Source organism: Phaethon aethereus (genome assembly GCF_964289735.1).
Source record: "Phaethon aethereus genome assembly, chromosome: Z".
In the NCBI taxonomy this organism is placed as follows: Eukaryota; Metazoa; Chordata; class Aves; order Phaethontiformes; family Phaethontidae; genus Phaethon; species Phaethon aethereus.
The window spans coordinates 53,980,046-54,045,658 of NC_138577.1; the positions used below are offsets into that span (position 1 = coordinate 53,980,046).

The 65,613-nt window shown below is 41.8% G+C and overlaps 1 protein-coding gene across 1 annotated transcript; it reads right to left on the reverse strand.

Annotated features, from left to right (window-relative positions):
- Window positions 1-45,826: 45,826 nt before the first annotated feature.
- Window positions 45,827-60,746, reverse strand: ISOC1 (isochorismatase domain containing 1; the record flags this gene model as incomplete). Its single annotated transcript, XM_082013049.1, has 5 exons — window positions 60,432-60,746; window positions 50,819-50,938; window positions 50,439-50,642; window positions 49,949-50,065; window positions 45,827-45,973 (listed from the first exon to the last, which is right to left on the reverse strand). The coding sequence occupies exons 1-5, from the start codon at window positions 60,729-60,731 to the stop codon at window positions 45,827-45,829; spliced, it is 888 nt and encodes a 295-aa protein (XP_081869175.1). The 5' UTR covers window positions 60,732-60,746.
- Window positions 60,747-65,613: the final 4,867 nt, after the last annotated feature.

The window sequence follows — 65,613 nt, forward strand, 5'->3', positions numbered from 1 at the left end:
AATAATTTATGTCTACTGCCGAATGCAGCTGGATGCCTCCTCACCATGTAACAGGAAGTTCGTGCTCCTGATGATGGGAGCCCTTAGTGGGGAATCACAGTATCCCGGCCTCCTTCCTCTCTCCTTCTCTCTGAGTTATGTTCTATGAACTGTGAAAGTAATAGTTTCATCATTCATTGTGTTTCCCCCAAAGCTGTTAAAAATTAAGGAACCATTCAACAAAATTCGCATGTTCATCATCTAAGACTCTGTGTGGAGCTGGTTGGCTTTATGCCTCCCCGAGTCCTGATGGTATCAGTGGGATCCTGCATGGGTCCAACAGAGCAAATTCACATACAGGACTGAGCCTCCTGCAGCCTTCTTCCTAACATAAGTCTTTATGTGATACCACCAGTGGTTCACATGCTCAGAAAGCTGTCTGGCAGGTGTAACTCTTGGGCCAAATCCTTTTTTTTTCCCTTGTACTTACCTTCCTTAGGCTGAGCCAAGTATTTGGAAAAAACTCCTTTGATTATTTTCCAAAACAAAGGCTTTCATGCAGTAGTGTAGTTTGTTTTGATGTTTTTATGTCACAAAGCAATCAACGAAGGCAGTTCAAGGAACCTTAACTCTAGAAGCCTATCTTGTGTCTTAATTTTTTTATGATATCTACAGATAAAGAGTAAAGAATCAAAAGCACAAAATGAAATTGAAGAACTACACAGTCAGAGAGACTACAGTCTCATATGTATCACTATCCATTTATGTAAATTCTCCTATATTTAATATGCAGTTATCTGGGTATCTGTCATCAAGGCACTGCAAGACTAGAGGTAGGAACATCACAGAGACTAGATACCAATGAAGAATACAGGGCAATAATAGTTCTTATGTCTATCCAAGGGACTGGTGAAGTGAGTTTTTGTGTCTGTCAAACCAATTCAATAAAGCATTTTAAATACCAACATACTTTTAGTCTCATAATTCAGTTTACCAGGCCAAAGTGCTTTCAGCAAAACCAAGGAAGGAAGCTAGAGGAGTCTTACAGGGATTTAACAGATATTGCATAATGAGTAAAGGGTAGTAGAGGCTGATGCAAGATATGCAGGAATAATTCCCTTGAAATCACTGAAGTTTTGTCCCTTTTGCCCTGACATTTAATTTAAACCCAGATGTATAACTAGTTTGACAATATAACAAGCAAGAATTATTATGGTCAGCCTGAAATGACACTATAGCTAGAATGATTTTTGCTTTGGATATCATTATTAGAACAGAATAGCTCTTACATACCCATATTTAATTACAGCAAAACAAATTAAATTATTTATGATTGATTAAAAATTAAATATCGTGTTGTTATATTTATCATTAAAATATATTTAGTTGTCAGATGGAAGTAATCGGTGCAAAAAAAATTAAACAATCTTGACCTTTTAGTTAACAAATTAAATAATTTATTAATACTAAAATGACATTACAATTTTTTCATTTCTCAAACACTGGTAATTAATTATTGTAAAGCAAATTAATTTGTCCTGCATTTCAGTTAATGTTCTGAGATGATTACATGGTAATGATTCTGTTACTAACAGCTCCATCTTTTAACCCTCTGATGAAATTTGCAGGTAAGGCAGAAAAAGAGTCCTGCTGCTTAATGTGGAAGCTAAATCTTTGCTAAACACACAGTGTCTTTCCGTAGAACATAGAACTCTTTGTGACAGATTTACTGTTATGTTTACTACCTTTTATAAAGAAAATATTAAAAATTATTTATTTGGAGCATTTCTTCCAGTTTTCCTAACATTTATTTAGCTTTCCTTACATAAACAACTTCAGCTCCTACCAGCTCCAAAAACTGTGATAGCATCTCCTGCATAGGCCAATTTTTACATTTTAAAATTAATCATATAAGAAGTTGATCATTCCTTGTAACCTAATTGCATTTTGCCAAGATTTCCTGGTGGGACCACTCAGATTAATCATCTACTTCTGTTTTCCAGTTCTGCCAGCCCTTCTTCCTCGCTGAAAGTGAAATTTATGATGAAAACCAAAAATGAAAATAATTCAAAATGTTAGTTTCTGGTTTTCCTCTACATGTCAAATTTGACCAGCTGTGCTTTCCACATACCTCTGAGGAGAAGGCACAAAGCCACAGGAACATCTGGCGTGTTGATCTCATCTGATAACAAGAAGGCTGAAGGATGCTGGTACACAGAGTTTGAGATTAAAAATCCATCACCTCTGTAGTGAGATGAAAACCCCATTTCTACTCTGGGTCAGGCAAAATAAACCAAATTACTGCTTGTATACATTGTGTCACCTTCATCTAGAATGCTGTCCCAGCCTCATAGCTCAAAAGACAATATATCTAATTCTTGCAGCTTTGCAACACTGGTAATCAAATGAGCCTGCTACTTCAGCACAGTGATCACTCCAATGACTCTTAAAAATTGTGTTTGCAAATTTCTTTCCCTCATTTAAACTGCCATATTTCAGCAAAACTACCTCTTCAGGCAGTGCAGAGCCGTGCAGCTTCCAGCTGTGCACTGGAGACTAAATGTTTTTGTCTCAGCACTTTGAAGACCGATAGCACTAAATTCCCTTCGAAGTAATTCCAAGACAAAGACTGTATACCTTATGACCTTTGAAAAATCTTATTTCTGCAAGCACATAAAGGAACATTATAGGGGAGATCATTCTCAGAGTTCAAGCCAATTGGACTATATTTATCTATAAACAGGCATCAAAAATTGGACATTGACATTATGTCTCTCTTATCCACTATGAAGCTACTTATTGATACTATTTCCATTTTATTTATTATGTTTTTTCTTAATATTTACACATGCTGTCTTTCATACAAGCTGAGAAGAATGAGTCCTTCTGTAACACTATATGTAAGACCTAATATCATAGAAAAAGCAAGATCTTGTGCTAAATGCCTATATTGCAAAGCATATAAGCAAAGGAGCAACACTCACCTGATGCTTCCTGACAGAACTGACACTTAAACAATGCTAACTGTTTCTTAATTTTTACAGTTGGCATAATTTTGAACTCATGTAAGCGGAAGGCAAATATCAGCAGGTCCAGAACTAGTGAAAGGAGCAGGGAGGGTACCCAGCACTGCAAATAATATGCACCTTTGCCTTTAAAAGGCAACTTACTCCTTAATCTTGGATCTACATATGTAATTCCCACTGACTGCAATAAAAGTTACAAGCTGAAGACAAAGGGATGAAGTCATCGAGACTGTCTATTCAAAGTAAAGTAATTAATGATTTATTAAATTATTGTTCTAGATCTAAAAAAATGGAAGAATATTTTATTAATATAGGACAGGTGGATCCAATACAGTTATATTCCTATTTGTATCAGAACTTTCTCGTATCTCGAAAGAGTTTCTGTTACTTACAATACTGCTTATTCAAAGATATCAAGTGGTTTTACAAATATCAGTATTATAACCTGAAAAGTAGTTAAAGATGTGGAATGTATTTGGAAAGATGAGAATGCGATTTACATGGAATAACACAAGAAATCATTGAAAGAACCAGGGATAGAAGTTAACAATCCTGATTGTTAATCCGGAATTCTACCAAGGTAATGCTGCTTTCTAATGGAAAAAAAGTCCATTACTATTTATAACAAGTCCAATAGTTATGTTTTTATAGTGAAATAAATCAATTTACAGAAATAACTAAACATTTTCAAGTTTATAGCTGAAATAGTCTAGTTTGTAGTTTACATACAGTAGATGAAGAGCTAATGGGTCATTTTCCAGAGTAGAAAAGCAAATGGTATATTCGTATTTTTGAAACCTATCCAAGCTCCAAGTGTTTATATAGTAGTTGGTAAACTGTAACAGCTGGCCTACTGCTGAACTGAACAGGATACCTGGTCTAGACATTTAGACAGAGATGACAGAATCCTAAATTATGCACTGCTAGTATGTATGTTGCATATTTCATACCCTTAAACTGCCTAAGGAGAATTCAGTGAGCTGAAAATGCTAGGACAATTCATATCTTTTTTCAAAGAAATCTGTTTTCATAGCACTCTCCTAGTTCTAAACTTACATTTAATAATGTTATGCTTAAAGGAGTAAGCCTTAAATGCCACACCACAAAAATTCAGAGGGCAAATTATTTTTATCTTACACTAGTGTCTTGTGACCTTTACTAAGTCCAGTGCTTCCTTCTCATGGCACAAGACACCTGATCTTCAGGTGAGGTTATTCACCAGAGTCAGGGACCCCTGAGCAAAAATCTCTGCTCTCCAGCAGATAGAGAGGGACTCCTGAGCAAAAATCTGTGCTTTCCAGCAGATAGAGAGGGGAAAGAGAAGCTTGGGATGCCTTTCCTCACAGGGAGCTTCATTCATGGGCTATACGGCATTATGACACTCTTTTGGTTAGTTTGATGATACTGAATATTTTATCAGATGTTTAATATAGATAATAGCTGAATAAAGAGTTCAAAATGGAGGTTGTTTAGGGCATTCTTTCATGACAGGATATCTGAAGTTGATCTATGAATATTGAATTAGACAGAAAACAACCTATTTCAAAACATCGTACAACCTGATGATCAGAACACTTTTCCTGAGGACATATAATAAGACCTATTTTCTACCTAGAAGAGAGGGGAAGATGAACGTTGTCCTCTCTGCGCTCGATCAACCATTAGATAAAATACTGGGGATGTTGGCAGCAGCAGTAGCACCAATTTGGGTATTCTAGATCTGGTCCCAACAAGTTTTCTTCCAGATAGAATCATGTACTGAATTTAACTCAACTTCATGAAATTAACTCAGCTTTTCACATCTGTGAAATTCCAATTGCAAACTAAAAAAAAAAAAAAAAAAAAAGACCGAAAAGGAGAATAGGTAGAGGTGATATCTCTCAAACTCCTTGTTTGCAAGGTGAAGAGTAAATCATTCTCATTCAATTTGTTATTACCAAGTAAATATTTCCTACAATAGGCTTAATAATTACGAAGGAGAAAGTAAATGTCAAGGAGCCAAAGTAGGTAAATAGAAAAGTTTGCAACTGAGCATAACCACATGATCTTTCCAGGGTAAGATGAAACTAATGCATTGCCTTCCCAACAATTATTTGTTACTACCTCATGCTAGAGTAACAGCCACTGTAGAGCACTGTTAGTCCATTTCTGTGCAACCAGGTTAGTCTGCAGTCAACTTCAAGGTAATTCAGCTTTAGTCTCTCTGATTTCAAGTTGAAAAGATCAGCAACATTCACTTGTTTAGTGTCAGGGGCAGATAAGAACAGGAAGAAAGCAACAGTGATATTCATCTGTAAAAGAACAGGAATAGGGAAAGGACCATTGGAGTAGGTTGCCTGAGCACTGGAATAGGTTGCCTGGGGAGGTTGTGTTGTCTCCCTCCTTAGAGATGTTAAAAAACTGTCTAGACACAGTTCTCAGCAACTGTCTGTAGGTGGCCTTGCTGGAGGAGCAAGATTGGACCAGATGACCACCAGAGGTGCTTCCAACATCAGCCATTCTGTGAGTCTGTGAAGTACATACACAGGAGTTTAATGTCCAGGAGGCCAAGGGGAAAGAGTAAGTAAACAAACGCATGTCAGTTCTTTGAATAAAACAAGATGAGAACAAGGCAAATTGCAAACACCATCATAAACCAAATAATTTCAAAACAATGTCTTGTCTTCCTGTGACAGGTTAATAGCCTCCTGAGCAAAGGAAAGCACTAATCACATATATTGTGTTTGTCTAGAAAAGTGTTTTGACAACCTTGCACATGACATTATATGCAACTATAGGAGCATGAGCCAGAGGAAAACGGTACAGAGTAATGCCAAAATGCCAGTAGTCATTGTTAGCACACATAGCTGTCTTGAGCAGAGTTTCACATGTGGTTTTCCTTTGGGCTTTTTTCCCCAGCTTTTTCCCTCATAACCTGAAAAATGATTGAATAATATTACCAGATTTACATCAAAATGGAAGAAACAGTAAGCATACTAGAAGACAATATCTGAAAACAAATTAACATACTTGGAGTCATGGTCTGAAGGGTCCTACCTGTTTATATGAGTCTATCACCCTTGTAACACATAATTTCTTATAGCTACAGCAGTTTCATGTGTGTTCAGATACATATATGTATATTTGTATTTATGCATGTTTATACATATATACAGATATCAGTATGTGTATATATGCATATATATGTGTGTGTAAATACATATTTATAAGCATATATGTGTGTGTATCTGTGTATGTGTACTTATGTATCGGCTGAGACAGGTGATTGATTTAAAAACAAAGACGTCATGAACAAGGACCCCCAGAGAGGAAGAGCAATTATTCAGTGCCATGTGAACTTCTATACAGCAGTTGAATCAACACTTTAGGAAGTTTTGGTCAACTTTGCAAGGTTCCTTAATTAAGTTATTAGCAATGTCTCACTGAAGGGGGAAAGGTTATGATAGATCTAGTAGGCATTTGACCTTTCTGCTGAACAGATCATTACTATCAAGTAAGATTAAGAGTGGTTTCCTGTTCTAGTCCAACTTGAAGCTTAAGCACACTGGGAAAAATATCCAAGATCATATGCTGCAGGAATTGATTTACTGTTGGGAACAAAAATACACTGGAAGCAGCAATGTAGAACAAACTGACTCCCCCACCACTCCTCTCCAAAGAAAAAGAATAGAAAGAAGTGCTTGTGAACACGTGCATCATTCTCCTAGCCATAAAATAGATAAATAAAAGGTATTCATAAAATAATATATTTAAATAGTTTAACAGCTACCTTGATATTGATATTTCCAAATATTTTTCCTAATTTTCATTCTAAACACAAATTCCAGCCCAGTTATCCTCCCAGGCCATCCTCTTGCAACGAAGTGTGTAGCCATTCCCTAGAACTAAGCTCTGTGAGAAAAAAAAGCAAAACCAAAACCTGGGATTAAACCAAAACACAGTCTGTGTTCCTCAGTTCTTCTTTCTAGTTTGCAGAACTTTGCTCATTGTTGTTATCCATTGCTTTGTTTAAATCCATCAGTTTAATTCATCATTAGAGAAAAGAGTGTGTGCATTTTCGACAGGCAGCAATAACCAGCAGCAGCAGTGTGCAACTGCAAGACGAGCTTGTTAGCTGATTACAGCTGATTAGCTCTTCATGTGACAGTTACTGTAAGTAATCTAACTGGGAGAGGTTATCCAGAATGGCAGAGTTAAATTATCGAATAAAGTTTTGCCAATTTACACATCTAAATGATATTTAGATGGTGACACTAGCAAAGGGAAGTGAAGTAACAGGTTGTTGTAGCACAGAGCTTGAGGGACAGTGTAGGCGGTTATTGAAGAGGAGATTGATCCTTTTCCAGAGCTCTCAGTTTATACTCTGAAAAATAAATAAACAGAGAGATTAATTTTAAATGTGTTTCAACTGCTTCAGTTTTGCTCAGTAATTTCTAGTGCTCTATATTATGAAATAGATGAAATAATTTTTCATGGCTGATTCACCCACGAGTCAATCCTATAAAAGCAAAACGACTTGCCCAGACTGACTGCACCACCTGCAGCATCTGATAAGTCTCCTTAGGCTGTCTGTGAACATGACGTCCCTTCCTTAAACAAGTCCAGGTGCTACATCACAGAAGCAAGCTACTTGATTATTTGCATCATGTTTTTTAGGACTATGCTAATAATCAGAGCCTGGTAAGAGGGTAGGTCAGTTGGATGCAATTTCTTCGTTACTGTATGCCCTTGGATTCCTCTCCCATGAATAAGTATAATAAGCAGGTCACGTTACCTTCCTTGCTTCTTAGCATCTCAATATCCCTTTCACCCAGGAGGATAATCAACTCTTACATAGATGAAAATTATTTTAAAAAAAAATGAGAGAGTATTTTCCAATGTTAAAAAAAACAAACGAGTCCTAACTTTAACCTTAGTAAGATATCTATCATATGGACTAAATGGTTTAGCAATGGCATGCCTGCTGCATAAAAGTTCACCCAGCTTTTGAATAGGAAAAAGCTATGCAGGAAATTAAAAGAAAACCTCAAACAAGATGGCCTTATTGTGCTCAATAGAGAATGTCAGTATGGCATTACTAATTTTTATTTAGTCACAGTAGAACACGCTACTGAGAGGAATGCTCACAGTGGAGGCTACTGATAGGTAAAAAATGTAGGGAGGGATTAAGTATTTTCAGAGAAGTATAGAAATATTGTGATTAGCCAAATGCTTAAGAGCTCAGCTGTTGCAGATGTCTGTCCTCCTGGAAGATGTTTTCTCAACATTACCTTAAGCACAAGAGTGTTCTGCTTGACTGAAAAAAGAGTGCTTGGCTGGCTAGCTGTGTAACATTTATGAGTACGTGTGAGGCACAACCAAAACAGATAATAAACCATCATATTCAAGTACTGCAGGCTTCTAATCATTCTATGATTAGAAGATTTACTATGATTTTTTTTTGCAAAGCGAATATGAAAATTACTTATTAAATGTGTAATACATTATGTCTTAAATGTGTCATATAGGCAAGGTAAAGAGTTTCATAAAGTAAGTATTGATATGAAAGGCATCTATAAATTATGAAGGAAGTATAGCTGAAATAAAAGTAAATGAAAGGCCATGTGTTAAAGCCTGCTTGTCATTCCAGAAATTTACAACGTGAAAACGAAAAAGCACCAAATGACCAAAGACTGGATTAAGACCTTACTAAGAATACAGCCCATAAACTACTTTAAGCTTTGTTTCTTTGTGCACTGGTATGGAAAAGCTCGTGGAATACATTCAGAAATTAACAGGGAGTAAGTGTGATTCATCACACAGTGGGATAAAATCACTGTTACTTTTTTCATCAGCAATTCAGAGAATGAGGCTATGCCCTCCTTATGAAGAAATGAAGTTGATTTTCACATAAAAGAGCAAACTTTTGATATTCATGAAGCCAGTGTACAGAAGCAATATTTCAGGCGCACAGTCAAATTTATTTAAAGACAAAAGGAGCCTTTCACCTATTGAGTCATATTCAGATTAGACCTTCAGTGGATCATGAACAAATAGAGATGTTGAGAAGTGGAAAAACCATAAAAGGTGATTAATTTTATGATAATTAACATTGATAGTTTGTGTTCAACCTATCCTTTAAAAATCATTTATATGTCTTGTCTACCTACTAGAGACATGTCCAACTTTCTTCATGCTGCAAGCCACAGATTTGCTCACATGGCTGAAAGCTACGTAATATATATATAAAATACACTACATGGCTCAGATAATTCTCCATGATGAGTAGGACAAGGCCAGTTTAAGCACACCCTGGCTAGCCTTAACACACCCAGGGGAAAATGGTCTTAGGAGAGAAACTTTTTTTGCAGCCCTCCCCTTCCTGTGGCAGCCTCTTTGCAGCCCCACACCAATTGGATCTCTTGACTTTGTATCTCTCCCAAGCCTAACCCTAACGCTAATCGAAGACCATGGATGGATTTTACACGTTACAATAAATAGTATTTATTTTCTGAAACTAACATGTAGTAGGAGGTCAGAAATTCTGAACAAGTACCAGAATGTCTGGAACAGTGAGGTCACAACCTGAGGTATCCTATTCATGCTAACTTGGCAACCTTTGCTATAGAGAATATCAGTGTGAAAAATTTGTAGCAAACACTGGGAAAAGAAAAAAGTGAACAGCAGACTGTAATGAGAGACCTCATTTCTCAAGGCAAATCTATCTAGGCAGCTGCAGGGAGATGTGAGCTCAGTTCCTCTAGCCCAAGCTGGTCCAAAGAAGCCAGATCTGGTCTGGAAGATGTACAACTGTGCTGTTCAACCCATTTGACTTCATACATGATGTGCTGAGACATTTCTGTAACTTCTATGCAACTGCTGAATTGCACCCAGTTACTGAGGAGAATCAGCAAAGCTCATCTACTTGCTATTGAATTCTTAACAAGTTATCGAGGTTAATATACGGTAATTCATGAATGACTTAGTTCAGCAACTGTCTACACTTACAATTTTAAGGGCACCCTCTAACGTTGTATGTGCAACAAAGTATTTAACTAAATTCTACACTAATTAATAATAATCTTTCTTCTTTTTTTCAAACAACTGCAGCTATTTAATCTTCATGCTGTTAACAGATGTAAGATAGTAAATGATCTTTTACTAGCATCACTCATAATCAAATTCATGCAAGAAAAAGAAAATGTTATTGACAACATTTAGGGAGTTCCCTGAATCAAAGATCAATGGATTACAAAGCATTCATCACAGAGAAATATATAAAAAAACAACCTGAAGAAATAAAATAATTTCCATAAATTACTAGCAGTAAATTGAAGAGAGGAAGTCAGGTTCCCAAAAATGTGGTTGACTCTGCCAAGATGAACAGCTCTTGGCTGCCGTATCAGGTTTATACATTGCAACTACCTCTGAAGTACGAAGAAGGACACAAGATGTCTGTTTCTTAAAAGATGGTAAGGCACTGAGAGAAGCTATACATCCCAGTCTGTGAATTGCAATATGCTGCTTTGCCAGCATAGATTTCTGACAGTTATGATGCTGAATGCACATTATATGTGCATGCTGTTCTGGAATATTTAAAGAACCACCCTAAAATCATATGATGAATTCTTTTTAATGCCAGAATAACTGCAGAAAGTTTGTAAGGGTAAAAAACTGGCTTGACAGCTGAGCCCAGAGAGTCGTAGTGAACGGAACTAAATCCAACTGGTGGCCAGTCACAAGCGGTGTTCCCCAGGTCTCGGTTCTGGGGCCGGTCTTGTTCAATATCTTTGTCAATGGTCTGGAGGAGGGGACCGAGTGCTCCCGTAGTAATTGCGCAGATGACACCAAGTTGGGTGGGAGTGTTGATCTGCTGGAGGGTAGGAGGGCTCTGCAGAGGGATATGGACAGGCTGGATTGATGGGCTGAGATCAACTGTATGAGGTTTAATAAGGTCAAGTGCCAGGTCCTGCACTTCGGTCACAAAAACCCCATGCAACGTTACAGGCTTGGGGAGGAGTGGCTGGAGAGCTGCCAGGCGGAAAAGGACCTGGGGGAGCTGGCCAACAGCCACTTGAATATGAGCCAACAGTGTGCTCAGGTGGCCAAGAAGGCCAACAGCGTCCTGGCCTGTATCAGAACTAGTGTGGCCAGCAGGAGTAGGGAAGTGATTGTGCCCCTGTACTTGGCACAGGTGAGGCTGCACCTCAAATACTGTGTTCAGTTTTGGGTCCCTCACTACAAGAAGGACACTGAGGTGCTGGAGCGTGCCCAAAGAAGGGCAACGAAGCTGGTGAGGTGTCTGGAGAACAAGTCTCATGAGGAGTGGCTGAGGGAACTGGGGTTGTTCAGTCTGGAGAAGAGGAGGCTGAGAGGAGACCTTATTGCTCTCTACAACTACCTGAAAGGGGGTTGTGGTGAGATGGGTGTTGGTCTCTTCTCCCAAGTAACTAGCAATAGGATGAGAGGAAATGGCCTCAAGTTGTGTCAGGGGAGGTTTAGACTAGATATTCGGGAAAATGTCTTTACTGAGAGAGTGGTCAAACATTGGAACAGGCTGCTCAGGGAGGTGGTGGAGTCACCATTACTGGAAGTATTCAAAAAACATGTGGACATGGCACTTCAGGGAATGGTTTAGTGGGCATGGTGGTGTTGGGATGATGGTTGGACTTGATGATCTTAAAGGTCTTTTCCAACCTTAATGATTCTGTGATTCTGTAATGAAATATTCTGGATGCAATGTCTGTGCAGGGCAGCTGTATCAATTTAGATGAAGCAGACTCTATTTGCATAAGTAAGTGAATACAACTTGTCATAAAGATAGACCTTATTAACTGACAAATTAAGTTACTAGGAACAATCCAGGAGACAAAATTATGTCAGCCAAATTAATTGTTTTGAGACCTTTTTCTTTGTCTGCTGATAATTTGCTTTACTTTACCTTGGCTGTATTTAGATGGTATCACGTTATGACTAACTCATTCTCTGTTTCTAACTTGTGACTCAGATCTACTGTTGTCTCCTTACATCTCACTGCTTACCTCTGTTTTTATTTTTTCCTCCCCCCAAAAATTAAAGTTACCTTACCTTACTGGCACTATTTTGCAGTATACTGTAAGTAGTTTTCTATTTCTGTCATAATTATATCCTAACAGTTATGTTTTTCCTTCCCATTTTGTGAGATTTTGGGTTGCCTAATATGGAGAAGACCAATGACTGTGCTTTAAATGCACAAGACAAGCCCTGATATGACCAGAAAGTTGAATGTTGTGCTGTATATTTTGTTGCCAGAGTCTTCTTGCTAATGTGGGCAGTTGTTGAAAGGATCTTAAGGATAATTTGAATATATTAATCATAACCTCTTAAAATTGAGGTCTGCGGAGATATATCCCTTTTCCTCTGCTTACCAGCTGGGAAACTCCATGGCTATATGGATCAGCAATTTCAATCTAATTATGCTGTTCTTAGTGATTGTCTAGTATGGACCAAAATTTCTTATGCAGACAGGGTCACCTATTCAAGTACAGCTACCTTGCTACAGTGTTGATATCACACTTGCGCATTTTCATTAACAGGCATCTGCCTCAGGCATTTTTCAGAAATAAATGAGCCATTAACAGAGACTGCATGTACCATGCCCCTGAACTATTTTATCAACACAGAAGCTATCCTGTTAAAATAAAATTTTGTTTGTGCTGCAGCATCCAGAGCTCTCGCATTATTTGCAATATTTTATTTTAGGTAACAAAAGTAATTACAAAGAGATGATAGCATGGAGTACATTTTTTTTTCCATTCACTTTAATGACTACAATAAAGGAAACCAAAAAGAATAAAAGGATACAGCTGAAATGTAGTAGAATTGAAGTGGATATGAAAAAAAACCCCTCAGGTATGAACTCTTTCAATCCATTTCTATGTTTTGCAGATGCAGAGGAAACAGTAGTGAAATGAGGACTACAGTGAAGATGAACCGTTAGGCTAATAATTCATCTCCTCCCTGCCCTCCCCCCAAAAAAGCCCTATTAGTCTCATTTTACCATTACTTTGCACATGAAATAATCTTTGAAATATCTTAAAGGTGTCAAGTAAATGTCCAGCCATCATCAATGAAGATGGAAGAACCTAGCCATGTAGGTAAACTTGCAGAGGCAATGACTGTGTGGTCTGTACTCTCTGAAATGTTTTCTCTGTCGAGCTGTTCTTGAGAGATTTAGACCAGTTCTACAAATCTTAGACACTGCTACCACCTGCTGGTTAATTTACACTTGACTCTACAAGCTCAGCAAAGTAAGAAAGGGAAAAAGGAGGAAAAGCATACTCTAAAATGCTTTTAAAAAATAATTTAGCTTTGGTATTCCCTCAATATATTCTAATTAATCTCTTTTGATTGTGGTAGATGAACAATCTTGGTGCCAAAAAATGAAGAAACCTTTTATTTCTGAATTATTCGCAGGAGGAACCACTGATAGTAAGAAAAAGTGGCCTGTGATATTACTTTCCTCTATTTTAATTTTTATTTCCTATAGTACCTCTAGTAACTAGGTCATTTCTTGTCTGCTGTGTAGAATCTTCCATGCTGAAAGAGGGAAATATGCCAGTGCTCCATACTACCGTTTTAGCAGTTGAGTTGGTGTTGAATTCACTTTAATGGTGTCTGTGTTTCGAGGCGGGGGGAAGAAAAGTCTCTTGGAAAGTTGTATTAAGCAGCAGCAATAATTTCCCTGTATTAAAAAGTTACACAGGTGGTAGTTGTCATGACAACTGAAGCTTGCAGAGTTATGGCAAGAAAAGTTCTTACCCCTTAATGCTAATTAAATATAATGTTAATCATTTAATACCATATCTAAAAACTGATTGCATCTACCTTAGCGATTAACATTTCTTGCATAAAGGAAAATACTACCATCACTGAAAGTATATTGTTTGACTAGAGAACTGAGGAAAATGAGAGGATACGATTCCTAAAAATATTTCTAACACAGTTGTGGTATTGAGCAGTTCCATTAAATAACCACACAAAAGCAACAGAAGTCCCTCTTAAACTATCTGCTTGGAAAAAAATCAGCCGGTAGTGTCTGGCAGTGAAATCCACAGGCAAAAAAACAATGACGAGTCTAAGCCAGGCTGTTTGGATGAGGATCTACAGTCCTTCACATTTCCTCTGTTTTCAAATATAGGATTATGATCCAACGCAGATTTCAGGTTCAGATCAGGATGTCTCTAAAGTTCAGGTACTCTTCACTCATTCTAACCACTTCTAAATAGGGTGGTTGGTCAAAAAGTAGAAAAATAATGACCAAGGATGGTGATGCATATTTGTCTTGTTCATCACTGAAGAACTGGATCACTGCATATAGTAAGTCACTGGCAACGTTTCATCTGTAACTTTTTCCAGAATTCTGTAAAAACTTTGTGATTTTATCATTTTCATCAGGTAGAAACAAGATGCTTACAGAGTCGTTAGGATAGTTCTAAAGTAGAGTTACCAGGAAAGAATTTTTTTACTTCGTATTCTCTCTGTATCATAATGCTAGTTTTTGGGACAAAAAAAAAAAAATTCTCTATGGTAGATACCAATATGTTTCGTGTTTTTGTAAGGTACTAGTGAAAATTCACTGATTACTACTAGCGCAGTCTTGCTGTGGTGTAACCAAGAACAAATTGTGAGCTTTCAATTTTAGATCAGATTTAAAGGGGAAAATTGAGCCATTACATTCTTTTTAAATTTATAACCCCATTAAAAAAGCCCAGACTTGAGCTTACAGACAAGGGTGCATTTAAACTTTACATGGTCAAACTGTTTAAGTACGTGTTTTATTTTACGTCTTTACCTTTTAGTTTTGGTGAGAAAAGAAATTATCGGCCAACCAAAAAGAAAGGAATATTAAAAAAAAATTGTTGCTGTGATCCTTCCAGTTGAGCTAAAACCAAGATATGCTAGCAACCTCATAGAAATGCCTCAGTGCATTTGCAAGATTTCTAGACCAGTTCGTAGGCTGACGAATCATCCATTTTTTAATGCTTATCTTAACAGAACTTCCACATTTTTGTTGCATTAGTCAGTATGTTGCCGTGACACTTGGATAGATTCTGAAATTGCATACGTTTGTCCTACATTCCCTAAAAGCAGCAAGACTTTTTAAGGATAAAGTATCAAAAATGACTTTAGCCATTGAATATTCTTGGCTAAACAATTTGAAGAGTAAATCAATTAAAACAAGGCATTTATTAAATGACAGAAAAGAGGAATTAAGTGGGGTTGCATGAGGTGCAAGTTCTACTGTAGAACACGTTAAGGATAGCATTGTCAGCATTGACTTATTTCTGCTCCTGTTGATGTCAGAAGCGGCAAGGGAAGGCCAGTGCTAAGCACTTTCAAAAATCCTACCCTAAGGGTTCAAATACACTTTTAACATAGTAACCAGGCTGTGTGTTTTCCCTTTCATCAATGCTACTTCCAAAACAATGGAATCAAGAAATAAGTCATGGTATGCAGTTACCATGTTAAAAATATTTTTGTTATGATTTTATGCTCTGTGGCTTTTTCTCATCTGGCAGTGGCTGAATCTAAAACTGGAAGTTTCCTGTCTTACATCCACACATCTGTACTACTGAGGGATCCAGCAACTTGTGGGCTACATGAGAACACGAATCACTCTGCTGCCTCGTGTGCCAACCAGAACATGCTCTGAGAAGGGAACCCTTAAAACTTCAGGAGAGTTTGTTCCACTGAATCTGTTGTTCCACATTTGGCTCCTCACAGATTAATTCCTCGGGTTGCTACTATACATACTAACTAACCAACCAACCAACCAACCATTTCTCAGCTGAGCCTGGTCAGTGTGGCTTTCTTATTTTATAACTGGAAAAAAAAAAACACTTTAACAAGAGTTGGATTGTTTAGATTTGCGTATCAAAAGAGACTTTAGAAATCAGCTCAACATATAAATGGTGCTATTTTATTTATAACAACATCTCAACACCTGATTCATTTCTTTAAATAAATCCTTTTTTGGCACAATTTGCACATATCTGAAAACCACCACATAATTTGGCACAATGCGATACAGTTGGCAGTCTCCACTCAAGAGAGGTCCAGGACTGGAACCAAGAGGGATACCACAAGCCAGCACTGAGGTGCATTAAAAGAGTTACATGGGGAGGATTTCACAGTGGTTGCCCACACCATGTCTGATCCAAACCATTGCTATTAGTTTCTCACTTTCAGGAGCATTGAAGTCATGAAAAACACAGAAAAATGCGTATGTGTGTATCCAAGCCTTTCTCACTCCACTCAGAGGTCTTTTGCCTCTCCCTACCTCAAGCTCACTTAGCAGTTAGAATTTTCCATTTCCTAGAACACGTTTTCAGAATTGTAACCTCCAGAATATAGAACTGTAAAAGTATTTTTTTTTCCAAGTAGTCAATACTAGCGTTCAGCAGATTCAGGCATTTGACACTTTACTTGGGCATTCATCACAGCCTGTCTGACTAAAGTCCTATCTCATAGTCAGTGCTGAAGTCATGTGCAGCAAAAGTTTGCAAGGTATAAAACAAATTCCATTTCTATGGAATGAGGGGGATCTCCTGTGTGTTTTTATTACCTTGGTATGTAGAAGGAAAAAAACCCAACAACAAACACACAAAAAACCCAGCACACACACCCTCCCCACTCACCCCCGCCTTCGCTTTAAATTCTACAAGCCATTAACAGTTCTGCTGAATAACTTCATCTCCCTCACTCGCTTACCCCGACGAAAGCGCAAAACAGAAAGTGGGAGTGACGCAATTCCCAGACCAGCGTTGCAGCACCACCTGCTGTCAGCGCGCGGCTGCACAGCCGCGATGCTCAGCTTCGCCTCATTTACAAAAAGTAGCACTGCGATTGTAAGGTAGGAGTATTTTTATTCTCTAAATTGCATCCCAGACGGCACACCGAGTTCGCTGTCGTTTGTTTCTCCAGAAAATGTTGTTCAGCTGTTTTACAATAATCAGAGGCAAAAAAAAAAAAAAGGATAGACAATAATCCAGGTGTTATTTAATATGAATTCATTTCGTATTTGATAGTTATTAAAATATTCTGTAGTATTCAAAATAGCGGGAAATAATCTCCTTATAGGTGCATTGTAATTTGCTTGTTCTTATCTTTTAATGCGACCCTTGAATATTCACTTTGATACTGTGGCCGATGGCAGCATTACGGAGAGTTCTAAGACCTCTTAAAAGAAAGAGGATTTTGAAAAGGGAAGGTGAAGGACAAGGAAATAAAAGCCTTCTGCTGATGGTTGTGTGGAGGGTCCAGAGGCTACGGAGGAGGTGGGATAAGGTGAGGCAGCCGCCCGAGCGTGGCTGGGGCCTTCCCAAAATGCTGTCAGCCCTGTTGCATACCAGAGTGTGCCCATGCAAATCCTGTCCCAGGGCAGCTATGTTACTGATCGTAGGACTTGAACATCCCTCTCAAAGGCAATGGTAGGTGATTTGATTTCAACTGTGTGATATTGGCATTTCCAGTTGTGTTTTGCGGAAGGATGTTATGTGTCCTTGAAAGATGAGAATTCCTCTGAAGGTAAGTTGGATCAACATGAAAGTGTAGTATTCACCTGGAAAGGTTGAATGAAATGTTTATATTTTGTTTGGTTAAATTTGTACTTAAAAAAATAAAAAAAAATTCTTTTCGATTACATGAAAATGAACATATTCTCTACAATATATACTCTCTACCAGTATTCTCTGCTTGTACTTCAGTAGGCAGACTACGATTAGCCTACCCTGAGCCATGTAGAATTAGGGATCGGTATCTCTCTTGAACCTTCGGAAATACAGATTCAAGTCCCAACAGAGAAATGCAGGAAAAGGAATTGTGCCAAAGACAGTGGGGCTCAATGTGAAAGGCTTTGCCACCTCCTCCACTTTGTGGAACTAATTAAAAAAAAATTGCCAAAAAACCTGAGATGAGGAGGCGACCTGCTTCTAGTTGACTGAAATTCTATTCCTCTTGGAAAATGTTACACACAGAGGCACACATCTGTGAAGATATTTCTGCTTTTCCTCCAGAAAATAAATCTTGCCAATTATAGACTTCTAAGGAAAGAGCGACACACAGTGAGGAAGAAGAAAAGGCAACACGGATGCCCATTCCTGCCCCTTCTGTTTATTCTTGAAGGCTTTCTGGCAAGGTGGGATATCTACTCCCATTGACTGCACAGTTTTTATGGGAAAGAATTTCTTACCTTTCTCAAGAAATCAGTATAAAATGAAAAGATGAGCTTCTTAAGTACATTTGGGCAAGTTGGCTGCCTGTGATAATCAGTAAGTGGTTCCTTGTCAGTGCAGGGAATGGGAAAGCAGCTTATATTAATCCAACTCATAATTACACATCTTCAGGGGAACACATTTTTTTTTTTTTAGAGATAGGGCAGTCTGTAAATAAAAAAAAATGCAAAAACATGCAGTTCTTAAAGATACATGCTACCCTTACAAAGCAGTTTTGAAATATTTCTCATGTTTACCTGGCCAAAACAGGATTGTTTTGATGAAGTATGTTAATTTATTCATCACTTCTTCTCTTTACTAGCAAAACAGATCCCACACTGTTCTTCCTAACTCTAATCTTACCAGCCACCTTTAAAATAATTTTTCTCTCATACCACTTCATTTCTGAATGAGGACAGGCTGAGAGAGTTGGGGTGGTTCAGCCTGGAGAAGAGAAGGCTCCAGGGAAACATTGCAGCCCTCCAGTACTAAAAGGCGGCTTGTAAGAAAGATGGGGACAGACTTTTTAGCAGGACCTGCAGTGGTAGGACAAGGGGTAATGGTTTTAAACTAAAAGAGGGCAGATTTTGACTAGATATGAGGAAGAAATTTTTCACAATGAGAGTGGTGAAACACTGGCACAGGTTGCCCACAGTGAGGGTAGATGTCCCATCCCTAGAAACATTCAAGGTCAGGTTGAACGGGGCTCTGAGCAACCTGATCTAGCTGAAGGTGTCCTTGCTCCTTGCAGGGGGTTTGGACTAGATGACCTTAAAAGGTCCCTTCCAGCCTAAAGGTTCTGTGGTGATACTATGATCTGCAAGCTTTCTGCCCCAACTCCTGGACTTACTCTCCAAAAATCTAGGTTTAAATATGTGTTTGTCTTACTCCTATCATTACTCCATCAACACCTTCCATGCCATGGTTTTGTTGTTATAATTCCTTAATCCTGGGCATATCCTGCATCTGCTGGAGTACCATAGAGATGTCTTTTCAATCAAACACCACAGAGCCTGTCACTGAAGGAAGACATGCTGTGTAAGTTGTTGCATAAGGCACTTTATTTCAAAAAGCCATCCTACAAATAATACTTGTTTATTGGAAATTGTCATGTTCAGGGTTTTTTTAAACACATTTGAAATATAAATTCATAGTTCTGGAACCATGTCTTTCTCCAAGTTTTAAAACCTGTTCAGCCCTGTGTTTTCGGTCATAAGAAGAGCAAATCAGTAAGAACGGGTACCAAAATGTCCTTTCACAAGTTCTTTTTATGGTAAAAGAAGGCTGCTTTTAGGGAAAACAGGGCCTTATATAATACTACAGTAAAGTCATGAAAGAGAGCAAGTAACCTGTACCATGTAAGTAAAATGACCTAAAAAAACTATATAAGGTGACAGCTTGCTGAATAAACTTAATGAATCTGTAAGGACAAGGGCCAGTGGAATAATGGCAGAAACACCTTACTGGATCCATTGAGTGGGCAACACAATGAAAGGCAAATGAAAGCCAGTGTCAGTAAACATAAGGTGATGTATACTGGCAAAATCAAACCCAACTCCACTTACAAAAAGGGAGACTCAGAAGTGACCACTACCACTCCTGGAGTAGCATCTCAGGGCTCCAAATTCAATGAAAGCATTATCTTCTGCTCAGCACTCAAAACAAGAAAATAAAAAAGAAGACATTACAGTGCTACCATATAAAGCCCTGGTTCACTGCCTCTTTGAACACTGTACAAGTTCTGGTCCCCTCATTCCAAGCAGAATACATTAAATGCTGAAAAAGGTACAAGAGGCAGTAAGGGTGATAAAAGGCATGGAGCAGCTTCTGTGTGAGGAACTCTGGAGCAGTTTAGGACACTTCAGGTGGGAAAAGGGACATCTGGGGATGAGGGAATGTCACAGATGTCTACAAAAATCAAGGTAGCCTAGAGAGCATGTCTAGGGACCCACTGTTACTGTCTTTCCTGGTACAAGAACTGAAGTAAGAGGAGAGTTTGAAAGCACGAAAGGGATGGTTCTTCTTAGTACAGAAGGAAACAAGAAAAGGACTATTTGGATGCTATGGTTTATACAGGGTGGAAGGAAATCTGGACAAGCGCTTGGAGGAAAATCTACTGAAGCTTTAATAAAGACAGAAAATCACATCCACCTCTGGAAATCCATTAAGTTGAGGAAAGCTGAAGATTGGGAAAGTATGACAAATCCATGCCTTGCTCTTACTCTTTTCTTGGCCTCCTAAGCATCTGTTTATGGTCACTGCTGGAGACTGGCTACCTGCCTAGGTAGCCCTGTGGTATGGCTTTGTACAGAATATAGAATATAGAATATACAGAATTTGCTACCAAAGTCCTACTGCTCCACCATGCCTTTGGTATATACATGCAGAAGAGAGTTCAGACTGAAGGTTTGTCTCCTTTCATAAACCAGGAGATACTTTTCTATCCATTGTGGTTTAACCCCAGTCGTCAACTCAGCACCACACAGCTGCTCACTCACTCCTCCCCCCACCATTCCTAGTGGAATAGGGAGGAAAATCAGGGGAAAAACAAGGTAAAACACATGGGCTGAGCTAAAGACAGTTTAATAGGACAGCAAGAGAAAACAATAATAATAATAATAAAAGAATATACAAAATAAATGATTCTCACCACCCACTGACCAATGGCCAGCCTGTTCCCGAGCTGCAGCATCTCCAGGCAACTCCCCCCAGTTTATATATTGAGCATGACGTCATATGGCATGGAATACCCCTTCAATCAGTTTGGGTTAGCTGTCCCGGCTGTGCCCCTTCCCAGCTTCTCTCTGGCAGAGCATGAGAAGCCAAAAAGTCCTTGACTAGTGTAAGCACTGCTTAGCAACAACTAAAACATCAGTGTGTTATCAACATTATTCTCATACTAAATCCAAAGCACAGCCCTATAGCACCTATTAGGAAGAAAATTAACTCTATCCCAGCCAGAACCAGGACACTATCTCACCCCATTTAACCGCACACAAGGGCAACTGATGTTTTTTTGTTAAGAAATGAACACACCTTCCTCTTTTCACTTTCAAGCAAGGATATTACCTAGTGTATTGGCAAGTATGCTACTGTCTTACATATTATAGCTGGCACTTTGCATTTTAGATTACAAATGAAAAGTTTGTAAGCTTTTGTAAGATATAAAATGAAAAACTGAAAAACTACGGGTTTCTAAAAAGTGACAGAAAGACTGTGGAAAGGATTTGAATTCAAGATTAATAGAGAGTTTTAGAATCTGGAATATGAGCTTCATCACCCAGTCTGAGGGGCTAGGGCGTATGGAAATAATATTCCTTAAACTTAGCAGAAGTAGATCATACTGAGGCATGTATTAAGATGGGAAAGCAGCTTATTTTATAGTCTCATCAAGTAGATGGGTTTGCTTACATTTTTTGCAGCTTTCAATTGTTAGTATAATTAAATGATGTAGAAAGAGTCTTCTCATGAGGGAAAGAGACATGTATATAATTCTCAGGGTACTAAATCCCCAAACCTTTAATGCTGTGTATAAAGCATATGGAGTAAGCAGCTTTTCTAGTCTTTTCTGGTGATTGACTCTTCCTGATAAATCAGCAAAAGTGAAAGATCTTAGTAAGGACCGAGAATATAAGTCTGTATACTACTCATACACAGTCCAACAGAATAATGAAATCAGGCATTTTGTAGGTTTTCCATTTGTTTTTTAGTGGGGTAAAGGAAGGGATTTCTTCCTCTCAGCACTTTGGTACAGGTTACAGTTACATTTAGGACAGATTTTTCAGCATATGGTAAGATCTAACTTAATATCAAACCTTCTTTAGAAAGTAGATAAGTATTCCTCATACTAGTTTTGTGCTTTGTACAACACGAAATTGATTTATTCTTATGTTCTTGCAAGCATCAGCACACTCTCTTGCCAGAAGCCTTCACTGGCAGGTGACCTACTTTCTCTGAAAAGCAATGCCCATCTTCCACTTCTCAATTTAAATTAAATTTATTATCAGATTTTACTAGAGCACATCTTTTTTTGACAGAATACAATAATTATGCAGGTATTAAATTGCATCTTGGCTTACAAATGAAGAACAAATAGCTCTCTAAAGGAGACAGAAAGAAACTGAAAAGCACCAGAACTCAAGATAAATTTCTGAAATACCCTAAGACCTCCCACTCCTTTAACTGCATTCCTTAGCAGACCCTTGAAACCCTTCTGGAAAAATGCAGTTCTTATTTCAGTGTAACATATATCCAGTTACTGAATACTGAAAAAAACCCACCTACTGGATATATTTCTCCTGAAACAAAAGAAGTATCAGACTATTACTGGAATAGTATGCATTAAGTTTACTAGAAATTAAAAATCAAAGCCATGGGAAGTCTGGTTAACTTCTTGCCAATTAGTCCTTGGTAGTTACCATTAGAATACTATTAATAATACAAAGCAACAATAATCAATGTTCAAATGTTTTTATGTTCCGTGATCTCATATTAACAAAAATGTACTTCAAATTTACAGATTCCATTCTTTCTCCATTGAAGACCATGTGATTTGCATCAGTCCCACATAGCACTGCCTCTTTGTCACACATGCCTTTGGTTTAAACAACCCCAGATCCCTCTTGCAGAAAACATTCTGGTATTTGATTTAACCTATGTCGAGAAGTCATGCTAGAGAAGGGGCAAGACAAAGTTCTTAATGTAGTGAGATATATCTGACTGAAATAGCTTCTCACCCAACAGGATCTTGGCAAATGCAAAATTTAAGTCTACTCGGTATTTCTAGCAAAATTTGGGGCATCATTTAAGCCTCTTTCTTTAAAGGTAAAAATAACATTTTTTTTGCAGCAAAGTTTGCAGACAAAATTTTACCTAAATCACTTTTTTACCAAAGCTGGTAAAAAAAGGTTTAGAACACTCCCCTTTGAGCAACCCTTGAAGAAAACATCCACCAGGCTCATTCTTGCACTATTTCCCTCTTTCTCTGCCAAGAAAATCCTTCTGTCTGGCTCATCTGTGTCACCATGAAAGTATGGATAAGGTTTTATTTTTTTCCTAGACAACATTAAAAGAGTGATTGCTATCACAGTGTGGATGGCCTGACCTTTGGCAGTGTTTGCAAAGGAAATAGGTACTCTGTGACTTTAGACTAGATATAAAGAAGAAATTTTTCACAATGAGGGTGGTGAAACACTGGCACAGGTCGCCCAGAGAGGTGGTAGATGCACCATCCCTGGAAACATTCAAGGTCAGGTTGGACAGGGCTCTGAGTAACCTGATCTAGGTGAAGATGTCCCTGCTCACTGAAGGGGAGTTGGACTAGATAACATTTAAAGGTCCCTTCTGGCCTAAAGATTCTATGATTCTAATGCCCAAAAGTCAAAGCCGTGGCAGACAGGTGGCTGGCAGTACAAGGTACACTGCTAGTCAGGTCTCTTGTTCAACAGAGACCAGATACATAAATACATATTGCACAACACACATTAAAAATGTCATGCCTTAGGGGATTTGTGGTATCTGATTTTTTCCCACATACTTTTATTATTCTCACAAGAACCCAAGCATAGTTGGCACTAGTGTATCAATTCAGGCACTATTCAAATGGAAAAACTTTACTTTAGAGACCTTTGATATTCATTTGAAAAGGACGTATTCATCAAGGCAGTTTTATATCAGTAGCTTGTTTTTATATGCTAGCTTTTTCTTTAGGGGATATCTTTATAGGGTCGGTAAGCCATGTTACATGAGTAGAATACTTGTTTTAGTTTCTTGTCTAGAGTTTACGGTCTCTGAAATACAGAGAGAAATGAAGGTGCTTAACAGTTCTCCAGCCTCTGTTTACCATCACACTGTAGACTGACTTCAACTTAGCAATGAATATGTTGTTTACTATGAGTATTTCTTTGCTAGGTTAAAAGTTAAATGCTTCTCAGCTATATTTTCTTGTAACAAATTTCCCAGAGAGAACCTCAGCAGTTTTCTAGTGAAGGCCAAACATGGTGGTAACAAAAAGTAATTTTTTTCTGACTTTTTAAAATTTCCAGTACACAATAGGAAAAAGACTATCTTTTTTATTTTTTAATGAAGTTGCAGAAAACCGAATCACAGAGTCACACAATCATTAAGGTTGGAAAAGACCTTTAAGATCATCAAGTCCAACCATCAACCCAACACCACCATGCCCACTAAACCATATCCTGAAATGTGACATCCACATATTTTTTGAATACTTCCAGTGACAGTGACTCCACCACCTCCCTGAGCAGCCTGTTCCAATGTTTGACCACTCTCTCAGTAAAAACATTTCACCAGTTTAAACCTCCCCTAGTGCAACTTGAGGCCATTTCCTCTTGATCTATTGCTAGCTATTTAGGAGACCAACATCCACCTCACCACAACCCCCTTTCAGGTAGTTGTAGAGAGCGATAAGGTCTCCCCTCAGCCTCCTCTTCTCCAGACTGAACAACCCCAGCTCCCTCAGCCGCTCCTCAGAAGAATTTCTCCAGACCCCTCATCAGCTTCGTTGCCTTTCTTTGGGCACACTCCAGCACCTCAATGTCCTTCCTGTAGTGAGAGGCCCAAAACTGAATACAAAATCAGCACATTATACATAAAGCTCTTAAAAAATCTAAAAGTAAGATTTTCTCCAAAGATTAATCAAATCCTATTTCTTCAAATTAAGATGTGCTACCAGCTCCTCCACCTTTTCCCAGGGGAAAAAGAATTTAAGAATCCTAACCTTACATGGCAGAATTTAAGGACTGGTCTTCTCTATGTGTAGTCACTATTTGATTATGGATCCACTAGTCCTTAATCATAGAATATCAAAATTCACATTATTATATCAAACACATTTTTGTTTTGATTACTGTACCTCACATCAGAGAGCTCCAAATCTGGCCTTTATGGCAGGGACAGCTATAAAGATGCCCAAACTGAGCTCCTAATGAGAACATCCAGAAATCACTTTGGTTCATATGTATGATGCTTTGTAAGCCTCGGCTAGTTCTATCTCTGAAGGTTAAATATATCCTGTAAAAGCATTGTCCTGTGAATCAAAATTTAACTCTGAAGCATTGCTCGATTTAACTGTGTCATACTTTCCTCCATCTCCTCACTTTTTCAGCATTTAATGTCTTCCAAAGTACTGCATGTGTCTGTTTCCACAGTGATTGCCCTACCATTCACATGGCTACTGATTAATGTATGAGTGAAGTTAAAGGATTATCCTGAGACAAGACACTTTCAAGGCACTTGCAGTTTTATTAACCGACTGCACTCTTCCTTTAAGCATCACAATCCAACTGTAGTTAATTATGCAGCTCTGAGCATGACTTTTTTTACTTCAGTAAATGTGTGAGCAATAGCTTTCTGATTGTTCAGTATATATATAGATTTCACTGTATCACAGCAACTATTTGTTGAAGTAACTTCCCTTATCTTATTTTTACGTACATAACGCCTGCCTTTTAGATGTGTGGACAGCCTATATTTTCTTGATGAAGAGAGCATCAAGTGCTCATTAAATCTTAACGTCAAACCCTGTGCATTACAGATGCAGCACGTACAATCTTTACAATTAGTGTTCCTTAAATTGTTGTTTATGGCCACTCCATCTGAATTTGGAGACATAACATTACATAACACCTTGTCAAGCATCTGTTACTCAGTGGTTCTGAAATCCCTGAGAGCACTGTCAAATATATTGATAAAAAGAAATATCACCCTTAAATTCAGGAAGTTATGGCAAGTGAGCTGCAATGACTAACTGAAGAATTAACACAAGTTGTTTGGTAGTGAGTTCAAGTGACTGTTTACAAAGTAATGAGCACAAACCCAAAATTGTGATCATGAATCCCCTCTCCATTATCATATTTTTCTGTGTTTTGTGAAGTGGTAAGTCCATGGCTACTGGTCTGCTAAACTGCAACTTAAACACAACAGCCATCTCTCCCAAATTAACTCCTCACACCCTCCCTCCGGCTAGCTGCTCAGTTTCCAGTGCAGCATGCTGTGGAAGCTGGCAAAAGGGGCAACTGTGCATTCCTTGGTTTGCTTCTGCTCTCCAATGCCCTTAAAAGATCATGTTTTCTTCAGGGTCAACCCCAAAGAAGACCTCATGCAGCCTGGTGCGAATCTATGTCTTCCAGCTGCTATGCATCTGACTCACAAGTATCTCCCCTGCGTTGCTCCCTAATGAAGAGAGTCAGAATGAGCTATTGTTAAAATCAGACTATATGGACTCACATTTTCCTTGCTGTCACATTTTCCAATCAGTTGTGCTTCTGTTAAGTCAGTGGAAAATACTGTCATCCTCTGCAAGACCACAAAAGTGTGCACAAAGGGTGAGCCATTGTGAAACACCGAGCTGCAAACTTTTCCCAGCCTGTCTGCTGTCGTAGTGATACATGTAGTGCAATGCCATGTTAGAGCTGAAAAAAGATGTCATGAACTTGAACAGGATACAGAAAACAGAATGTATGTGTACTTAAACATGAAGATTTATATAGGCATTGAGGTTTTTAAAAGGTGCTAAAGGCTGTATCATCAAGTTAAGTTCTAAGAAATAACTGTTAACACTCTCAAGATACTGTAGTCAAAAGCTAAGCAATGCTAATGGGTCCATCAATCATGCAAGTTAAGAGCAAACGACAAAAGGGATTTGCAGCATCAAGGTCTTTGTGCAAAAAACTACGAAGTTAAATGAATAATCTATAAGCTGTTGGCATACTTGTGGAGGGACACTGGCTTCTGTTGCTGAGACGTTCTAGAAGTAATAAAATGCTATGAAATGTCAGCAAAGCCCCACAGTTAAGGCATGTGAGCGTGTGTGTGATTTTGCCTGTAGCTGGTGGGATTTAAAAATAGAAGACATAGGGGTTTTACATTTAATCTTGAACACTCAGAAGTTTCAATTCAGGACTGCCACAGAAAACAGTTATAGCACTAAAGCAGACTTTACCTATGCCAAGTATGCAAGCAAGTTAGGAATGAACAGAAAGAATAAATTAAGTTCACGCTTTCCTATGTGATAAACTGCACTTGTCATGAGATGTCCCAAAGAAACACTAGTACGTACTGGAAATGTTCAGGAGTACATGTAATTTTGGAATATGAAAAAAAAAAAAAAGGCTGAAAAGCAGAATACCTGAAATTTTATGGTTTGTTTTAATATGACTGAAGCCACATTCTGCTAAAAATGAGCACTTTTATCTAAGACCTCAAAATGTGATACCTTGATTTTATGATTACATCTAAGATGTTTCTATTTCTATACATATGAAAAATGCAAAAATGTATAACCCTACAAAACAATACTCCTGAGACAGCAGCATTATAATGTCACAGGAAATAACATATTCAATATGATAGTTAGTCTTGTTGAAATACAGCTTTACATTCAAAGAGAATATTGTTTAACATAGTTTAAAGGTCATAATTTAAATATTATTTAGAATTCTTCATTGCAAAGCAAGCAACAAGCAAGCAAGCAAACTCTCTCCTCCTTTTATCTCAAATGCTTATAAAATAGAAGAAAAATTGAATGGAACAAAACTGGTTTCTGTTTTCCTGCATAGGCCTATAGGTACCAATGTGACTGAATATATCAAATGTCATTGTACTTTAATGATATGCTTCAACCTTTTATCAACCTTGTCAGTTTAACCCGTTTTTCCCAGTCTATAATTTCCTGTCATGCAGATATTTTTCCCCTAGGCTGATTATTTATTTATTTCCATTCTCTTCTTCTCAGACGATAGTAAATGATGCCAAGAGACTCAATCACTAATAACCAGTAATGGGACAGAATGGAGGAACTAATGGTAGACTTACTAGAGCTAATGACGCTGAGAAAATGAAAGCATTGGTCTCTTCTTTGGCCATTGTTACTTGCTTTCTCACAAGCAAAGATGAGAGATCGCAATACAAGAAGTCTTTTGCCTGCACTACTGCGTGGGTGTTCAAGGGCAGGCGAGTTGGAAGGTAAAAGACAATTTGTCATCAAATTCTTTGGGTTTGGTACTTGATTTCTTTACATATGGTATGTTGTAAATGTCTGATTCCTGCACTGATTTGGTTACCTTGCGTGATAAAGCTTGTCCGAACACCCACCAAGGAGCACAGACCAACAACGGCAGGACATCAAATAATACCCTGCCCTGGCTGCTCCCAGGCTCACCCCAGGGCCACCAGCCCATCAAAAGCCCATCACACAAGCCCCGAGGAGCCCAGGGGCAGGATGGCAGGCGGGAACCCAAACCAAGGGCTCCTGAGGAACAAGCCACCTTGCTGTAGCCCTCCCAGGGCTGTCTCAGGAGAGCCCCAGCCCACGCTCAGTGTGAAACCCACCACCAGCAGCCATCAGGAGCACCCCCGGGTCATGCTTCTGACTGAGAGGGGGGCTGCTGCTCAGGGCTGGGGGACACGCTGTGGGTGCAGGGGAAAAGCTGCGTGGGGTTCCATGAGATTTATTATGAGATGTTTGGAGGGGAACCAAAGGTGTGAAAAGGGGGTTGAGGTGACCTGGGGAGGACCAGGATTGGGAAAATGAGGGACAAGGGGGCAAAAAGGGCTGGTGGCAGGTGAGTAGCTGGCTGGTGGGTACGCTTGTCGGCCGTGCCCTGTGCCTGGCCAGCGCAGCCTGACGCGGCTGCTTGCCGCAGTACTTCCTGCCTCCGTCACCGACAGCTCTCCAGTCTGTGAGCGTGAGCGCGCACCCACGCGTGTGCGCACACAGGTGGGGTCCCAGCGCAGCAGCTGGGCTCGGGGGGTGGGTGGGAGCCCTGAGTCCGTGGTGCAGCGACCACAGCGGGTGTGGGTGTGCGAGTGAGTGTGCAAGTGCCAGCAAGGATTGTGCCGGACAGGGTTGGTGAAGGGGCTGGGAGCCAGTGGGTGCGGGGGTCTCTGAGGGCGAGAGCACAAGGGGTTCGGCTATGGGGACAGGGGGGTCCCAGACAGCTCTGTGTGTGTGCGTGCATGTGTGCGTGTGCATGTGTGCGTGTGCGCGCGTGTGTGCATCTGTGTGTGTGCGTGCATGTGTGTGTGCATGTGTGTGTGCGTGTGTGTGCATGTGTGTGTGTGCATGCCTGTGCATGTGTGTGCATGTGCGCGTGTGTGTACGTGTGTGTGCACATGCATGTGTGAACGTGTGTGTGCGTGTGTGTGCACGTGTGTGCATGCGCAAGTGTGCGTGTGTGCGCGTGTGTGCGCGCGTGTGTGCAACAGTCTGTCGCAGCAGCTGGTGTGGGGCTGCAGCCTCCAGGGTTGTATGTCCCAGTGCCAGCAACGGGGGAGACTGGGATCCAGGGGCAGCTGCTGGTCAGGCTGAGGGTCTGAGCCGGCTGCCGGAGGGACCCACCCCGTTCGCTCATGGGCCTCCATCCTGTTCCACTGGAGAGGGGAGCAGGATGAGGCGCTTGGTGCTGCCTGTGTCTGTGCGAGTGCGATGGGTGCCTGTCTGATCCGTGTGTCCAGACACGTGTATGGATACGTACGTGGTGTGTACGTGTGCTCTGTGTGCATCTGCCGGCCGGGAACGCGTCTCCAGCCTCACTGCTGGTTGGACCCAGGGACATGGAGCTGAGCAGCCTCGCCTTCCACAGGCTGTTGGATCTGGCAGGATATACTTTCCTGTTGGATCAGTAATAAAGTATTACTGACTATATTACATATACATAGTATATATATACACACACTATATACTATACATAGTATTATATATACTGTATATGTATATTATGTATATATAGTATATAGTGCTGATTATACTGATCAGTATTACTGGTGGAACAGTAATAAAAATATAAACCTAAATATATATTTTTAAAAAGTTATAGAATTATTATAGAAAATTATTATAGAAAAAAATAGAATTATTTCTGTGTAAACAGATTAATGACTTCTCTATCCATACAGAAACAAAATTTTATTTATAACTTTAGTATTTATTCAGGGATAAATCTCAAATCTATTAGGGCACTTGGATTGAGCTCCCGGACTGATTTTTTTCTCATAAAAGTCTTGTAGCTTGTTGGCAGCTTTGTCTGAAGCAGCACTGGCTGAGGGCTCTGGTCCTGACCCACTGATGATCTCGGTGCAACTGTGAGAAGTCCTGTCAGGCTCGGCTGGTCTGCCCAGATGCAAAGTGCTCACCTCCATGAAGAGGCAAATATTCGGAGTTTGTCTCACCATTTAAATTTTAACCACCAGAAGGAACTGTATCTTGCCCTCCTGTTTATTAACAGATTTTCACATGCAGGTTACACATGCAGATTTCATCTGAAGCTAGCCAGGGTCTGTGCCGCTATTTCCACTGGAGGAATATTTTAGAAACACATTCTTCTGATGATTTGCAATTGTCTTTGATTTCCAGTCTGAAGCCACTCCTGGCAGATCTGTTTTTCTTCTGTGATTATAACTCTTAAGCTCTGTTGTTGGTGGTTTTTTTTAATTCCCTAGCATTTATCTCCCCATGCTCATATAGAGAGCAAATATATCCTTTCATTCTGCTAGTTTAAATAAGCCAACCACTTAAAAACTAGGTTCACACTGCGTATTGGGTGTCTGCCTGAGACTTCTAAATTTTTACCGCATCCAAAATAAGACACAGTAGGCATTGGCCTCTCAGTTTGAAAATAACAGCTAACAAGTGGGACATAGCACAGAACAGCTTTCTAAGCTGTCTCGCAGCTGTGACTGACTGAGCTCTCCATTTTAATACTGTTAAACATAGCCAGACTGGACCCTTTAGTTTACTGCCAAGTATAAGAAGCAAATAATGCCTGTCCACCAACTTCCTAGGCTCCGTTTTCACTGATCCTTGAATATTATCGATTTTTTTTTCAAGGATGGGCTCAAATGCAGCGTGGTAATGCAGATGTGACCTTTCTGTCTTACGCAGCAGCAATAGGTAGTGTTCTGTAGAGTTTACTCCACTGAGAAAAACTAAAAGCATAATCAAGTATTTGCAAGGCTGCATGTAACAATGAAAAGAACATAATTACCACTTTCAGAAAAAATGCTCTTGGTATTAATTACTAGACATTAATTATTATTCTGGTGGTGAGAATGTGCTAGCTTCTGTTTACCCCATGTTATTCAGGCACATAAGGATTATTTACTCTCCCCAGGAAAAAAAGAAAAAGTCATATGTAATTTACTATAAATTGTGGAAACAGTGGAAGATCTTGAGGATTTGTGATGAACAATAATAGAGAGTATTTCAGCTTGCTTTATGGAACATATGGTGAAACTATTGCATCCCATGAAACTGTTAATCTCTTTGTAATCAATGGGATTACTCATGAGTTTATCAGATCATTAACCTGAATAAACTGGGGTCATAATATGTATTCCAAAATATAATCTGCAAAGAATCTAAGTATCAGCCTAGCTATATCCAGCAGTTTCAACAGGAGAGACATTTTAATTGCCTCTTCGTTGCAGAGCAAAAGATGACATGAAAAGAAGTCTACTTTAATAATACAGATATAGACTTGATGAAAGGGCAAAGCTTATAAAAAACATTTACTTGTGTGCATATGCTGGTAATAGAGTTATAATACTGATGATCTAGACAGGATCAGTCCAAAACTGAACAGTTTGAAATACCTGATGTTCTTTAAACTACTGCTTGAATTTTTTTAAGCATCTAAATGAAGTGACTTTTCTCATCTGTAAAGTGGAGATTTTCAATAAGTTCTAGTATGTGTTTGGACTCAAGTTACATTTGAAAATACTATCCTAATTATCTTTCTCTGCATTTATTCTATTCAGAATAGGTTGTGGTGTGTGGTAAAACAATAGGATGCCATCCCAGACTTTACCTGAACGCCTGCAAAACCCCTGCTCAGAAGACTTAGTCTCTGTGCATATTCACATTTTATTTCCAAAATACCTTTTCATACACTCTGAAATTTTGTTGCTGTTGTTTCTTTTTATTCCAGGAAAGAGTAGTCTCATATTGTTCCCTACGCACACGAAGAAAAGCGAAGACACATTCACTGGAAGTTATTTATGGGGCGGGGGTTGCATCAGGCACTAACAACTTTGCAATGAGGTTTCATTAAGAATCTTTATTTTGTGTGAATGTCACCGTAAAGTCAGCTTTACTTCACACTTTTCCTCACTTCACATCAATTTCTTTCTGTGGACAAATTAGTCAAGTAAGTAAGTGGTGCATTGTACTGCTAACGGCTGTAAGACACCACTGGTACTTGGCTTTGAATCCTGCACCGCCCCTCTCCTACTCTGTTTGACGCATACCTGCATACCCTGGACTTCTGGCACTCAATGACAGAATTCCATTAAAATTTAAAATGTGAAATAAGTAAGTACACAATACCAGAAATTCTTCCCATTTCGATGCTGATATATATTTTTAAGTTTTAGCTACAACGATTTCCACTGTGTATACCTGTTCCGCTTGGCCAGAAATGACAGTGATTTCCTCTTCTGTATATTGCAGAAGTTTTGAAGGAACATCTTAAAGTAGTGCAATACAAAAAAAAAACCAAAACCTGCTGCTGTGCCCCACACGACCCCACCACATTCCACTTTGCCAGCAGATCCCACTTGGGAACTGAACAGGTGTTTTCAAATGTGTGATGTCAAGATGTAAGCAATGCGTTTAGCAGCCACCTCCTATGTATTAGCTTGGGAGAACAGGCAACGAGAACTTTAAGAGTAACAAGAGGCAGAAACGCAGTCCCTAACCATCTTTTTCTATAGGCACGTAATTCAGAGAAGCCCGGTTGCTGTCTCTTCTTAGTCAGCACGGTACACGCCGCACCATTTCAGAAGCTGCTCAGACCCCACAGCTTGGTCCACTTCACGTGGCATCTGACACGGACAAGCTTCTGTGCCAGCGGCTGGACTGGAGCTGCCTCAGAGCTCCCTGGCTCAGCTGTGCAGCGCAGGTGCAGGACCGCCTGCCTCTTGCCATGACGTCAGAAAGTACGTAACGTAAAGCTGCGGTAGCCCGTGACAGCCCAGAGCCGAGCGCCCAGCCATCGGGCAATCTGTCCGTCTCACATCACAGCTGACCTTTGTGACTCTTGTTGGTACACCAGTATAAAAACGTAGTGAAGGCACATGCTGAGAAAATCTGAAATTTCTGTTTGAGGCTGGTGATATTAAAAAACATGATCTAACTTCTCGTTGGAGCACAAGTTATAAATGATGCAGAAATTATTTCCTGAATAATGGAAATTATTGATGATGAGCAATGGAAACACAGATGATCTATCTGAGCTAACCTTGCTTGGAAAAAAAACCAGTCACTTTCAAAGGATAATTTAAACCACCATCAATTAATTATACCTTCAATGCTACAATGCATATCCTCGCAGGGTGTTGCGTTTGGTTTTGTTACACACCCTAAACTGCTGCTACTGCAATGTATTAAAAGAAATATTTCTGGTCATCACTCTTTCCATGCTTAGAACAGGTTTTTCACAGAGGAAATTGCTTTAGCAGAGCAATTCAGCTTCTGTTAGTCAGTTTTCCACTGGGAATACAGGGATTTTAGTTAATGAATAATGTGCAATACAACTACTGCCACTTCTCTTATCATACCCGAAGTATGAAATACAGAGGTTTTCTAATAAAAAATATATTTTTATAAGGAGACCACATTAGCTATCCTCACCAGAAAATCCACTATGTAAACCTGCTATATGTTACACCCTTGTTTTAAACTAATGATAATAAGAACATCATTTTTAATATTCAGAAATTAAAAAAATATCCTAGAATATACCATTCTGAAAGAAACGACGACGCTATTTATAGGTGAATCATGTTTCATACATATATGATTAATGACAAGCATTTAATAATATACAGTGACCCTTGCAAATCATGGGTTTTCAGGAAAACTGTCTAACCATATCTCATTTTACAGACTGCATCTTGGTAAATCTTTAATATTTCTCTAGTGTGGCACTTCGAATTGTCATGCACCACTGGCCTCAAGCTCTTCTGCAGATTGCCTGAGTATCCTCCTGGGTACTCATTAAAATAAAATAACTGTCTCAAACAGTAAAACTGCTCATCTTTAGCTTCCCAGTTGCAGCCTTTTGCTCGACCTCTAAATAACTGTGATAGGAGATGTTTATCACAGAGGATAAACATCTCCTTAGAGACGTTGTTCCTTAGCAGACTTTAGTCCCTCTTCTCTTTAACGTTGCCCCAGTAGAGACATATGCGTCTAAGCATTCAACTACTTCTGCTTCCTCGGAGGAAATTCGGTACTTTGCTCTCACAGACTTCTCGCACTGTTTCCCTAGAGTAACCGATATTATGCGTTGCAAAGGTCTGTCTCCTGGAGCTGACAAAGCCTGCTCTGAGCCTTTGGACGGTCCCAGCACCAATACTTCTCCTCACCTCCTGTCACAGCCACCCGTGGATGCCACCAAGTAGCTCACTGTACTGGAGCAGGTTTACGACATACACTATCCAATTGTAACAGCAATGTAATGGATTCATGGCCCGAATCCAGCCATAACGCAGACTAAATCAGATTCTCCTTCCTCTCCTGATGTGCTTTAAGAAAACTCTTCTACATCTTCTTTTGGGAGAGGAAGGGGGCTTGTCAAAGGGGCGGGGCGGTGGGGCAGAGGGAAGGAAAATTCTTAACTTCAGAGACACACTTCTCATTCTCAGCTTGTATCTAAAGTATATCCCACTTCGTTTAGTAATAGCAGGCACCACCTCTCAACTCCTTGACATGGCAGGACATCGATTTCCTTTCAATTGTATGAAAATTTAAAACTTACTCCATGTAATAACTATTTGCGGCAGGCTACTTAGAACCCACCTCATCATTATTCACGGTGAATGAGTGTGTTGGGACTTGCCAGAGAAACCAGAGCAGGGAGGAATTAGCGGCACCGTCAGAGCCGGCTGCATCAGTCCCAGCAGAGCGCAGAACCCTGTCCTGGGGCTTCAGCTCCATGCTGCTACGCCAGAGCTCAGTAAACCACTCATCTCCAATCAAACACAGACCCCGACAGCCTGGCCCCTTGAATTAAACGGTAAAACTCCCATACAGTACACGGGAGTGAGATTTTCCCCGTTTAACTATAAACTTACCTTGGAATTTTTAATATACTAATCCTTGCACTAGAAGTTGCAGAAATACAAGTTACAATCTTTACACCTCTTTTGCATAAGTAAACTTTATACAGCAACATAATAGTCTAGTCTACCTGGTTAGCGTGGTCTTACAAGATTGTAAGTAATATATCTTCTGTGTTGTTTCTGCTGATTTTAGTAATTTTAGTGGAACTGCTCATTTTAATCATACTTATCAGCCCAAATATGTCTACTGAACACTAACAGAACTGTGCAGGTACTTTATGGTATTTAGGGCATGGGATTCACAAGTGATGGCACCTTGAGTATTGAGTCAGTAGGCACCAAGAGTATAAATCTATATTTACCATGTTGCAGTGATAACCCTTTCCTGGATGGCATTGTTCCCATAATTTTAAGATTGTCTTTCTCCTGTTGAAATTGCTAGCAGACAACATGATAATCCTCTGAATCCTTGGACAAAAGAATTTTGACTAGGAAGAGCCACCCTGCAAGGTTACTCAACATGGCAAACGCTCCAAGATTTTTAGTGCCTCAATACAAATATACCAAAACTAAACAATGCCACTATACGCATACACACACACACACAAAGATAATGTCTGAAAGGACTCTAAGTTTGTGTTTTTTAAATTAGCCAGAGTTATAAAGTGGAAACACTGATGCCATGAGTTGGTTAAACACTCTGGGGAACGGTTAAGACAGCTTATTCCATGGTTCTTCCTATCAGCAATGTTTCCTACTTTATGACTTGGGAGGAGATGTGGATAGTCTTCCCTGTTTGTAATGCCTCAGTTCAAATCCCATTGACATTACTAACATACCAAGAGAAATGTTTAAATTCTGGATGAAAATCTGAAGGTCACAATGTCTAATGCATTTTCTTGGTACACAGATAAACACAAACAGTTATATATTGGAACGCCAAAGTAATGGCAGCATTACAGTTAATTTTAATAAGCTCCTATGAACTATGGAAACAAAGTGGTAGCCAAAGACCTGCTTTTCCAGATGCCTGAAAGGTATCTTAAAATTCAGCTTCAAGAGTTCAGAGGAACTAAGGTTTTACCAAAAATTTTGTGAACCTGAACAGGCAAATCTTTCTGAAAAAATAGTTCAAATATTCTCATCGGGATTAACTGCAAATGTTTGCTTTCCTGTGGCAGCACAGCAAGAGGTTACCTTTAATGGATTTTGGCTCAATTTAATAATCCAGCCCTCTCCCCCATGGTGCAAGATGTGTGGCACCAACTTATTTCTAACTCGCTTCATCTCAGGTGTACAAAGATCTTTTAGCTGCAGAAATCTATATCCTAGACAGGAATAATCATTCCAATTATGATGACCTACCTTAGTTTTCAGAAAGCTTTTTGTTTGTCTAAATCTCATTTGTATGTACCCCTGCTCTTGAAACTCCAGTGCAGGTAACAGTTCATACCTGCCTGAGGGATGTCAGTGCCGAGTCTGTGGTGATCTTCAGTATTTGCTCCCACACTTTCCCCTTCTTTTTTACTCTGATAGCGGAATATTTACCCTTCCAGTTGGTAATTTTTGCAATACTCAGGGCCAAAAAGCTTAGCAGATCTGCTTTTTGGACAGTTATAACGTAATGAAAACCAAGGTAAGAACAATCCAGGAAGGGAATAAAGTGCACAGCAAGATAAAGGCAAGGACTGCTGTGATCTACTCAGTTTTTGCAAACTTAAGGCATGTAATTCTATGTTAGTAAGTGCTCCAGCTTCTTAACATCCCCATGGAAGGAAAAAAAATAAAATCAGTAATAATTAGAAAACAAGTTTTCTTCCCCATTTTGCCTTTGCACTTCACCATCTATTCTCTATTAACTGCTCTCTTCATTTGTTTGCTCAATCTTCTCTCTTGAGCAGATAAAAGCATTTCATTAAAGCAAAGCCTAATGCTGTCAGTGGCAGGAGAGCTGCCAACCCTGGTGGTTTTAGTAAGTCTATTAAGCTGACCTAAGCATGCTAATACTTAATAAAGTTCTTCTATTCACAGCAGTCTTCTGCAAATATTCCTTTATCTTGCATGAAAAACTAAGTTATACAATTCAAATGAGTAATAAAAGACCAGACCCCACATTCTACCTTATCTTTGTTTTTTTTTTTTTCCCCTCTCCTAAAAGAAGCAGCAGCGTACTTTCAATTGTAACCTCTGCAGTACCAGAAGCACTTCTTGGGGACAGAAAGGTCTAACAAGAGATTCACAAAAGTATTCCATTTCAGAGATTAAGAAGAAACCAGCACTGGACAATCAAAATAGAACCTGGATTTCCTGCCATAGCACATGTGCAGAGCAGATGTTCTAAACCTATCTGAAGGACATCTGTTATACCCATCTAGTACAGTTTCTAATTTATCCAGAGAGAAAAAAAACACAGATTCTACAAATTACTGACATCTTCTGTCACCGCCATAGCACTCAATATGGTAGAAAATACTCTGAAAAATAACAAGTGAATATATAACAGTACTAGTTGGCTTCACCACTTATGGAAGTAAAAGCCTTTATCCTCCTTAATATAATTTGCTTTTCTTCAGGCCTTCACAGCTTCAGCTATTACTTCACATTTAATTGAAGCAAAGTTTTTAAAGCAATACAACATTAAACAGTCATCTCTTACACAAGAGAACAAATCTGCAGCAGTAGAAGAGTTTCAGTTCAACAAAAAAAATCAACCAAAAAAAAAAATCTGTAAGGCTTCTAAAGAAAAAATGAGCGTGCTCACATCAAAATGAGAAGATTGATCTTAATTCTCCTCTCCTGAAAGATTGATGTCATTGTTTAGGTAATGCAATAAATGGAGGGGCAGGGAAGAGGGCACCACCCCGATGTCTAATAGGAAACATACTCAATTAGCAGCATGATTTAAGTGCACACTTACCTGAGAACTACTGTCAGACAAGTGCAGAAATTATGGTGGACCAGTCCAATGGCATAACTTCTCCAGCCATTTGTGATGACTATAATAGAAAACATTGGCTAGCAACAGCTGATTTTTTTATTCATTCTCCGTTTTCAGGTTTTGCAAAGGGTACTAGAGACCTTATTTGTTTTACTTCATACAAAATTACCCTACAGGTGAAAAAAATAATAAAAGGACCATGGTTCTGTGAATAGACAGGATCATATTTTAAACTCAAAACCTAAACTGTTTTAAGGACTGTCCTTCTATTTCCCTAAGGAAAGAGTAATTACACTGAAGCCACCTACAGCAGGTGGCAATCATGTTGCTTAGCCGTAGCTGTGGTGAAGCCTTCAAACAAAGGACAGTTTGGCACTTATACAGTGATGAATCAGGCTTCTTCACAGTCACCTGAATATACCCTTAAGCAATTCTCCTCCGTGTTATTTCATTAATTTATTTCACATCCTTGCAGCGCAAAACAGTCCTTACACTAGATAATGCAACAGCCTGCTGACCTCTCCTCACACGGCTCAGTTCTGTGCTACTTGCATAAGATCATCCAGTTGTCAGGTAACACAAAAGGTGAGTAAGAGCATGAAGAAGCAAGGGAAATTCCCTCCAGTGAATAAACTTAGAGAAACATGGCAACACATTTTCTATTCTTTTGAAAGAAACACTCTCAGAATCTCATCTGAATGACCCATGTGATGCCGATTTACACACCCATCTAATGAAGGAGGAAGACTTCAGTCATTCTGACCCTAAACTCACAGCTAAGAACTCAGTTTTCTGGCATAATACTGGGTATTTCTTCATTCTTATTTTTGTAAGCATGGGCTGGCCCTGGAGAGCCCCCGGCTGGAAACATCTGGCCCGGGACCAGCTGCAGAGATGCAGGCCTGGAGCTGGGCGGCACATGCCTTTTCGGGGAACAACAACCTGGCACGTGTAGAAGGACCCCTCACCATTAACATCCCACCCCTCCCGGCCAGGGCAGGCATCGCCGCACCCCCTCTCCCGCCACACTGAGCCCGTCGGGCCCGGCGGACACGTGAGGAGAAGGGGGAGAAAGCACGCGTGGCGACAGCAACGCCAATGGCATTGTTAGTAACGCCGAGACCCTTTCTGTAGTTTTTATGCATTTATTGTCTTTGGTAGATCCAGGGCACCGAGAGCCTTCGGCTTGACTTGAGGACCGGCACGTGCCCCAGCTGCTGGCGCGGCCCTGGTTTCTGCAGCTCCTGGGGCCTGCTTCTAGTTGTGCCGGCGGGGTGGCCTCTTGGCAGGCTGGGAAGCGTCCTGGGAGCTGCGGGCCCTCCTCTTCGGGGCTCGCCGTGGCACCCCAGTGCAGCGGTCCCTGCTCCGGCTGGCAGTGGAGGGACCTGCCACAGCCTCCCCCGGGTTGTCCTGTGGCTCCTCCTGCTCCCCGTGGGTGGGAACGGGGGTGTCTGGGGGGCTGCTGGGACCCCCGTGAAGAGCAGCGGCTGAGGTGCTGGGGCGCTCCTCTTCGCTGGCCACAGGAGGGCTGCCGGTGGGGCCTGGACCAGGGGCAGGAGACCCCCTTCTAGAGGCAGCAGGACGGGGAGCAGCTGCAGGGCTGCCCTGCCGCTCCTCGGCAGCATGGCCGTCTTCCAGGCCCAGCAGACGGTGGGCATCCCCACTGCACTGTTGCACGGCGACATCGATAAGGCGCTGTACAAATGTCGACGTGCGGTCCTGGAGGCGGAACCGCAGCAGCCAGACCAGGAGCAATTCATCAAGCCCAAACTGGCCCAGGCAGGACATGACAAGGTCCTCCACTAAGGCTGCCCGTGAGTGCCGGTTCCTAAAGATCTGCCCCAGCTCCTGATGCACCCAGGGCCGAAGGAGCTGGAGGAGAGATGGGTGTGCCCGGAAGAGGGATGCCCAGGTGTTGGGCTGGAGGCCGCCCAGAGGAGCCCAGGGCAGCTGCTGCTCCACGGGCTGTGCTTGTGTTGCCGCAGAGCTGTGGGCAGCTGGATGGCCAGGAGCTCCTCCTGCCTGGTGGCTGACGACCGATGGCGCCGCAGACGGTCTCACCGCATGTTCCTCAAAGTCGTCGTCCGCCCGCACCGAGTGCACGATGGACAGGATCCTCCTCTTGCAGAGGGGGCACTCGGGTTTGCTCTCAGCCCACCGCAGGATGCAGGCGTAGCAGAATTGGTGGAGGCATGGCATCACATAGGCCGTGTTGACCAAGGTGTCCAGGCAGATGGGGCAGCGGTTCTCCACCTCCGTGGCCATGCCCTCCACTCGCTGCGGTGGGCTGGGGGGAGCTGGGGATGTTGAGACACTCCCTCTCACAGGCGCTGCAGCAGCGGCTGTCACGCTAGAAAGGGAAGAGAGGCCACGGTCATCGGTTGGCCCCAGCGGTTGTGGAAGAAACGCCCGCGTTCCTCAAGAAGGAAGGCCTCCCAGTTCCCCAGGATGAGGTTTCCCCTCACAGCTCACCTCTGCTGCTGCGAGCGTGCTGCCTCAGTGCCCCGGCTGCCTGAACCTGGCAGGGCCGGGGAAAATCTTCCAATGGCTCTGGGGTTGGGCATGCAGAGCTGCAATGAACAGCTCCCCGAGCACGACACCAGCACCAAAGGCCTCGCTCAACACTCCACACCTCGCAAAGTTGCTCAGCTGGAGTTTGGGCACAAGCTGGCTGGGTGAGGGTCGGTGCCCGAATTTAAGCAGTGAGGGACGCCAGGTCACAATGCGTTGCTCGGGAATGGCATAATCCATCACTAGGTGACATCACAGTCCATCCCTCCGTGACATCAGGACCCATCGCTCAGGGATGTCTCCATCCATCACTCGGCGACATCACAACCTCATCCTCACCCATGACGCTCGCCGCGGCAGCACTGTGGCCGCCCCACACGCCTCTGGGGTTACCGTAGCGCCACTGCCCACTCCATCCCCATCTCTTGTCCTATGCTCAGCATCGCTGTTTCACAGCAGTCCCCCAGGCCTCAGCCCATGTCTGCCCACGGCCCCATGGTCAGGTCGCTCTGGCCAGGGCAGGCGTCTCCAGGCACATATGGTGAGAGGGCTCACTCGCTAACACCTCGTGCCTCCCTGGGAGGCTGCAGGACAAAGTGCCACAGCCTCTCCCCACACCCCAGCCCTGCTGGCCAGCCCTCTGCACTCCCCCGCTTCCTCCCATGGCGGGTCACCGGCAGCACTTGGCTCATTCGCTCGCCTCTTTTCCTGTCTTTCTGCCCGCGCCAGAGGGCACAAGGATGACCCCCTCTGCTAAGCACACACCAGGCCTCATGTGGGAGCTACCCCCTCTTTGGGATGCTGGACTGGAGGGAGGCTGACAAACCAGAGGGGCTCAGTGCAGGCAAGGAGGCTCTGTGGGGCAGGGGCTGCTTCCGAGCACAGAAGGTGTCGGGGCACCTCACAGCACTGTGGCGGAGGGAATCCCCCATACCTAGGGGAAAGGCATCGGTGGTGTGATAAATGATTTAGTCCCAAACAGGATTCCAATTTAAGTTTACAATTTATTAAATGAACAGAGGCAAGCAAACAGCGCTGGGTGCGTCACAGTGGGATGGGGACTGGCTCTTCCCAGCACTGCCTGGTGGGAGGGCAAGAGACCGAGGCATCTCCTGCAACTAGGGAGGTTCGGGCTGGAGAGAAGGCATCACAACAAACACCCTTGTGTGGATCATGAAGCACTGGAGTTGGTTGCCCAGAGAGGTTCTGGGATCCCTGAGCCTGGAGGCCAGCCTTCAAGACCTGGCTGGCCACAGACCAGGGCATTCAGTTCTGTATTCATTGCTGACCCTACCCTGAGACAGTGGTTGAACAAGAGACCTCCTCAGGCCCCTTCTAGTACGAGCAGTTCTGTGGTTCGGTGATTGGTATGACCAAGTGTGAAAGGGAACATCTGAGCCTGGAAGCCTCGGGAGTGGCAGGAAAAGGGCTGTGAGAATGGCAGGTGGTGATGGCACTCACCCTAGCACTTCATCAAGATCACATGTATGTGCAGATGCTTAGGACACCCAGGCAGGGAGAATGCACGAGATGGGAAGGGGCCACCAAATGTCGTGTCTCACCTCAGGTAGTTCTGTCCAGACTCAGTGGAAATACACGTTTAGCTGCTTGCGCATAAGTGGATATGACAGCACGCATGTGAGTGAGTGAAATCACTTTTATTTTGAAATACAATTCTCCCTCCACTCCTTGCCTTGAACTTTGCAGCATGACTGAGATTTATTGAAACAGTTTGCAAAAGAGGTTTTGGGCTGCAATGCCCAGAGTGCCCCAGGAGAGGCTCTGTACTGAGTTTCCAAGGTCTTTGGGAAACAGACGGGAACAAATGGAAGCGTTGGTCACTTCCCACAGCTACAATATCATTGGTATGGGGCAGACTCGGTTGAATGAGTCCCACGGTCGGAGTGCTGGGTTGGAGGGCTACAGGCGGTTCAAGAAGGATAGGCAGGGCAAGGCGAGGTGGAGGTGTCACACTGTATGTATGGGAGAGGTTTGGTTGCGGAGCCCTTACAGTTAGTGATGATGGGGATGAGAGCCACATGTGGATGAGGGTTAGGGGGATGGCAGACAAAGGAGATCTTGCAGTGGGTGTGTACTACCGATTGCCCAGCCAGCATGAAAGCACCGACAGGTTACTCTATAGGCAATTAGGAGAAACATCTGGATCGGCAGCCCTTGTCCTTCCAGGAGATTTCAACTTCCCAGGCATCGGCTGGGAATATCACACTGCTGTGATGAGCAAGTCTTGGAAATTCTTGAAGTTTGTGGGAGAGAACTCCTTGGTCACACGTACTCAGTGAGCCAAGTAGGAAAGATGCCCTCCTAGACTTGCTGCTTGTGAGTAGAGAAGGACTCGTCGGGGATGTGTGGTTGTCTTGGCCACAGTGACCACGACACCCTTGAGTTTCAACTTTTCAGTGTAATAAGCCAAAAGGACAGCAGAGTTGCTGCCCTGCGCTTCAGGACAGCCAACGTGAAGCTGTCCAGCTCCTGACGCACCCAGGGCCGAAGGAGCTGGAGGAGGGATGGGTGTGCCCGGAAGAGGGATGCCCAGGTGTTGGGCTGGAAGCCGCCCAGAGGAGCCCAGGGCAGCTGCAGAGATGCAGGCCTGGAGCTGGGCGGCACATGCATAACACTTTCTTCATTCTTATTTTTTTAAGCTTATAGAAAAACACAGAAATTAAAGATGAGAGGAAATGGCCTCAAGTTGCGCCAGGGGAGGTTTAGATTGGGTATTAGGAAAAATTTCTTCACCAAGAGGGTGGTCAAGCATTGGAACAGGCTGCCCAGGGAGGTGGTGGAGTCACCATCTCTGGAAGTGTTCAAAAAACTTGGGGATGTGGTGTTTCAGGACATGGTTTAGAGGACATGGTGGCTCTGGGTTAATGGTTGAACCTGACGATCTTGAAGGACCTTTCCAACCTTAGTGATTCTGTGATTCTGTGACCTTGACAAAAATCTAGTTTGCCACAGACAATATCAATGAATTGATATTCTTTGCAAAGACAAGAAAAAAAAAAAGTAAAATAATCACAGAGAATATAAATGTATTTTATAGATTCTTCTCTACTTCCAGCTTGGTACCAAATGACTCCCCTTGTGGTAAAAACCTTAGTCAGGAAAGAACTGCGTGCAAAGTAACTTGTGACATCTGTCCGCCAACTTCATTTTGTATAAAAATGGTAAAGTTTTAGTAACAAATACAATTAACTCTTAAAAACCCATGTATTTGTTACTGAGGAAATTACTCCAAATATAAATGTGTAAAAAAACTGTTATAATTTTTTCTGCAATTACTATCTCTAGGTGCCATCAGTACAGGTAAGAAAGCAATAAAACCATTACTTCCTAAGAAATTTATAGTATTTTTGTGCACACCTGTTGATTTATATAAGTGGACTTCATACTGCTAGGCAACATGATTAATATACCAGAAAAGAAGGTTAAAAGCAGGTCAGTGGTATAGGACAATAGTTCTTCAACTCAACTTGCCTCCCTGCCTCCAACTTGAAGCACAACATTCATTCCTCAAATCTTGGAGCACTAAATAACACTCTAACTAGATGCAGAAGACAAGAATTATTAGACATTATCCATCCTTGATCTTTACACAAAATTCCCATGACATCTGTAGAAATTCCACACCTGCACAAAACAGAATAAGGTCCATGGCAAACACAGCTTTCAGGATTTGCTCTTCAATAAATATCACAAGCTAAGAGAGACAGCAAATGTTAACATTTTATTTGTTTTGAACATATAAAGGTTATAACTTTCTGAAATAGTTCTTTTAGAGCCATCTTGTGGGGAAAATAAACAATTTAAAACAATACATGTACTCTAATCGGTTTTCCACCAAAAAGATCAGTGTTCAGTATGACATCTTCTAGTACTCTTAAAAAAATAAATGTCTCAGTCACACTGTAAACTTTATACAACATTGTTTAAACCACTGGAACATGAAGGAAGTGCCTTTATGAATACTCATGATTTAAAAGATCAATTCTAGATAGCAAAAATATATATAATTAAGTTAAAGATGCTATTTTTCTGAAGAATGCTTTTAGGCCAGATTGCATTCAAACTCCACCCAAATGCAGCCCAGAAAAAAGCGCAAAAACCTAAGAAAGCTGAGGTTTCTTTCAGAGCTCATTTGTCCAAATGTGTAAATCTGATGGAATTATTCAGTCTAACTAAAGTGAGGTAAAAAAACCCAAAATAAATCTAAATATAGTAGTAGATTCAGCACTTGAAGCTGAAAAGCTTTTGTTCATTAACCACCTTAGCACTGCCAATTTATTTAAAGTTTTGGTAATCTTCTGCTAGTTCTGAAGGACTTTATACCGGTTGCTTATAAAAAACTCATTTAATGACAGTTTTCTGTTTGTGTGGACTTAAGTGAAATACAGGGTTGGACGGTCAATTTCAGAGTAACAGAAAGTCATGAAGCAGGCTTCAGCTACCTAGAGCAATCAAGCACCAGCTGCTGCTTGATCTATGTGTCTTGCCTACAAAGCAAAGTGCTTGTATTTTATCCTAGAGAACAAAAGCGCACATGTAGTCCATATATCTTGCTCGGTTTTAACTTATGCCCTATGAAAATACTTCATTTACATAGAACATTAAAGAGTATCATGTCACATTTATCCAATGTTTAATCATCTTCTATTAATACAAAAGTAAAACAGAATATCACAGAACGCTTTTACAAAGTGCACAATCAAGAGGTGTCACAGAAATATGCACTTGGAGCTGTTACAATCAGTGTACAGTATAGACCAGCAGGCACCTCTGCCAATTTTTGTTTTTTAAATAAATAAGGAAATTTGACAACAAAAGGGTCCTACAGTACCCAAAGGCTCTGACAGCTATAACTAAACAGAACATACTGGCACCCAGATGCATAACCAGACAATTTTGCTAAGGCAAGCACGAGTATGCCAATTTTTAATTTTACACTTCTACCAAACTTTGAGTGAAAGAAGGTGTACATATGCGCTTACAGCTTCCCTTCCTCCTTAAAGATGACAATTAGATGCACTTCCTACACATCCTCGTTAAACTTTGGAAAGGAGCCCTGACTCAGGGGCACTCGCCTTAATGAGATTTTGGATTTCCTTGAATTTTGGATGTTCTTTATCAGCTACCAGCTGCAGCAATATCGCTTCACTAGTAGTAACTATAATTCCAGTACGAGCAAGACGCTGAAAGAGAAAAGAGCAGAGAGAATTATGTGAGATATTTGCAAATGCGAATGAGTATACATTTTGTAAAAGGTATTTTTAAAAACATATCCTATTAACAAAAGCATTGCCTATTCCGTTCCAGCATTTCTTAGCAGCACCGTTTATAAAGCTAGGATGGAAAGTCACTGTTTTTAGGCTTTACTGCGGAAAAAGGCTGCCGTGGATTACAAATAAGGCTTCCTACTTGGGCTGGGTTCTTTCCCCATGTGCGCATTAAATCTGACAAGACCCACCCCCTCTTATATCAACAAGCCTTTTGCCTTGCATGGTCCCGAGGATAGCTTCCTTCATTCTCATGCAGATTTGAAAGGCCTAGGGAAAAAGAAAACGGCAAGGTCCAAGCTAAAGGCATTAAGCAAGAAACTTAACCGTAACAATTTCTCTTTCAGGGCTTGTTATGTACTAGTAATTCAGTCTTTGGACTACACAGCACACTAGTACTAATAATCTCGGGAAACAGAACAAAAATCTCTTCTACAGACCTTATAAATCATACTGGCACAACGGTAGCTCCTTTTAACCAAGATCTCATTACAGCCGCAGTAAGTCCCGACTTGGTTCTCACAGGCTACAGAATAACAAGCGTCGCTGCATAGAAAGCAAAACTAAAAGACTAGATCTTGTAAGCACCCAAAACTCCATGTAGCCCAAGCCACAGGACTGATTGCAAAGTTTGTGGGCTTTTAAGACTGTGGCTGTTCCCTACGTAGCAAAGTTTCCTTTTTCTAAAGGCTGACCACCCACTGCTCCCCATCAGCTTCCCAGCAATCATACAGATGCTTTGGCAGTAAAGCTCTTCACGGATCTAGCTTTCCCTCCATCATCCTCTACTCAGCTGCGTGCTCCACCAAATCTAATGGGGTCCTGAATGAACCAGGGTAGGGCAAGAGGCAGAAAATACATACAGCCTTCAGACAGGTTTCAACTGTAATTACTAAAGAGACACTCCGAACTTTCCAAACTTTCTACGTCAGACATGGATCACTGCTGTTTAGCTGTTCAACTACAAACCAGTTAATAGGGGGATGTTCTTAATTTTAGGGGACCAGTAAAGTATATGTAGCTACAGTCTATATAATGATAAACTAGCTAGGCTACATTACTTAAGTCAATGCTTCCTGCTTGCAATAATGGCAGCAAGCCTTGTGATATTCTTAAGTTGAAACAAAGCAGACAGCTTCCCCAGATCTCCTATTCTGTACAAGGACACATTTGTTTAAACCACGTACACATACAAAAGAGAAAAATAGGAAGATCAAAATGAAATATTATGGCAATGCTTTCAAGATGTACTTCTCCAGGAATACAAAGGTTTTGCTTTCACCTAGCAGGGGTGGGAGAAAAAACAGACTGTTAAATAACTTTGCCTTCTGAGAAATGTCAACTGAAGAAAGAGAATGTCTTCTCTTTAGAAGAAAAACATACCACAGCATGTCAAAGAGGCTGGCATTGGCTTATACTCTATTTCTAGGACTAAGTATGATTTATACAGTTTTGAGATTAGTAGGAATGAAGAGATGCATGTGCTAAGCATCCTGGATAATTTTCAAGGAACAGAAGTTTCCTTAGAGCAGTCTTCCAGACAAAGGAAAGCAGCAAGTATGTGTTGCATCCGCACCACAGGAACAAGTAGAACAGATGTAGAACAGAAAAGAAATCCAGCAGGAACAGACTAAGCTGGCTCAATATGAGACCAGGCAGTGACACACGGCATCTTCATCAGATAAGGCAGAGATTAAGAACAGCCACAACCTTGGCCAGTTGGGATGAATTATTTAATCAATGGAAATGTTGAGGTTTTTTGGTTTCTGGGGTTTTTTTAATTGCAATTTTTTTGCCTGCTGTCATTTTTAAGCACACAACAGAAGCAGAGACAACAACTCTTTAGGGTCATCCAGGCAGACATGAAAGCTTTGGCTATCATTAATTCAAGGTGCACTTCCTAGTATACCTGTTCAACTATTTGCACGTTCATCACCAGCACCATCAAAACACATGCTGTGTGAGGAGAAATGTGGAGAACTGAAGGGGCAGGTGGGACCAGATGGGATTTATTTGAGATTGCTGAGGAAGCTGGCTGTTATTATTGCAAGGTCACTCTTTATCATCCTTGAAAGGTCACTGTGAACAGAGAAGGGCTATATTACTGGGAAAAGGTAAATACTACACCCATCTTCCCAGAAAGGTAAGGATAAGGATCCAGGGAACCTGGATCAATGAACCTCAGCTCATCAGGTATGGAGCAAGTTTGCACAAGAGACAAATGTCAGACTCACTAATTAGAAGAGCGTAACTAGGAACTGTCAGTTGTACAGTGAGACTGAAGCAGGATTACCCAGTGCTTTGGTATCTTACCAAATTCCCTAAGAAACATACCACCATGGTCAATCAGGATTACTGACATGCCCAGTACATATGTCCCTTTCTCCTTGTCTCCTGCTCCCAAGCATGCCCACCTCTTGCCTGCTCTAGCCCACAGCCCTCAGTAGCATTTTTAAGAGAGGCTCTACAGCACAGCAAGGAGACAATGTTGGCATCTGCAGCCACAGAGGAGGAGGAGTTACTGCCATATAATCGGCTGGCTCATCACAAGCAAGCCAGCAAACGTTCCCTGACTGCTATTTTAATAAGGACTACTTAAGGGACCACAGTAAAACATTTATTTTGTGCTTAGTGAGAAAACTTTGCAAAGACATACTATGAAGTTACCCAAAATTGACCAATATGCCTGGATTACAGTTTTTGCAACCAACCACACTTAGGATGATTGATACCTTTTTGATGAGAAGGAAAAGCAGTGCTAACTAGTCACTGTTTTAATCTCTCTTACACTGAACCAACTTCTACGCTTGCAGACACAGTGAAAGTGATAATCAAATGTACAAAGGGATACACAATAAGGTGTTTTTCTATACTTGTTCTGTCTACTACTGCTGCTGCACCACATTGACTCGGAAAGTCCATGATTTCAGTCATTCCTGCACTCTGTGTGCATCACTATTCTTTATGTGGCAGACGACATTAAGCTTCCACTTAATCATAGTCATGGGTTTCATCAAATGCTATATGCTCGTTATTTCCCTTTTGCCTTTAATTCTCTTATTCATGAGAAACAGAAGAAATTAAGTGTTCTCCAAATCTATGAAAAAAAGTATAAAATGCTATAGTTATTATTAGTTTCAATTTCCAAATAATTATTAGGACCTGAGGCAAAATTGCAATACTTAGTAAGTATATCAGTTTTTGATTTCCAACAGTGATGCCTGTAGGCAAGTTAGAGTACACTATCTAAAAATTGTTTGCATGAATTTGCTACCACATAGTTGTACGTGCTTTTAAATCTTCTTGTTACATTTATGTCCACTTTCTCAACATTTAGTTAGATTAAGCTCCTAGAAGCAGTGGGGGGAAGTCTTTACTATAATCAGAAAGTCTTGAGATTAAGCTTTAATTTGCACTGATGAGGAAGAGCAGAGGGAGGGACAGACACACAAGAAGGAGCTTTGAACAGGATCACTTACTATATTCTGTTGCATTTCAAGGAATTTCAACAGCAGAACAAATACTGTTTGGAACAACAAAACCAAAAGTTCCGTAGCACTTTTACTCTGTTGTACAGGTAACACTCCATAAGAAAAGATCATAAAATGCCAATGGTTATACAGAGTAACCTAGATTGCATGAAACAATCACTTTTAAAATCCAAGTGACCCAAACTGGGTTCCACATATTAAAGCATAATTTAGGGAGGAAAAATAAGGCAGTAATCCTTCTCCACCCTGGAAGCTATTCTGAGAACCAGAGCATTCACCTTTTCTCAAGTCTACGTTTGTCCACTGCTTACTGCCCTTAGAAATTCCTCATTAGCTTACAATAAGCAGGGAAATTAACACACAGACCCAAGGTGGAGAAAGCCTCGACTAAGAAACTTACCTCAAGAGCAAACATTCTATCCATCATGCTTCTTGATGAGGTGGCATCAGCTACGATATGAACTTCCAGACCTCTGCCGATTAGTTCCAATGCTGTTTGCTGGATGCAGACATGAGTCTAGAGGAGAAATCAAAGGCAAAAAAAACCATTATGATAAAACATGAGCAGCACAACACCACATTAGAGTACATAATTAATTAGGGTTCAAACACGCATTTTTCTACCCCTGACATTACTAGGGAACTCAATGTGGGTTTTAATGCCAACCAAGCTTAAGACAACTGCCCGTAGTTTACAAATATCTGATTTCAAATTTTATTATAAGATAATAACACAGACAAATAACACAAGAAGAATTTAATCTGTAGAGGATATCTGAGCTCTAAGCAATATAAAAAGACTTTTTTTTAATTGCAGAAAGCAATGCTTAATACTCATGTGGGACAACAGACATGACCATAAAACAGTATAAGAATGGCAAGGCACATACCTCTACTCCAAATAAGACAACGCTGCGGACTCCAGGAATCTCTGCTAATGCTGCTTCAACTTCTGGCAACACCATTGAAAATTTTGTTTTGGGAAGCACCAGTTTGGCTCCTGTTAAATCAATTTCTTGCACAGTGCTGCCAAGACCTTTGGGATACTGCTCAGTTACAATAACTGGAATTCCTAAGAGCCGTGCACCTTGGAGCTGCAAAGAAGCATGGAGAAAAGAATAGAAAAAAAAAAAAAAATTATTGATGAACAATAATAGCAAACACACTGTTACTACCTGAAACTGAATAACCAGTAAACTGGTTGTGTATAAAAATCATAATTTACATGTGTGATCAAAACTCATTACAAGAAGAAAAGCAAAAACTATACCAGTCGTTGGCCCACACTGATGATATCACCAAAGTACTTGATGGCAGGCCGGAATCGCTCTTGCATATCACAACAGAAGAACACAGTGCTTGAGGGTGTCAGGTTGCCCAAAGTAGTCATCTGAAAAACAAAATAATGTTTTCCATGGCAGTGAAGACCCTTTCAGAAAAGCAGCAGAACGAGAAGCGTCTGCAACGCCTCTGCCAGATAACAGATTTATGTTACTTTAAGTCAAAATAGGTTTTTCAAGCCTGATTTTGATAGGTTTCTAAATTCAAATGAATGGCTGGTACTGAGCAGTACAGTACAGTCACCAATGGGTAATCAAGATCTTACTAGGTGTGAGACACAAGTCAATGTAAATGTACATGAAAACTTCTGAACCCTAAAGGGGGGTGGAGGAGTATACTGCCTAAAGTACTGTTAAAAAAAAAAAAAGGTATCAACAGCAAAATTACATTCCTCAAATTCATTTTTGAATCCACAACTCTTGGAACTGACATAAAATCAGGATAAATTAAAGTTAAAAGAAGGTCAGACTCCCACTTCCTTTTAATACTGTATGTACACATATTTTCAATAGTTTCAATTGTGTAGTCAGTTGGTTTCATCTATGACATCTTTTAGCACAGGTCTGATGAAAGTCCAAAGGCTAGAATGAAAGCAGAGAGCTTGTCAGTATTATGACCAGAAACTGAACTGAACACGTTTTAATGATAAAAATAATCTCCCAGAGTTTTCCTTATACAGGCTACTGAGTGAGGTGGAAGGAGGGGGGTAAGAAAAGAGAAATCAAAGATTGCAGTTTCACACACTTTGAAAGACTGCTTTTCACTACTTGGAGAAGCAAAGAATAAGGCTTCAGCTGGAGGCTACAGGGGAAGAAAGCTGCTAAATAAATAAATGCTGAACAACTTGCTGTCATTTAGTTGTAAGGCAACTCAAGAGAAACTACATCTATTCATTGTTTCATGCAACCTGTTCAGGAGCTCTTCAGCAGACAGATAAATCAAATTGAATAAACTGCTTCTGGGAAGTAGCCATTAATTGTATACGCTTAATTTGCTGCAAACTGAGGTCGTGATGTTTTAAACTAAACCAAAATTACAAAATGTGTAAAATGGCATATTTTGGAAGAGCAGGAGTGTACTGGGTTTACCTGGCAAGGTTTTGGTAGTGGGGGAGACTGCAGGGGTGGCTTCTGTGAGAAAATGCCAGATGCTACCCCATGTCGGACAGAGCCAGTGCCAGACGACGGCTCTGCTGCTTACCAAAGCTGAGCCCATCAGCAATGCTGGTGGCACCTCTGAGATAACGTATTTAAGAAAGGTTAAAAAACCCACTGTACAACAGCAGCTGGAGGAGTGAGAACATGTGAGAGCAACAGCTCTGCAGACACCAAGGTCAGTGGAGAAGGAGGGGGAAGACGTGCTCCAGGTGCCAGAGCAGAGGTTCCCCTGCAGCCCGTGGTGAAGACCATAGTGAAGGAGGCTGTCCCCCTGCAGCCCATGGAGGTCCACAGTGGAGCAGATATCCACCTGCATGGGGTGGAGGACCCCATGCCAGAGTAGGTGGATGCCCAAAGGAGGCTATGACCCCTTGGAAAACCCACACTGGAGCAGGTCTTCCGGCAAGACTTGTGACCCCACAGAGGACCCATGCTTGAGCAGTCAGTTCCTGAAGGAGCGCACTCCATGGAAAGGACCCATGCTGGCGCAGTTTGTGAAGGACTGGGAAAGACCCACATTGGACAAGTTCAGAAAAGACTACTTCCACGTGGAGACACCCCACGCTGGAGCACGGGAAGAGTGTGAGGACGAAGCAGAAGCAGCAGAGACAACATGTTTTAAATTGACCGCAACCCCCATTCCCCATCCCCCTGTGCTGCTTGCGGGGAGGAGGCAGAGAAGTCGGAACTGAAGCTGGGGAAAAGGGAGAGGTGACAGGAAGGTGTTTTTATATTAGTTCTTATTTCTCATTATTCTCGTCTGTTATTGATTGGCAAGAAATTAAATTAATTTCCCAAAGTCAAGTCTGTATTGCCTGTGATGGTAATTGGTAAGTGAATTCCCAGTCCTTACCTTGACCCACGAGCTTTGTCATATTTTCTCCCCCTGTCCTGTTGAGGGGGTGGGGAGTGATGGAGCAGGTTGGTGGGCACCTGGCAGTCAGCCAAGGTCAACTTGCCACAAGGGAATTCGGAACCCTTAAACATTAGTCCCAAATCTTCCACTGATCCACTGCATGTCTCTGGAGTACAACCCTTTTAATCACAATTTCCAAGGCTGTGACTGGCCTGTTCAATTCAATTTTAAACACAATTTCCAATGAATGTGACTGGCCTGTTCAAACTGTTGTAAAAATTACTTGTGCATTACAATTGTAAATGCTAAATTCCCACACCTCTCAGATTCAGTACAATACTACTGCCAAAACAGCACACGTTCATAACCGCAGTTCCTCCAGTTCTCGTGGGCGATATGGCAGTACTATTAATGCAAGCGGTTATGAAGGCAAATGCAGTAATGACCATAAAGCAGGTGCTCTAACACTGGCCCCACTGATGCCACAGGAAGGCAGAAAAGCATCATGATAGGCATCAGCAGAATCTTTTTCACCAAGAAGGTACAGCTGCAGCACTGAAACAGGTTACCATGGGTAGTGGGATCTCCACCCTTGGAGTTTTTCAGCGTTCAGCAAAGCGATGGCTGATTTGATTAAGAATTGGCTTTGCAAAGGAATTAGGGAAGGCATCCTCTAGATATCTCTCCGAAACAACACTTTTGCAATTCTATGCCATGTAATAAATGAGGCCTGGGACCAAAAATGCTTGAAAATAAAATTAAATATTGAGTAACTGCATTGTTCTTGAACACCATCCATCTACATGCTTGAACAATGCAGAAGCCAGTTGGTAGGAAGTACTAACATACAATTCAACAACACAGTGAGCACCTACCATGACCTGTTCTAATTCTGGCACTTGCTACCATCAAAGCAGTCGATCATGACATTTAACTTTTCTACCGCTCAGCAGCAACAATAGAGTAATTGTAATAGACAATATTTCTAAGTGGGCCTCCTACTCAGAAAATGTGTCATTTTGTCTTGGCATTTATATGACAAGCAAAGACCATTGTTTTCTTCTATAAATCATTCTACCAAAGACCATTTTGAACTACTGCAAACCATCGTGGATTGTAGAGTGATCTACGTGCAGTTAGTCTACTGCCTTAGTATACACCTTCCTAGGCCAAGGCAGTGGATGACACTATCATCCTTAGCAGAGGAACAAGTATGAATAGACTAGGAAGGCCTTCAAGAAGCTGCATAGTCTGCCTCTACAGAAGGATCAACCAAATGCAAATATTCTTCACCGATGCCTACCTGGTCTGACCCATCAACATTACAGAAATTTACAGAGCTCCTTTACAATCCATCCCACAGCTCTGTTACCTCTTCCTTGCAGAGTTTTCTCACCCACAGCTCCTTTGTTGACATTTAAGAGCGTTATATCCAGTTCTGTCCATGGTGGATTTGAAACACAAGAGCATTACCATCCTCCTTCACATGTATAACCATGCACAAACACTTATTACCATACCTCAAGACTTATATCTGGTCTCCCTCTGGTCCTTCCCCTCCCTTATTCTAAAACATATCTAATACTTTCTGTCTTTCCTCTTACAGCTCAAATAATTTTCACTGCCCTCCCTGGGGAGCTTTTCAAATTGCAGTCTAATGCGAGGGACCCAGTACTACTACAACAGTAGTATTTCTCTGCCCATAATACTTCTGAGCACTAGTAGCACCTCAGAGAAGATTGGTCAATTCACAGCCCTTGCAGGCCCTGTTCAATTTGTACTTTCCAGTATGCTATTTGCTCTTTTTATAATTGATGATACTTGGACTCTTGAGGTGCATTTTAACCTAAAAATAATCCCTTGAACTCTCCCTTATCTTTTATTTGCGTAGTTGATTATTTCTACCTTAGTGGAGGAATTATTTCTACCTTTGTTGCTTCCATTCTGAACTGCATCTTATTTCACCTTGCTTCTCCAACTTGCCATGAAAGGCCTGAATTCTGCTCTCTCAGATGCTTGCAGCTCTTCCCAGCTTGGCACCTTCTGCAAAAATAGTATTTGCTCTAAGTTTCAGCAATGACAGGGATGATGGAATATTTACAAACATGGATTCAGAACAGATCTTATAGTGCCCAATTCAATATTACTGTGATTTGACAGTGAAGCACAGACGAAAACCTCCTTTCTCAGCGAGAGCGCATCCTCACTACAGACTTCCACTGAATCCATAATCCTATGTGTTTATGACAAACATCACAGGGAGCTGGAGCAAAAGCCTTCTATCTGCTTTACTCTATTATCAAGTTGGTTTAATATGATTTAATTTATGCCTTCAGTTTAATAGCAGCAGCATTCTAAAATTAAGTTGGGTCAACTATATATTTGCTAAACAAAAGCCTTTACAAAATCTAACACAAACAAATTCTATATTGATTTTCATATTTATTTCTGATTAACTTGCAGTCTGAATCGAACCATGCAACGTGTGGCAGAACAAGAAGGAACTTGAAAAAAGAGACAAGATAAAAAAAAAAAATCAATAGTTGCTGGTGTTGGAACAGCAGATGTGTGAAGGACAGAGCGCAGCAGAAAGCAGTTTGAAATTAAGTTTCATAAACAGTAGCTAACACGGTCCATAAAAAAATTCACAAGTGCCTGCTACCCGTGTAGGAAAGTTTTTGTTTACTGGTTCTTCAGTGTGCCACGTAAATCCTACTGCTCACTCGCTCACAAGGCCATCTTCCACGGCCACACCACGTCGGCGACACGGGATGCCTCCACCTCACACATCTGCTGGCAGGGAAAACCATCACCGCCCACACCCGACCGGTGAGCTGGTGTGGGGGCAAACCCACACCCAAACAACAAAGCCCGGGCTGGCACGCCAGCGCCTGTTCTGCTTTCGGTCCAAGGGCAGGCAGGCAGGGCAAGGATGGTGAGCCACTGCAGCCACACCGTTCCTACCCCAGTCCACCCTGAATACAACAGCTACTCAGCCACAGTATCATTAAACAACCTAAATTTAAAAGAAACAAACAAACAAGACCCAAAAAACAACAAATGAATGACCTGAAGTTCCCACACACAGTATATAAGCTTTTCCATTTGTTTTGCTTCACCCCTCCCAGTTAGTCACCAGGACTTTCTTCCCTCCAGCTGGAAGTTACCTGCAGCACAACCAGAATAGGTAGCTCAGAGGGACACGTAACCTGAGGCAGCTCTTTTACCCAGCTAGAGAAGTCGTCCTTGCCCAGACCAGAATTTAAAGGTATGCTTGTCACGAGTTACATACAGCTTTAAATCCTACTCTAGAAAAGGCCTAGGTGGGGAAGGACAGGTGTTTTTTCACATCTATTTCATCTCTGCTGATTATTATTAATTATACAAAATGTGACTGTGATGAAGTACTGTAATTACAGAATCGGCTTTACAAAAACATTCACATATACTGGCTCTTTATCTGCACTTTCCCTACTCAAACTTCAGGAAACCATAACACATGCATAATGCAATTTTCTCCCAGTATTTGTAATGAACAAGAAAATGCAAGGAGAGAAATAGTCCCATGTGACATCACTAGTCACCTCAAATCTTTTGCCAAGATTACCACTAAAAGGGCAGAGTGGAGGACTTTGCAGCCTTGATATTTCATCGATGGCATAAAAGGACAATAACGAGAAGCAGCTGACTATCATATTTTCTTCTTTATTTCCAAGAGGAAATGTGCAAGATTCAGTTTTACTTCGCTGCTTATATTTCAGAAGAAAAAAAAAAATTGAAGAAATTAAGTTTAATGTATTTCAACGGAAAAATAGGGTACAAGTGTTTCAACTTAGGAATATAATTATTTATTTTATGCTAAGCCAAAGTGCACCCTTTTATATGCAATTCAGCATTTAAAAAGGACAGATTTAGTTAGATAAACACATGATGTTCATACCATTAAGACAGTATAAAATCCTTCATCAAAATCCAAAATGATCAAAATGTTTGCTGCAGAGCAAAGATACGCAAACGAGGAGCCTGGATTTTAAGAAACCTCTCTTTCAATATTTTAATTCTTTTTATTCCCTTTTCCAAGGTTGCAAGTGCTCTTTTTTAAAAAAAAAAAAAATTTAGAAACATTGTATTTCATTGTTAGCACTAATGTATCAGAATTTATAATTGCCTTTTTTTAAAAAAAAAAAAAACAGCAAAGAACTCTCCTCACATGACTCATACCCTGCAATTTATACTTCGGCTTTTTCTGGTCTCAGAAAATGGACTTAGGCTCCTGAGTCAATGTTACTTCTATTTCCAAAGCATCGGAATGTAGCAACATTAGACATGTGTAAAAAGAGTAAAAGTCTGTGTACAAACAGTTCTATTTTATTTACTTTATCTTTCAGCAACAATGAAGTATCATTCTGCAAGCAGCTCTCTGCAAGAAAGACAGGTCCGACATGTCAACATGTCGCTAAAAAAACCACTCTGAAGCAGAGGGGCTTTATGCAATTATTTCAATGATAATTTTACCCTTTTAGCTCTGGCATCTTAAGATTACAAGTCGGTAAATGCAGGGCACAAGTACTGCTGAAGAGAAGTCACCTTGGAGCTATGTCAGCAACTGTGGAACCACCTCTCTTGGGCATATATTCGAATGCTGCCCGAAGAACTCCGCTACACGGCTGTAACGAGCATAGCCATCTTGTCTTCTGATACCTCCACAGCGTTTTTCCTTACTGCTGCTCTCCTCCAAAGGCAGCCACAAGAGCCATAGCAAAACCACAATCGTTTTAGGAGCTCTATTTAACTGCATTTAGAGCCAGAAGAGGTTAAAGTGGCCCTGTATTCCTCTGCCTCGACCACGAATATTATTCTGCGAAAACTTTTTAACACACGTAAAATCCATGAAAAGCAGCTGGCTCCTTTCTGCTAGTGCTCAGCCCCTCCAGCTGCAAGCAAACGCTCTCCCCACCAGCGGGGAGAGGCCAAAGGAAAAGTCCCTCCTCACCGCACGTCTGCGGCCGAGGAGTTTGAGGAGCGGCAGCCAGGCCGAAGATCACGGTTTGCTGCACCCCACCAGCCCGCCTAACGCTGGGCGGCCGCTAAAAGCCGAAGTGGCCGTTTTGTGCCAGGACAGATAAACCAAACCAGCGTACATGTACCAGCAGAGCACTAAGGCACGAATACGACGAACGTCCCCGTGCAGACCGAGACTTGGACTGAGCTGCGCAGAGGGGCTCTCCAAGGGTGGCATGTGGCGATTTCTCTGCCAGATTGCTGACCCCCTCAACCGCAGGGACAGGAAATTGAAGCATCCCAGTCAAACACCACTGGGTGCTGACGTTCCTTGAGCTACTGCAACCAGACGCATTCTTCCATGACAGGTCTGCACAGGAACCAAAACGGGAGGATATCGTTCCAGCGCTCACGGGTGCTACCACCCTAGGGGTTAAAATGCTATCCCTAACTAAATGCCTACACATATTTTATAAAGCACGCACATAAAAATAACAAAACAATTGTCTAGGGATGTGGGTGCTAGTATCTGTGAATCTTAATTTTCAACTACATGCATCTTCCCCAATACACAGGTCTAATCACACCAGCGAGCAAAGATTGTTCCTTGTGAAAGACACGTTCAAAATGGTATTTCAGCTGACTACGCCATATGCAGAGTTGACAAACCCATGTCATGTGTAACTGCAGACAAAACATCGGGGCGGGGTGGGGGGGAGAAGGGCAGACAATAGTAGCAGTGTGTGAATCAACACGTGGAAAGAAAGTATAATCTTCCCATCAGTAAATCCTAAAGGTCTTAAAAAGCGCAGCTGTGACTGTATCAGACCAAATGTTCCCCAAACGAGTGATGTCTAAGCACCTGCCCATGGCTTAAGGCGAGCTGACTGACATCATTGTGATGTCTCCAGCTCATTCTCAGCTGCTGAAGCACATCAGGGAGGCAACTAAAATAATACACAAGTACCATCCTTTTCATTATCAACAGTTGTTACTGTCACCAAATTGCAACAGTATCAGTGAAAGCAGCTAATCAATTAGGCAATTAATGCATTACATATTGGTTCATCCTGAATCCCTGCAGTTAAAGCTGCGTAGTGCATCTGCACCCTGGCAATGACGTATCCTTCCGTGCCTCAACACTGACCTTTTACACCAAGATGTATGTCCTGCTACGAATGCTTGGGCTGCATTTATAGTTTCAGTGCAGAAGTCATCTGCAAGAGAGTCTTTGCAGAGCAGTGATCTGCACACACAAATAAGAAACAAAATTCTGACCTGCACCACTGTTACATGCCCAGATTACACAAATTCCGTTTTTAAAATCCTTGCTTGAATTAACACCCATACCAAGTGCGTGCTCTTTTTGCAAGTTGGAGAGTTACTCCAGTTTCTCTGGCTGGGTCCCCATCTATTCTGTTTCCGACACACAAAGGAGATAGGTTTAAAACCGAATACAATGAATGACAAATTACAAAATTAATAATAAATGACAAAATAAGTTATTAAACTAGTTCAGTCGTCTTAACCACTCTTTCCACACACAGGGTTAAGGAAAGGACAAAAGAATTCAAAGGCATCCTTGATGTACAGTCTAAGTGAACTGGCCACCTTGAGAGTTTATGGGTTCAAGACACTGCGATTAAGCAGGGTTTACAAACAGTGTGAATTGGGTTGTTTATGGAAACATAAAGAGAAGATGAACAATATTTCATTTTTTATGATATCACTTTTTCAACTTATTAGTAACGTTGGCTTGACACACTAAAATCTCTTAATTGTAAATGAAGAAGAACATTCTGAATTAAAACTACACGTTCTGGGTTTTTGGTTTTGTTTTGAAGTTGACTTTGACGCTGGAGGAAGGAAAAAGCAATTTTGCTTTGAGTGCAACTATTACAGCACGACTGGCACGGATCTCCGGCGTGCATAGAGATACCTTAGTATGAAATACACGTACTGTATCCGCCTGGCAGTCTGGTTTCCCGATTTCTGGACACAAAACTAGTAGGTTACGAACCCGTAGATCGGAAAGAGCTTTTTGGGGCAATACGGGATAGAGAAATCTTAGGGATCTACGAGCCATGGGACCGAGCTCTGGTAGAGTCCTCTTTCACCGGCACCCTTTGAGTTTCCACCAAGCGGCACTGCCTCCGGGTAAAGCCGGTAGCACCAGCCGCCTGCTTTAAAGGAGAAGTATCGATTATTGCAGCCACCAGGCTCTTTCCCCAGCCATGGGGCCAAGCTCTGACTCGCTGAAGGCAACCCCGGTTACCCAACGCATGTGGCGCGGCGCCGCGCGCGCACCTGCCTCCCCGTCTCCGTAAAACAGAAGTTCCCACGGAGAAATAAGTCCAGGCGGGCTTGCGGGGCTCTGCTCACGGCTCCACCCCGCTCGGCCGCCGCCGCTTCTCCCCAGAAGGTCCCGGGGGAGGCCGGGCAGCCGCGGCGGGACGGGGCTGCCCGCCCGCCCACGTCCACACCCACACACCTGTGGCGGCCGGCGCTGCTCCGCCGTCGGGGCTCACCTGTATCTGCAGCGGCACCAGGCGCACCTTGCAGCGCTCGCTGACCAGGAAGCCCTTGGGCAGGTCGATGTACTGGCTCCACTCCTCGGCGAAGAGCTGCACCACGAACTTGCGGTGCATGTCTATCTGGTCCCCGTAGAGGCTGAGGAACTTCTGGATCAGCAGCTCGTAGCCGGCGCCGTGGGGCACGCTGGAGGGCCGCGCGAAGACAGAGAAGCAGAAGAGGACGGGCACCGAGCCGCCGCCCGCCGGTGAGCAGCCCCCGCCGCCCGGAGCAGCGGCCGCCTCCGCCGCCGCCATCTTCAGGGGCAGCCGCGCCGAGCCCAGCCAAGCTCGCTGCGGCCCGCGCCGCCGCTCCTCCTCCTCCTCCTGCCGCCTCCTCCCCCCAGCCGGGCGGGCGGTGCCGGCGGCTCCCAATCCCAGCGGCGGCTGCTCCTGCTCCTCCTCCGCGCCATGGGGCTCGGCCCTGCCCCGCGAGCCCTCGGGGGTGGGCGCGCCGCCGGGCGTCCGCCGGCTCGCCTGCCGCCGCCGCCGCTTCTCCTCGGAGGGCGGGTGCTTCCCCTTCAGGCGGGCGGCGGGAGGAGCAGCCCCTCACTCAAACGTCTGCCCTCGGCCGGGCCGGTGGGAAGAGCCCATGTCCCCCGGCGAGGGGCCAGCACATCCCGCTGGGGCGGCCCGGTCGTGGCCGGCAGGCAGCTCGTCCCTCGCCGGGGCGCACCCCACCGCCGGCGAGCGGGCGGCAGAGCCCGCTGCGGGAAGGGGCGGGAGCGCGGGGCCGGGAGCCGCGACGCCCCGTCGGGCGGGCGGGGCGCGGCGCGGCGGGGAGAGCGGGCGGGCCGCACCCCGCGGAAGCGGGGGAGGAACCTGTTGGTAGAGCCTGAAAAATGCTCGGTTTCTTTCAAGCGTGGTGCAGCCCGATCTTAGCTATAGCTGGGGAACAGTTGTTCGTTTCTCCCGGTACCGAAACCGATCATTGAGTTTAACACGAGGCTTTCTTCAGAAACGTCCGTTTCTGAATGGTGGGAGGTACCTGAGCTGCCGCACGCCGAGGCTCTGAACCTGCGAGTGCATCCACAGGTGAGAACTGTGCAGGATGTAAAGCACCCCCATGCTCCATCCTTCCCAGCTTCGTGTTCTCTACAAAATTTCCAGATTCATTAACCTTTTTTTTTTTTTTTTTTTGGCCAGGAGTGACTGGCAGCTGGAAATGTCGCTCATATATTTGCCATAATTACCAGATTTTCTGTTGCACTTCAGTGTGCTTGGGGGAAAGGATCTGAGTAGTGTGTTACACCCGTAGAAAGAAAATACTCTTCGCTAAAACCAAGTAGATGTTTTCATGCGCTAGCCAATGCAGTGGCACCACCATCAAGGTTAATGGCTGGCTGCCTGGCTAAACACCAGCAAGCTGAAGCTCAAAAGTTTTTCTTGTGCTTTACTGATGTCAGAAATAAGGAGCTGTCATGTTAAATGACACTATTATACTTTCACTAGATTTTTTTTTCCCCAGAAAATACATTGCTGATATGAATTGATTTAAAAACTGCAAGCATAAGGAGCCTTTCACAATTATATATTTACACACTCATATACTCACTAGGCACTGAAGCAGCCTGAAGTGATTATTTTATACAGTAACCAAGAAGCAAATGGGCAATGGCTTCTGCACATTCCAGGGAAAACATGCAAATTTTACTGTGCCTAGGAAGAAATTACACAAAGTGAGGTTTTGAAAGGATTCAATTGCAAGTCTAAAATATACATTGATTCCGTCTTCTTTTACTGCCAGTGAATTCAGTGGATTCATACAGAGTTTGCATGTTCTTTCCAAAGGAGGTAGTGTCAATCTGATTGTATGCAGCCTGACTGAACACATCTCTGTGATTAACATACTTTTATAGGGTGAAAATGCAAGAGATCCTGACCATCTGGGTTCTGTTTAAACATTTGATCCCGTCCCATGTGTGACAATATTTACCTGGAAAAAAAAGGCTATTTTCACCTCTAGAAATACATATATGAGAGTGTTCAGTGAAGTATATACAACTCTATTCCACCTGCCAGCTATAAAAATATACAGCAGCCAGGGTTCAGGGCTTATTTTAATTGTCCATGCTTACTGTTCTGCTGATTTAATTTATTAACATAGCTGATCATTAATGCTGTTACAGTAGAGGCATACAGGGTGAAAAATTTTATGGCCCAGTTATTAGCTGACTTGAATCAGTTCCTGTTTTCAATAGAAAAAAGGTGACAAAATGAATACTTAGTGAATTCTATTTATTCTCTGTGACTTAAACTGGTTTCCAGTTCTTAATTTGTACTTTATCTGAATTGAGTATGGTTCCAAAATTCAACATTTTTTTGAAACATAGCATAGGTAGTGGTTTTGCTGATTAATGGTGTCTTTAATGGGCTTCTTTCTTTCATTATGTCAAGATAGGGCTGTCTGTATTAACAAGATATGCTATAGGAAGTTCTTACCTTTCTACAATTGCTGGCTACAGTGAATACATTTGAATACAAATTATGTGGCTATTATGCAGAATACATAAGTGATATTTTGGGATGTTGGCCAGATTCAAGCTTATTTAAATAACAGAAAAATTGTTGCTAACAACAATTAGCAAAAATCCAACAATGGTTGGATTTATGTAGTGGCAAGGAAGCAGTACTCAGATTCATCCAAAATCTGGACAAGGAGGGGCTCCCCTACTGCAGCTGACCATTGCCCACCTCTGTCTCAGGTCAAGGAACAAGCAGGGAGATGGGCCCAGACATGCAGAGCCGGGGGGCTGCTCCTCCCTCCCTCCCTGTCCAAGCTCTCGGGCAAAGGAGCACAACCGCCAGGTCCCTGCGTCCCTGTGAAGGTGAAGGCTGACAGCTGCTTTCGTTATCATGCAACCCATCTGTCCTTACCAAGGGACACTTAACCTTGGCCTTTATCTGCATCTTAACTCTGCTCTTATCGTACTATACCACCTTGGATCTTTTTGCGTTTTGAATTCTCTCTCTTTCCCCAGCAACTCCACAGTCAGTCTTTTCACGTTTTAACTTTTTAGTTTAATTTTTCTTCTGAAAGCACATAAGTCTTTTTGAGTAGCTGCCTGGGCTTGGATGGTACTGTCCCATAGAGGAAGACACTTTTGATGGAAGCAAATCTCAGACTATGAATTCTTCCTCTCCTGACTCTGGTCATCTTCAGTTTTTAAAGTATCACCCTGAGACACAAACTCAGGAAGGGACACTTTCCAAGTGTCACCAGCTGGATGTAAATTAGATTCACTGACCTTTCATGTATCTTGTAATCATACAGCTCCTGTGGCAGTGGCAGATGAAGCTGATTTTAGTTAAGTTGCAGAGGTGTGACACTATCACGAATATGAGGCTCTAGCCCACTTAGAAAATCCAGCGTAGCATTTTTCACTTCACAGAAAGGAAAGAGGGCATGATGCTTTACACAGGGAAAGTGTCTGGTGATCCTACTGGCCTAAACAAAGATGTACTTTTTACCCAGTTTGAAGAACAGAAGTGTGTAAGACCACTTCTAACACAGCTCTTTGACACTTTGCATTGCAAGTGATGTGTGATCAGTCCTTGAACACAATAAAGCAAAATATATCTTCTACTAGAAAGTCAGTGTTACTGATCTCCAACCATGTATTTTTAAGATGCTGACAATCTCACATTTACAAGCTCAGCATATGCTGAAGTAATAAAAAAGGCTGTATAATCACTACGCCTCTTGGCTGGTACATACAACAACAGACTATGAAGAAATTTATTGAAAACTCTTGAAGTATAAGTGGAAGCCAAATTTCCTTAGCCCAGTTCTGAAACATTTATGTCTATATCAAAGTCTTCCTACTAACAAGTCCTTTGGCATTCTGCTCAGACGTGAGGCTCTGCCTGCCACATGGGACTTCCTGCAGCAGAACTGAACAAGGTCATCTGAGCTGTAGCCTCTGGAAAGCATTGGGGTTTTTTTTTTTTGTTGTTTTCAGCAGTTAAGGAGCACTTCCATTAAGAGCTAGGATGGATAAAGTGAGAGAGATGGAAGCTCATGCTATGTCCACTTTAAAAATAAAGGCATGCGTTAGGTTTCAGATCGAAGGTCAGAATTCAGGGCATTAAAATGTAAACTTCTGAGTATGTAAAGACAAAAGAATTTACATTTTTGTAAGACAAAACCAGTTCAGTTGTAACTTGAGGATGAGGGTTTATCAGTTTCTCAGTTCAAAGTTTCAGAAGTGTATTTTCTGTCTGATTCACTTTACTTGGTTATTTCAGTCTGCCTGAAAGCCTGTTACATGGTCATCTTCTGTAGAATGAAACACAATGTGGAACTGAATCTACTGAAATTATACACTCCCCAAAGTACTCCAGTGAAAATTACAGTAAAATCATGTACAGAGTAAGCCATAGAGAAAAATATTTACTGCTCTGGTGATGCCCTGTCTATCAGTGAGAAAAATGTGAATGGTGAGGCATGTCCTGCAGTTAACAGTTTTATGCTTTCAGAGTCCAAAGTGAGCAGGTAGCTTTAAAACCGGAGAGAGCTGACAGATTTCTTATCATTCAAAATCCAATTTGGCATAGCAACTGCCTGAAATTTACACAACATCTGCAATAGGACGGAGGTCAAGGAAAAGGGAACAGCCATACTACTATACTTCATAAACTGGCATGCATAAATACACTGCCTTTCTGCGCGGTTTCATTGATCTTCTGTTATTTCAGTGTTACTCAGTTCCCCTGTGATGTTTCAGAATTATTTTAATCTCATGTCCAAATTACTGCTTTTATTCCCTATGAAGGCATGTCACAGATTACGTTGTTAAAGCAGTGGTGTTGCCACAAAAACCTTTGTTGGATCTCGTATCTTGTCCTGCAAACCTGTATTAAGCTACTGTGTTGTAGCGATGAAACCACATTACCACACAGCTGGGCAGGGAGCGCTTAGTTTTGCAGTCCTGGCTTTGCAGTCCCAGGATTTATGAGAGGGATTTATCTGTTGACTTCAGCAGATCTGGCTAGATCCGCACTGTATTTTAAAACTACCCTTGGCACCGGGCTTACAGCCAGCTCTGCCTGCTCTCTGTGCTGCGTACCTGGGGTAGTGTCCCTGGCGCTGGCTCTGTAGTGATTCTGCTGATAGTGCTGGGGGGAGGACTTTGCAGGC